The sequence below is a fragment of the Scyliorhinus torazame genome, chromosome 4 (genome assembly GCF_047496885.1).
Source record: "Scyliorhinus torazame isolate Kashiwa2021f chromosome 4, sScyTor2.1, whole genome shotgun sequence".
NCBI classification, from domain to species: Eukaryota; Metazoa; Chordata; class Chondrichthyes; order Carcharhiniformes; family Scyliorhinidae; genus Scyliorhinus; species Scyliorhinus torazame.
Genome location: NC_092710.1, coordinates 229,459,940 through 229,532,028, shown reverse-complemented (window position 1 = coordinate 229,532,028; position 72,089 = coordinate 229,459,940).

Genomic DNA, 72,089 nt, shown 5'->3' with positions numbered 1-72,089 from the left:
TACTAAAAATAAAGTACAATATCGACACATCCCTTCGTGGCTTTGGGACAATAGTCATTACATACTAAATATGGCGTGTTAACAACATTAATATTATTCGTGATGTTCTATGTAGTTAAATCAAGAAAACACACTAAACTACCACTATTCCCCCTCTATTAAAACATCCACATAGTTTAGAAATGCTGATCAAGTTCTTGTGCGGCACATATATCCCCATTTTTATACATACATAACAGTGCCTACCAATTTACATGACAATTCTTTAGTCCTATTTTAAAGCCTGCTTCACTAAGTGTCTTAATAACTTTGGCCACTCTTTCCACATATTTGTCCTGATCGTGATCTCCAATTAATACATCATCGATATATACTAAAGCCAAATCGTCCTTAATCAGTTCCCTGACTATTGCCTGAAAATGATTTGGAGAATTAACATATCCCTGTGGCAGTCTACAATATACGTAATGCTTAGTGCCGAAGGTGAATGCTGTTTTCTCCCTGCTGTCTGGGTCTAATGGAACACTCCAGAATCCATTCGCCAGATCTATACTAGTTAAGTAGGTTTTTCCTGCGACTTGCTCTAAGGTAGTTTGTGGATTTATCAAATATCTCTTATCCTTTTTCGTGACTTTATTTAGAGCTTTGTAATTTGTTACCATCCTAAATGTACTATCTGGTTTACTTACTACTTGAATTGGACTATTTGTCGAGGCATATGTGACCTATTGAATAATCCCCTGCTGCTGTAATTCCTTGATTGTTATCTCCAGCTCGCTCTTAGCTCCTCGGGTCAAAGGATACTGTTTTTGTGATCTGTGTTGTCCTCCGTGTATTGTGTGTTGGAACCTCTTGCTAATTAAACCTGTGTCATTCTTTCCTAACGCTACGTTTGCTCCCATTAATACTTCTTCCATCTTCTTCCAAGCCTCGCCATTTAAAATATTTTTTTCTTTCTGTTTCCTTATTTCCTCCATGTTATCAATTGGTTTTAATATCCTTATTTTTCCTGTATCTATTTTTATTAAATCTTTTCCTGCCATGAGATTCTCATTTCCTGATATTGCAAATAATTCTCCTAATCTAATTTCTGGTCTAAAATCCTTATTCCCTAATGCTCCTTCTACTATGTATTCTTTTCCTGTAAGATTTCCAGCTTCTTCCCTTATCATTGATACCTCAGCCCCTGTGTCCACAATAAATCTCCTTCCCTTGTATTCTACTACTAATTCCCCTTTTTCTGTTTCTATTGTTTGATTTTGGATAGCCTGTTTAAGGGGAGAAGCCGAATCTGTTCAATTTATACCGGGGCCTCCTCTGCCTCTTCCTTGGAATCCCCCTCGCGAGGGTCCCGAGTACCACTCTGGTGGTTGATACCTACCTTGCTCAATCCTCCCCTGACCAGCTGCTCTTCTTCTCCTATCCTCAATGAATCTGTCTCTTTCCTCCCGACTGAGGGCTTGGAATTGTTCCCTTGGTAAGTAATTTAGATTTTGAGGTGGGGGTGGTCCTTGTGACTGCAGATTATATCCGTGTTGTGGCATTGCTGGTTGTGCTAGATTTTATCCCGTTTTGTCGGGTATCTGTCGATTCGGTGGTCTGGTCTGAGCATTTTGTGTTGAAACATTATTTTGGGCAGCTGCTGCTCTTCTTTGTTCCCCTTTTGTTTGTTTATCCTTAATTGCTTTGCCTGCCAAATCAAATTTGACCAGTTCTCTTCCTATTTCTTTTCTGGGGGGTTGTTAGCAATATTGTTGAGAAGCTATTCCCTCCTGGAATCTTGGGTCCTAATTCCCTCAGGAATCTGACTACATCGGCCCCCTCTTCCTTATTAACCTTATATATTCGGTCGACATATGTTGTGAAGTGTTCCCCTGCATATGCTGCCTCTGTCATTTCTTTCATTAATTTAGCTCTCTCATTTCCCAAATCTTAACTCATTTATTAAATCTGAGACTTCGCCTGTAACTATTTCTCCCACTGTATGTAAATCAATCAATTTGGTGGATTCTCCTGATGCCCCCATTTTCTTCGCTAACTGTTTTACCCTCTGTGAATACTCAATTCTACTCTCCCCATCTTTCTTTGGGCCTGCTGTCTTCATTACTGCTGCTACTATTTTATACGGTACCATACCTCCCTGTCCTTCCTCTGGACCTGGTGTAAATGACCGAACTACTTTCTCACTTCTGGGGCACGGCGTTCTTAAAGGGGCACTTCTATCTGGTTCCCTATATTCTGAGAAATGTATTTGTCGTTGTACCCGTTCTTCTTCAAGATAGGGGGTACCCTGTTGTACAAAATCTTCCACCAGTTCTATATATTCATCGAACATTGCAATTGGTACTTGGCTATCCCGTGGAGCAAAACTTACCCTATGGGAGTAGGTGCAGTTATTCGAGGTCTTGGGAGATTCTGTATCCTTTCTTGTGGTCTTAATGCTGCTATTATCTGGCCTTGTGTTTTGTGCTGTTCCGCACTCTACTCATGGCTCTTCCGAAACTATCATACCCTTTGCTCATTTGCCAAATTTTAGCTTTGGGGGTAACGTTTGGTAATCCCAGTAATTTTGTAGAATCAATTTGTTGACTTCCTCCTAATATTTCTCCTATTTTAAGTCCGCTAGATATAACCTCTCTTTCCCATCCTTCCTGATCTCTGTGGTGTACCATTTTTGCCTTTGGATTATACATATAATGTGGTAAATCTTTATTTATTGGTCGATAAGTGGAAGGTTGTTGTTGTTTCCAATAATCGCTATAATCCCCTATTTCTAATGGTTTAGAATTTTTTCTATTCCCTTTTCTTCTCCTTGGTTTTAATATTTCCTCATTCTCTGATGAAGATGATGATTCTTCCTGTCCCAGCGCAGGAGGCGCAATAATCCCAACTAGGCTTTGTTCCTCTTCACTTTCTTGTGTTTCAAAAAAATAATCTATAAAAGCTCCTTCTTTATGTGTGGCAGATTGCCTCGGCCAATTCTCTTCCCGAAACGGACTTAAATCTGGGTATTGAGAATGGTATCCCTTTGGGAAATTTTCAAAGGGGTCCGAATTCCCTTGGTTATCTGGGGCTCTGGGACGTGTTTTTTCTGTCTCTGACAGGGATGCTGGCACTTGGTTGAATTGAAATTCAGATTGCTGTCTTGTTCCTGCTGTGTCTAAAAGGAATTGTGGCCATTGCTCTCACCAAATCCTTATTACCTGACCTGCCCTAGCCGGAGGGGTTAATGCACATGTCTTTATTATCGCTCTCAGAGATTCCCTTGAGTTATTTTTGAATATTCCGTCTCCTAATAATGTCATATCAACATCTCTCCCTACACTATGTCTCAGGATTCCTTCCATGTTTGCTTGATTTACTTCTGTCTCATCCATCATACTATACTGCTGTCTGGAATTGTTTAGTGATACCACATGTATAATCTTTGTCCCATGGCTCAGAGTTGTGGCTCTAACTATCCCTTCTTTAAATTCTCCTCTTAGAACTACCTCTTCATCCATTTTTAGCTGTAACTCCGGATTGTATCTATGAGCCAATACCCCTGAAATTCCTGCCCCTAATTTCCCCTTTCTATTGGAAGGATTAACTTGTACATCCTTTTGGGCATTTGTAAAGTCTCCTTCCACTAAATGGATCTGCTTTCCTCCTACGTACATTTTTTTAATAAGTCTTTTCTGTTCCCATTCATCTTCGATTTTACTTGGCGCATTTGTTTCAAACCCTACTGTTTTCACTGTGCTATCTGATTCTAGGACTGATTCCTCGTCATTTTCCATTTCTAAAGCTTCATTCTTCTGCAGCTGTTTACTATATTCGTTTGCCACTTCAGATTTACTTTTGTGTTCACTAGGAACCTGTATTATTTCTTTCATGTTTTCTTCGTCAATGATTTTAACCAGTTTAGAGCACTCTTTGCCCACTTGAGCAGCTGCATGCTTCTGTCTGTGTCCGAACAAAATTAGTGATTCAGCTTGTTTTTCAAATGCAAATTTACAAAGTGCTTTAAGAATCCCGACTGGATCTCTATATTGCAGGTCTTTAGGCACTCTAACAAAGAAGGAGATGTCTCCGTTTTGATACGTCTCTTTCTTCCAGGATTTATTTAGCTCTTTTAATTTCTTCCATTCTTGTTTCATTGCTTCATCTCTCTTGACTGTATTCCAGGGCAAGAGAATTACCCTAATTGCCATTTTTCGGAATTCTAAGTTCTGTTCCTGGTTGGCCCTTTCAGGTGCACTCTGAAATTAAGGATGAGTACCCTTTCTGGGCCCTATCCACGGCTAACTAAGGCACTATCTTCCTGTTTTAGTTAAGGGTCGATTGGTTATTGGTCTCGAAAGGTTTCTAGGCGCGCACTATTTCTCTAGGATTCCTCACAATCTGCCTCCCTCTAAGGATGATTTATTCTTTGGCCTCCTTTTACCAGTAATGGATGCAAGATTTTTAGTGCTGTCACCAAGATGTCTTGCAGACTTTTTCTCAGGGTCAGTATCTTCTAGTCGACTGATTTTTACACCCAACCTGAGTTTTATGTCCCCTCGATCCACAGAATACCCTTACAAAAGTCAATCACACATGACTTTCCAAACTAAACTCGGCAGGTAAAGTTTGACTCACACATAGACTAGAAACTTCTAATATTCTAGCCTTTGTGCCGGTTAGAAAGTTCTAATATTCTCACCGTTTTTTGGGAACTAGAAATTTCTAATATTCTAGCCCCCACTTTGCTTAACTAGAAACTTCTAATATTCTAGCCTCGCATTACCTAGAAACTTCTAATATTCTAGGCCCCACGTTGGGCACCATGAAGTTAAAAACTCACCACTATTCTTAGAATTCCCCCTATACCAAAAAAGTTTCGATATTCAAAATGGTGAATAGGAATTCTCACTCCCCAACTCCGATGCAGGCTTCAGTCGGTGCTATTCAGGTCAAACTATATTTTCAAGTTATCCCTCGGTATGACCCATACCTTCACCGAAGAATTTTACCTACTTACCCCTCAGTAGCATTGATATTCTGGGTCCTGCATTGCTAAGTAAGTAAAGTAGGCTAATAACCACTGTTTCAGGTTAAAACTTTTAAATTATTTTATTATTATCTATTTTTTTCTTTTTAAAAGATGCAATCACTGTCTTTACAGGAAAGTAAAAAGAGCTTGCTTCTGGATCCTTCTGGTTGGTTGAAGGGACCTTCAGGCCCAACTTGACAATCAATCTTCTTTTTAAAATCTGGTCTTCTTTAGATGTATTCGCTGATGAGCTCGGTTGCTGTGTCCTATGTTTCCCATGTACCGAGCTGTGAGAGCTGGCTCTGCTGGCTGTTCCCTTTCTTCGGGTTTATATATTTTTCTAACAGTTATATAGTTTTTATGACATTATTGTAAAGTAACTCTTGATTTTCTTTGATTGTAAAAAGTATCTTTGATCTAAACCGTCTCATCCAACTAAGTATGCATTTTGACATAACCTCATCTCATAGATCTGATTACATTGTGTCCTTTGTGATATTCAAAAATGCTTTGACTTCAAGAGGTGTTACTTTTGGTTTGGTTCCTGTCATTTCTATATATTTTCCAATTATGTCCTCAGCTCATAATTTTGACTTTGATTTTGGCTTTGAATTATGTTTCTCATAGACTGATAGTCTCCAGTTTTCTTTAATTTACCTGATATTAGCAAAATTTCACACTTAGAATTGTCACCAAATTCAACTGACCCTCATCCATGCTTTTCCAGATGCTTACTAAGATAGTTACTTTCAATGAAGGTGTGAGCCATTGTTTTTGGCTTCATTCAAAATCCTGTTTGTCTTGTTTGCAAGGCCTGCTTGACCAAGGATATCTGCATTTTACAATCCTGCTCTTTGCAGCTGCTGTTAACCCTTTGTGGGATCTTTCCCTGTATCCTCTCATTTTTCTCTCAGACCAGGTATTGCCAGACTTCCATTTTTCAAATGACACATCTTTCCATATTTTCAATAACAGACTGTACAGAAAATATGGAACACGAAAAAGGGGGGATGTGGTGAAATGCATCACTGTAAATACACAAGAGAAAACTGTAAATACACTACGACTAAGTAAACACTAGAGGGAGCTCCAGAGATGTCATGACATGCAGACATACAGCTAATGAAAACATAGAATAGGACACGACCAATGGGCAGTCAAGACACCCAGAGATGACACTATCACAATGGGGCATTACACAACCCATATATAAGGACAGGGCACACATGCTCTGTCTCTTTCCAAAGGTGACACTTAGAGAGTAGCACAGGGGCAGATCAGAAGCATCACACCCACCACGTGGCTTAGAGCAGACTGGTTAGTTAGACTGAGTTACTATAGCAAGATTAGCAGGAGAGTCAAACTCATAGAGAACTGTGCTAATGGTTCAATAAATCACATTGAACTTACTTCAAAGTCTGGAGTATCTTTTGGTCAAAGCTGCATCGAGTTGCAGCCTCTGTTTTCCCAGAGTACATATCACAACAATGTGCGAGGCAGGTTTTTTACACAGAGGGTGGCGAGTGCCTGAAATGTGTCACCAAGGGAGGTTATGGAAGCAGATACGTTAACGGTGTTCGAAAGGCAATTCGATACATACATGGATGGGATGGGTATAGAGGGTTATGGCACTAGGAAGTGCTGAGGGTTTTGGCCAAGGGTGGTATCATGACCAGTACACGCTTGGAGGTCCGAAGGGCCTGTTCCTGTGCTGTATAGTTCTTTGTTCTTGAGACGGAGATCAAATCATAATTTTCTTCAATAACTGAGCTACTTTGTTATGAGGTCCATAATAATCTATAATGAAAAGCTCCTGAATACCACATCGTGAAATGGTCGGTAGTTTGCTTTAAATATTAGACATTTAATTATCAAAAGCACTGGTCAAAGCGTACACCTGTTCATGCTTGTAGCTGATGTTCACATTTGCAGTAGCAAATTGTATCTTCCTTGTTCAGATGTTCTAACATCTCATGGTCAAAGGTCATTTAATCCTTTGAGCATGCATCAGAAGTCATATGTAAAATCGCAGAGCAACTGCCTGATAACTGACAGCAAATCAAAGCAATCCATTTTTATTTACTCTCCCCAGATTAGATCAAACTCTTAGAATAATCATGTTGTCATAAGTGGTCAACAGTAGGTTTTCCACACTAGTTGTCAGTTAAAAAAAAGAATGTAACTGCAGTAATCACGTTGTGCTACAGCCAAATTTCCAATTACTTCTTGTTAGATCCATTACTAAAATGAGAAAAAGATTCAGTGAACCAATTTACATAAAGCCAATAATGTTGGTTTCTTTGTCAACTTGATTAAACCTCATCGATAAACAGGAAAGAAATGTGAAACTAGCCCATTTACATGCCATTTATCTTTAGTCTACTAGTTTTGTGTCATCTATATATTTGTCAACAGCTCTTATGATATTGACCAAACCTTGTCCACATAAAGGTGAAAAGTTGTTGACAAATCTATGCTGCATGCTGGCTTAATAGTGTGTAAATTTAGAGAATTTGCTTTTTTCCTTAGCTCTGGAGCTTGCATAGAAAACCTGGGGATGCAACAGCTTGTGAATTTCTGTTAATTAATTGTGAGAAAATTGTGAGAACACAGAACTTTATTCCAAACAACTAACATGATGGCAGTGATAATTTGGTAAGCTTGGGGAAAATAGAGTGGGAACGTTGAATACATCTACTGAGAGTCATGGGGTGGATTTTACAGGGGGACAGATTACCGCCAACCACAAAGTCAGTCAGTACTGCGCCAACCAGCACGCTGGCTGCCCTGCAGAAATAATGTGCTGTGTGCAGCCATTATTGAATCAGAGTGGAATTTCTGCACTAGAGTTCTGATTGACTGGCAGTCCTATAGGCCCAACAGTGTCACCATTGAGTAGTAGCCAGTGTTAGGGATACAAATAGTGAAAGAAGATGAAAAAGCGTACATTCCGGATTTCATGTAACTCTGGGATTTTGGTCATGCTTACATGGCAGACCCCATGAGGAGTCGGGTAAATGGGAAGGAAGTTGGGCTTTAGAGGCTGGGGGAGGGATAAAGGGGGTGTGTGACCTTGAGTGTGCCCCTGATAAGCACAAACGTGCTCAAACCCCCCAGTCCCATTTTCTGTACAACAGCAGCCGACGCAGTGAAAGCTGGGTTCTGCAGACACAAGTAAAATTGCGTCTGCGATGAAATGAAACCATTAATTAGCCATTAATTGGAGAAAAATACATGAGGAACATGAGAAAAAGCATTATTACACAGTGAGTAATTAGGATCTGTAATGCACCGCCTGAGCCCGTGGTGGAGACAGATTCAATTCTGGTTTTCAAAAGGGAATTGGTTCATTAACTGAAGAGCAATACCTTGCAGGGCTTTGGAGAAAAGGCAGGGGATTTGCACAAGGTGCATTGTACTTGCAGACAGCTAACACGGACATGATGGGCCTTCAACAACTTACCTTGTTATTTTGTTGAAATACTCACTTAGAATAGTCAAGCGTGATGATCTGCATTTTTGTAAATTCATGCTCATACTCTTTAATAGACTCAAGCCTTTCCAAATGCCTGCTGATTTTTTTGTCCCTGATTGTTGTTTTCATAAACTTTGCAATATGACTGAAGAGTGTAAGTGGGCTGTATAACAATAGTGCCAAAGAAAAATATTGCAGGTGGTGAAAATCTGAAACAAAAACAGAAAATTACTTTAAGTAGTCAGCAGGACTGGCAGCATCCGTGGAGTGAGAAACAGGGTTAATGTTTCAGGTCTGTGATCTTTCATCAGAGGCGGCATGGTAGCACAGTGGTTAGCATTGTTGCTTCACAGCACCAGGGACCCAGGTTCAATTCCCGGCTTGGGTCACTGTCTGTGCGGTGTCTGCGTGGGTTTCCTCCAGGTGCTCCGGTTTCCTCCCACAGTCCAAAGATGTGCAAGTTAGGTGGATTGGCCATGCTAAATTGCCCCTTAGTGTTCAAAGGTTAGGTGGGGTTGCTGGGTTACAGGGATGGGGTGGAGGTATGGGTGCTCTTTCAGAGGCCGGTGTAGACTCGAAAGGCCGAATGGCCTCCTTCTGCACTGTAAATTCTATGATCAGGGCTGGGAAATGTTGAAAATATTGCAAGTGAAAGGGGAGAGATGGGAAGAAGAACAAAAGGGAAGGTCTGTGAATATCCTCCCTTACTCTATCACTAAGTCTAGCTGAGAATTTCCAACAATTTCTATTTTTGTTTCTGATAACCATGGTTACAGAATCACTTGTAAAGAGTGAGATGAACATAAATTATCTTCTTGGCTCATTGTTATCTGTAGACTCATTTACTGGCAGCCCCCTTAGCACAGACGGCACTACGTTCAGTCGTAAAGTCCTTCAAAACTTGGTCCTCATCAGGTAGATTTCAATTCCTTTTCTTCGTCTAAGATTTGGTTATAGTGTAGCCTCCAGGCAGCAACTTTACTCCACCCAAGTTCCAAAGATATGCATTACCAAAAGGACGCACATCTCCAAAACCTCCTTAGCTCGACTCATGATAGTCTTGATAGCATGGATTCCCCAGATTCAATCTGAACCTTGGTCTCACTGGGCGAGATCCCGATCTGCATGTTTAAATGAACCATTAGGCAAAAGATAATGTTGATACCATGTGCTAATACATCCTCTGATGTTCGCCATGCTAAATTATTTTGTGCTTCTGGTTGTGGTTTTGTTCTGATCTGGCATCCGTTTCTTTGCACTGTCATGCCATTTGGTGTTTGTACTTGATATGATCTTGGTTCCGGGCACATGCTGATGATATCTACTGGATTCCATGTGGGTGGACTCGAACCTTCTGTCCGATGTTATGTCATTTACCCACATGCCGGTCATGGGCAACTTGAATCTTGCCCTGTTTTTTGACCAATGATGACTGGGGAGGGTTGCCCATTTGTCTGCTGAACAGTAATTCTGTCTAAGTTTCTCAGTATGAAATGAAATGAAAATGAAAATCGCTTATTGTCACAAGTAGGCTTCAAATGAAGTTACTGTGAAAAGTCCCTAGTCGCCACATTCCGGCGCCTGTTCGGGGAGGCTGGTACGGGAATTGAACCGTGCTGCTGGCCTGCCTTGGTCTGCTTTAAAAGCCAGCGATTTAGCCCAGTGCGCTAAACCAGCCCCTGTACACCGTATGATGAAGTGTACACATTTGGAAACATATTCAACTTAAATTGTCCTGTTCTTCTTGCTGATTGATGATCTGCATTGCAGAGATCGGTACTCTTCTCCCAGTAGAAGTATGGAGTTTTCAATGGCCCTCCTTATGGTCTCTGGTGCTCACCATTGTTTTTGACGATACAATGGATTCTGACCAAAGACAGGTCCTTGCACACCAGTAGCCAGTAGCATGCGATCATCATACTGGTAACGTCTACAATATAAAATATTTGGGGTGGGCAGGGTGAGCAGTGGTAAGAACACTTAAATTTAATTAATCCTAGCAACAGAATCTCTGAGCCATTGTACACGGTGAGTTGGGCAGTGGTTGGTCGAATCATTACTTGCCACTCCTATGGGTACATGCATTTCAGTATTCAAAGTGGAGGAATGTTTGCTCCTGCACCAGTACCCAGTTTTCTATGTATATTATGCTGCACCTGTGGGCATATAATCTGGGTAGTGGCAAAGGTTCATGTTGATACCATGTGCCAATACACCCTTTGATGTTCACCATGCTAAATGTCTGCTCACTTTGTTGTGTCAATGAACAGGTCATCCACATCATCTGATCATGTCTCTTGGCTACACATTTTGTGGATCTTGTCTTGACGTTGTTTGGTACAATCTTTTGGTTGATTGGAATTCTGCACCTGTCTGGCTTTTGATTGTGGCTTCACATGAACTTCTTTTGACTTTTTCTCTTTGCATTAGTGCTTCCAAAGTCCGCCACTGCCACATGCCTTGCTTACATAGTTAAAAGCTGAGCATTTCCTGGGTGCATGTGAGACACTACACTGATCACATTGCTCATTAGGCTTGCCTACATTGGCTATCATGCCAGTGGTGGACCAATTACTCACAGCCTGACTACCCAGATACCCAGTGATGTCCATCAAAAAGGTCTTTTTGAAATGCTTCTGTTGGGGTTGTGCTAAGTTAAATTATTCTGTCAGCTGGCAATTATGCTGTGAAGTTACAAGCAGGCCCCCTGACTCTGCATTTACTTATGAATTAATTAATGGTCTCTGAATTCCAGAGAGGGTATTCTGAAGTTGAGCTTGATTTACAATTGATCTTCAAGTGTTGATCATCCTTGAATAGGATTTTTAAGATGGTCAATGGGCAGACCTGATGAGTTCAGGAGTTCAGTCTGTGAGGTCTTCATTGCGTACAGCATTATTTATGCTTATGGCCCATTTATCTGGTTTGCAAATATCAGGGCCTGTAAAACATAGTTCAACATTTTATCGGAACAATGGTAAATTCAGATAGGAGGTCTGCTGCATTCCAATTGAGTGTTGGGAATTCTGTGGTCTTCATACTGCTTTTTGCAGCATTGTTAATGCTATCTGGAACTATCGGGAAGGCGATTATAGTGGTATTGTCACTGGACAAGTAATCCAGAGACCCAGGATAATGATCTGGGGACCCGGATTCGAATCTCACCACAACAGATTGTGGAATTTAAACTCAATAAAAATGCCTAGAGTTAAAAGTCTAATGATGACCGTGAAACCATTGTTGATTGTCGTAACAACCCATCTGATTCACTGATGTCCTTTCGGGAAGGAAATTAAAAGTCCTTATCTGGTCTAGTCATGGAATTAGAATTTACAGTGCAGAAGGGCACCATTTGGCCCAAGGAGTCTGCACCAGCTCTTGGAAAGAGCACCCTACATAAGCCCACACCTCCACCCTATCTCCGTAACCCCACCTAACCTAAGGGCAATTTAGCATGGCCAATCCTCCAAACCCACACATCTTTGGACTGTGGGAGGAAACTGGAGCACCCGGAGGAAACCCACGCAGACATGGGGAGAATGTGCAGACTCTACATAGACAGTGACTCAAGCTGGGAATTGAACCTGGGACCTTGGAACTGTGAAGCAACTGTGCTAACCACTGTGCTATCATGCCAACCCGTCTGGCCTACATGTGACTCCAGACCCACAGCAGTGCGATTGACTCTTAAATGCCCTCTGAAATGGCCTAGCAAGCCACTCAGTTGTATTCAACTGCTCCAAAAACACAAAAAAGGAATGAAACCGGGCGGACCACCCGCGTTGACACAGGCACTGGAAATGACAACGGCAAACCCAGCCCTGCCGATTCTGCAAAGTCCTCCTTACTAACATCTAGGGGCTTGTGCCAAAGTTGGGAGAGCTGTCTCACAGACTAGTTAAGCAACAACCTGACATAGTCAGGACCTTGGGCCATCAGCAGGAGCAGAATTGTATTCAACCACAATTTGCAAACTCATGGCCCGGCATATCCCCCACTCACAGAATCATACCTTTCAGACAATATCCCAGACACCACTATCACCATTCCTGGGTATGTCCCGCCTCAACGGCAGGACAGACCCAGCAGATGGCAGCACAGTGGTATACAGTCAACATTGACTCTGGACCCCATGAAGTCTCATGGTTTCAAGTTAAACATGGGCAAGGAATCCTCCTGCTGATTACCACATACCGGCCACCATGAGCTGATGAATCGGTACTCCCCCATATTGAACACCACTTGGAGGAAGCACTGAGGGTGGCAAGGGCACAGAATATGCTCTGGTGGGGGACTTCAATGTCCATCACCAAGAGTGGCTTGGTAATACCACCACAGGCCAAGCTGGCTGGGTCCTAAAGGACATAGCTGCTGGACTGGGATTGCAGCAGGTGGTGAGGGAACCAACAAGAGGGAAAAACATACTTGACCTCATCCTCACTGATGCATGATCAATTACACTCAAGACAAAGTGATATCATAACTGAAGGCTTTAATCGACTAGAACTGTTCCTCAGCAGCTTCGGTACAGAAAGTGAGGGCTGCTGGGATGGCACCGGTTCTTATACTCCGCCTGTCAAGGCGGAGCTACGTATCAACAGCCAATGGTAAACTCCTAGGTTTAACCAATGGTCATCAGCCTCTTGGGTACTGCAACACCTGATAATACCACACTCACCCCCTGTTAAAAAAGAGTCTGGCGGGGCTGGTGGCCAGTGGTAACAATCTCTTTTAACATGGTATGATCAGATATGGAGGTATCGTGATACCTCCTTACAGAGCTGTCGAGAATATTTATAAAGTGTTCGTTTACGGTTAAAGTTACAGTGAAGCAATCAGTCGGTCGGGTGGCCTGGTCGTCCCCCTGGATTGTCTGAGCTTCGGTGGTGATTCTGGTGGGGGTCCAGGTGGTTGCGACTCCGGGAGCGTGGCTTCGGACTCCATGGCAGCTTCGTCAACCCTAGGCGGCGCTGTTGGGCCAAACGGTTGTCATGGTGGGGGGGGGGAGCGCCTGTAGGGGGCGTCAGTGGGTGGGCGGGCCTGGCAGGAGCGGCGGAAGTACTGACCCTCCAGTGAGGTGCTGTGGGGGAGGTGGGGGTGGGGGTAATGGTTCGGGTGCACGTGGGGTTCCGGCGGGCGCCAGGTCCCGAAGGGAGACTGTATCTTGCCGGCCGTTAGGGAACGCCACGTAGGCATACTGGGGGTTAGCGTGCAGCAGGTGGACCCTCTCGACCAACGGGTCCGACTTGTGTGCCTGCACATGCTTCTGGAGCAGGATGGGTCCGGGTGTTGCTCGCCAGGTTGGGAGCGAGGTCCCGGTGGAGGACTTCCTGGGGAAAACAAGGAGACATTCATGAGGTGTCTGATTGGTAGTTATACAGAGCAGCGACCGAATGGCGTGGAGGGCCTCCGGGAGGACATCTTGCCAGCGGGAGGTTCCTGGATCGTAGGGCCAGGAGAACAGTCTTCCAGACCGTTCCGTTCTCCCTCTCGACCTGCCCATTTCCCCCGGGGGTTGTAACTGGTCGTCCTGCTTGAGGCAATGCCCCTGTTGAGCAGGAATTGACTCAGTTCGTCGTTCATAAAGGAGGACCCCCTATCACTGTGTATGTACGCGGGGAAACCGAACAGTGTAAAGATACCCTGGAGGGCCTTGATGACGGTGGTTGCGGTCATGTTTGGGCAGGGGATGACGAATGGGAACCGGGAGTACTCGTCAATCACGTTAAGGAAATACGTGTTGCAGTCGGTGGAGGGGAGGGGGCCTTTGAAGTCCATGCTGAGGCGTTCAAAGAGCCGGGAAGCCTTTATCAGGTGCGCTCTCTCTGGCCGGTAGAAGTGCGGTTTGCACTCCGCACAGATTTGGCAGTCCCTGGTGACTGTCCTGACCTCCTCGATGGAGTAGGGCAGGTTGCGGGTCTTAATGAAGTGGAAAAAACGAGTGACCCACGGGTGGCAGAGGTCCTCGTGGAGGGCTCGGAGGCGGTCCACTTGTGCGTTGGCACATGGGCCCCGGAACAGGGCATCAGGAGGCTCATTTAGCTTCCCAGGACGGTACATGATCTCGTAATTGTAGGTGGAGAGTTCTATCCTCCACCGTAAGATCTTGTCATTTTTAATCTTGCCCCGCTGTGCATTATCGAACATGAAGGCTCCCGACCGTCGGTCCGTGAGGAGAGTGAATCTCCTGCCAGCCAGGTAATGCCTCCAATGTCGCACAGCTTCTACTATGGCTTGTGCCTCTTTTTCGACCGAGGAATGGTGAATTTCGGAAGCACGGAGGGTACGGGAGAAGAAGGCCACGGGCCTGCCTGCTTGGTTGAGGGTGGCCGCCAGAGCTACGTCGGTCGCATCGCTCTCGACCTGGAAGGGGAGGGATTTGTCGATGGCATGCATCACGGCCTTTGCAATGTCTACTTTGATGCGGCTGAAGGCATGGCGGGCCTCCGTCGACAGGGGGAAGGTTGTGGACTGGATCAGGGGACGAGCCTTGGCCGCGTGGTTAGGGACCCACTGGGCGTAGTAACTAAAAAACCCTAGGCAGCGCTTCAGGGCCTTGGGGCAGTGAGGGATGGGGAACTCCATAAGGGGGCGCATGCATTCAGGGTCGGGGCCTATAACTCCATTTTGTACTACGTAGCCGAGAATGGCTAGTCGGTTGGTGCTAAATACGCATTTATCCTTATTATACGTTAAGTTAAGGATTTTCGCGGACTGGAGAAATTTTCGAAGGTTGGTGTCGTGGTCCTGCTGCTCATGGCCGCAGATGGTGACGTCATCCAGATACGGGAATGTTGCGCGTAAGCCATACCGGTCAACCATTCAGTCCATCGCTCTCTGGTAGACTGGGCTGGTGAGCGCTGGCCGGCTGGGGCCTGAAGGGGGGGTTGCCATGCGCGGCGCTCCGGAGTCGCCGGAGACCCCCACAAAATTACCCTTCTTGCCGCACCCTTTGCAGGTGGAGGTGCGGGCTGGGCAGTTCGTGCGGGGATGCTTCGCCTGCCCGCCAAAGAAACAGCGGGGCCCGACGGAGTTAGCGGGCCGTCTTACAGCGCAGGCCTGCGGGGTCAGGGGGAAGGTCTGTGGGGCTGCCGCTGCGGCATGCCATGCAGCCCAGGGGGCTGCCACGCGGTCGGGCGCATAGGACTGCACGTTTTTGGAGGCTACGTCCATGGACCCTGTCAGGGCCCGTGCCTCTCTAAGTCCCAGGGTGTCCTTTTCTAAGAGTCTTTGGCAGATCTCTGAGGAGCTCATACCTGCTATGAAGGCATCCCAGATTAAAAGTTCCGTGTGCTCGCTCCCCGTAACTTGCGGGCAGCCACAGTTTCTGCCCAGCACCAGTAGCGCCCGGTAGAACTCCTCCAACGATTCCCCGGGGCTTTGTTGTCTAGTTGCAAGCAGGTGACGTGCGTAGACCTGATTTACAGGGCGGATATTTTTCAACAATATTTTCCACCTTACAAACAAACCCCCCCCCTTCCCCCGTAACAAAGAAAAGAAAGAGAACTCGCGTGGCAAGACATGAACATGGCAAGTCAATAAGATACAGAACTTTGTACATTGGATTCTTCCCGTACATGTCAGTTTCCGGATCATTCATGTGTTTTCTTGCTCAAATGCCCCCCAGAGAAACCCCCATTCCCCCCCCACCCCCCGAACGATGTCCCCCCCTCCCCCCCCGGGTTGCTGTTGCTGCTGTCCGACCTTCATCTAACGCTCCGCGAGATGATCTAGGAACGGTTGCCACCGCCTGTAGAACCCCTGCGCAGACCCTCTCAACGCAAACTTTATCCTTTCCAACTTGATAAACCCAACCATATCATTTATCCAGGCCTCCACGCTGGGGGGCTTCACCTCCTTCCACATTAGCAAGATCCTTCGCCGGGCTACTAGGGACGCAAAGGCCATAATGCCGGCCTCTTTCGCCTCCTGCACTCCCAGCTCGTCCACTACTCCAAATAGTGCTAGCCCCCAGCTTGGCTTGACCCGGACTTTCACCACCTTAGATATTGTTCCCGCCACTCCCCTCCAGAATCCCTCCAGTGCCGGGCATGACCAAAACATATGGGCATGGTTCGCAGGGCTTCCTGAGCACCTCCCACATCTGTCCTCCACCCCAAAGAACCTACTCAGCCTCGCCCCCGTCATATGCGCTCTATGAACCACCTTAAATTGTATCAGGCTAAGCCTGGCACACGAGGAAGAGGAATTAACCCTACTTAGGGCATCAGGCCATAGCCCCTCCTCAATCTCCTCCCCCAGCTCCTCCTCCCATTTACCCTTCAGCTCCTCTACCAAAGCCTCCCACTCTTCTTTCATCTCCTGGTATATCGCTGACACCTTGCCCTCTCCGACCCATACGCCCGAAATCACCCTATCTTGACTCCCCTTTGCCGAGAGTAGCGGAAATTCCCTCACCTGCCGCCTCACAAACGCCCTCACTTGCATGTACCTGAAAGCGTTTCCCGGGGGTAGCCCAAACTTCTCCTCCAGCGCCCCTAAGCTCGCAAACGTCCCGTCAATGAACAGGTCCCCCATTCTTCTAATCCCTGCCCGATGCCAGCTCTGAACCCCCCCGTCCATCCTTCCTGGGACAAACCGATGGTTGTCTCTGATTGGGGACCACACCGAGGCTCCCGTCACACCCCTGTGCCGTCTCCACTGCTCCCAGATCTTTAGCGCTGCCGCCACCACCGGGCTCGTGGTGTACCTTGTCGGCGAGAGCGGCAGCGGTGCCGTCACCAGCGCCCCCAGGTTCGTTCCCTTGCAGGACGCCATCTCCAACCTCTTCCACGCCGCCCCCTCTCCCTCCATCACCCACTTACAGATCATTGCCACGTTGGCTGCCCAATAGTAATCAGCCAAATTCGGCAACGCCAACCCTCCTCTATCTCTGCTACGCTCCAGGAACCCCCTCCTTACCCGCGGGGTCTTGCTCGCCCACACAAATCCCATAATGCTCCTGTTGACCCTCTTAAAGAAGGCCTTAGTAATCACCATTGGGAGGCATTGGAATACAAACAGAAATCTCGGGAGGACCACCATTTTAACCGACTGTACCCTACCCGCCAACGAGAGTGGCAATATGTCCCACCTTTTAAAATCCTCCTCCATCTGTTCCACCAACCGCGTCAAATTAAGCTTGTGCAGTGCCCCCCAGCTCCTAACTACCTGAATCCCCAAGTATCGAAAGCTCCTTTCCGCCCTCCTCAATGGTAGGTCGTCTATCCCTCTTCCCTGGTCCCCCGGATGGATCACAAAGAGCTCACTCTTTCCCACATTGAGCTTATAGCCTGATAAATCTCCAAACTCCCGTAGGATCTGCATTATCTCCACCATCCCCTCCACTGGATCCGTCATATACAGCAACATGTCATCTGCGTACAGCGACACTCGATGTTCCTCTCCCCCTCGAACCACCCCCTTCCATTTGCCCGACTCCCTTAACGCCATAGCCAAAGGTTCAATTGCTAATGCAAACAGCAGAGGGGACAGGGGGCACCCCTGTCTCGTCCCTCGATACAGCCGGAAATACTCCGACCTCCGCCGGTTCGTGACCACACTCGCCACCGGGGCTTTATATAGGAGCTTAACCCAACTAATAAACCCTCCCCCAAACCCAAACCTCCTCAACGCTTCCCAGAGATACTCCCACTCTACCCGATCAAAGGCCTTCTCCGCGACCATGGCTGTCACTATCTCCGCTTCTCCCTCCACCGATGTCATCATTATCACATTTAGGAGCCTTCGCACATTAGTATTTAGCTGCCTACCCTTTACGAACCCCGTCTGATCCTCGTGAATCACCCCCGGGACACAGTCCTCAATCCTCGTGGCCAACATTTTTGCCAGCAACTTAGCATCTACATTAAGGAGCGAGATCGGTCTATACGACCCACATTGCAGTGGGTCCTTATCCCGCTTCAAGATCAAAGAGATCGTCGCCTCCGACATTGTCGGGGGCAGGGGCCCCCTCTCCCTTGCTTCATTAAAGGTCCTTACCAGCAACGGGGCTAACTGGACTGCATACTTCCTATAAAACTCCACCGGGAACCCATCCGGCCCCGGGGCCTTCCCTGCCTGCATGCTCCCCAGTCCTTTAACATAGAACATAGAACATAGAACAATACAGCGCAGTACAGGCCCTTCGGCCCACGATGTTGCACCGAAACAAAAGCCATCTAACCTACACTATACCATTATCATCCATATGTTTATCCAATAAACTTTTAAATGCCCTCAATGTTGGCGAGTTCACTACTGTAGCAGGTAGGGCATTCCACGGCCTCACTACTCTTTGCGTAAAGAACCAGCTCCTCCACCCCAATTGGCGCCCCCAAACCAGCCACCTCCTGCTCCTCCACCCTTGGGAACCTCAATTGGTCTAAGAATCGCCGCATCCCCTCTTTTCCCCCTGGGGGCTGGGACCTATACAGTTCCTTGTAAAAGGCCTTAAAAGCCTCATTCACTTTCCCCGCACTCCGCACCGTAGTTCCCCTGCCATCTTTGACTCCGCCTATTTCCCTCGCTGCCATCCGGAGCTGATGTGCCAGCATCCGGCTCGCCTTCTCCCCATATTCATATATCGCCCCCTGTGCCTTCCTCCACTGTGCCTCTGCCTTCCCTGTGGTCAACAGGTCGAACGCCGTCTGGAGACTTCGTCTCTCCCTGAGTAGTCCCTCATCAGGAGCCTCTGCAGAGCTCCTGTCCACCCTTAAAATCTCCCCCACTAACCTCTCCCTTTCCCTGCCCTTTCTCTTCACCCTATGAGCCCTGATGGAGATTAACTCTCCCCTGACCACCGCCTTCAGCGCCTCCCATACTACTCCCACCTCCACCTCCCCATTGTCGTTGGCCTCCAGATACCTTTCAATACACCCCCGCACCCTCCCGCACACTTCCTCGTCTGCCAGCAGTCCCACATCCAACCTCAACAACGGGCGTTGGTCCCTCTCCTCCCCCAGCTCTAACTCCACCCAATGCGGGGCATGGTCTGAAATGGCTATAGCCGAATACTCCATTCCCTCCACTTTCAGGATCAATGCCCTGCCCAGAACAAAAAAATCTATCCGGGAGTAGGCCTTATGCACGTGGGAGAAAAAAGAAAATTCTATGGCCAAAGGCCTGGCAAATCTCCACGGATCTACTCCCCCCATCTGGTCCATAAACCCCTTAAGCACCTTGGCCGCAGCCGGCCTCTTCCCCGTCCTAGATCTGGAGCGATCTAATGCTGGGTCCAGCACCGTGTTAAAATCCCGACCCATTATCAAGCTCCCTACCTCCAGGCCGGGAATACTCCCCAACATCCGTTTCATGAATCCAGCATCGTCCCAGTTTGGGGCATATACATTCACCAGTACCTCCTCCGTCCCCTGCAACCTACCACTCACCATCACGTATCGACCTCCCTTGTCCGCTACTATGTTCTTGGCCTCAAACGACACCCGCTTTCCCACCAGTATTGCTACCCCTCTATTCTTCGCATCCAGCCCCGAATGGAACACCTGTCCCACCCATCCCTTCCTAAACCTGACCTGGTCTGCCACCTTCAGATGTGTCTCCTGAAGCATGACCACGTCTGCCTTCAGTCCCTATAGGTGCGCGAACACTCGGGCCCTCTTAACCGGCCCATTTAGGCTTCTCACATTCCACGTGATCAGCCGGATTGGGGGGTTACATCCCCCCTGCCGACTAGCCATCTCCTATCTTAGGCCAGTCCCGTGCTCGCGCCTCCCGCACCCTCCAGTCCCCGAGGCGGGGAACCCCCGCCCCGACCACCTCTTCCATTTTCAGTTCCCCTTCGGACAGTGCAGCGGCAACCCTAGAATTCCCCCCCCCCCACCAGCTAGATCCACATCTAGCTCTTTTGCTCCCCCCATATTGCTTCCGAGAGTCAGCTGACTCCTGCTGACCCCGGCTTCCCCCGCCTTCCCGTTGATCTCCCCGTGTGGGAGTCTCTCCTCCTCCTTGCCTTCCTCCATCCCCCCCTTTTGGCGCGGGAAGAAGCCCGTGCTTTCCTGAACCAGCCCCGGCCCTGTGGCACAGCTCCTGTTGCAGCCATTATCCCAGCTCCCTCATCCCCGAGTCTCACCTCCCTCCAGCACCCACGCCCACATTCCCCATCATCATCATCTCGTCTACAGAAAAGAAAAAAAGGGAAATTTTAGGAATTTGAACCAGAACTCTACCCACATCCCCATCCATCATCCCACCCATAAATTATTCTTTACCCATATTTACAACCCCATACACAACCAACAGCTCCCCCCGCAACCACATCCCCTCAGTTCGAGTCCAGTTTTTCCGTCTGAATAAAGGTCCAAGCCTCTTCTGGCGTTTCAAAATAATGGTGTCGGTCCTGATAAGTGACCCACAGTCGCGCAGGCTGCAGCATGCCAAACCTGACTCTTTTTTTATGCAGCACCGCCTTGGCCCGATTGAAGCCAGCTCTCCTCCTTGCCACCTCCGCGCTCCAATCCTGGTAAACTCGGATCACCGCGTTCTCCCATCCACTGCTCTGCACCTTCTTGGCCCATCTCAGCACACTATCTTTGTCCGCGAAGCGATGGAACCTTGCCACTATCACCCTTGGCGGCTCATCAGCCTTGGGCCTCCTCGCCAGGACACGGTGAGCCCCTTCCAGCTCCAGGGGGGTCCGAGAGGCCTCCGCACCCATCAGCGAATGGAGCATCGTACTCACATACGCCCCGGCATCAGCTCCCTCCATTCCTTCGGAAAGACCCAGAATCCGTAGGTTCTTCCTCCTCGACCTGTTCTCCAGGACCTCAATTCTCTTGGCCCACCTCCTGTTCACCGCCTCGTGCGCCTCCATTTTTACTGCCAGGCCCAGGATCTCGTCCTCGTTGTCATTCATTTTATCTTTCACCTCACAAAGCTCCACCGCCTGGGTCTTCTGGGTCTCCTTCAGCCCCCCGATCGCCAACAGCATTGGCGCCAGCACCTCCTTTTGCAGCTCCTCCACACAGCGCTGAAGGAACTCCTGCTGGTCCGGCCCCCATGCTGCTGGCTCTCCGCTGTCCGCCATCTTCCTTTTTCCCCCTCGATTTTGCCGCTGCTCCAGAGCCTCTTTTTTCGCCGCTCCACCGCTGATCTCGGCCATACATCGTAAGGGGGGGACCTTACTGCACCTTCACACACGGGATCAATTCAAAAAAGTTCCGTTGGGGCTCCTCTGGAGAGCCCGAAAGTCCGTTGTTGCGGGAGCTGCCGAAACGTGCGGCTTAGCTCCGCATCGCCGCAACTGGAAGTCCGATATAATGTCCTTTTAATAGCTCGATCACAGCATCGTAGTCCTTCGCCTCCTCGATAAGGGTGTAAATTCCAGGGCTGACCCTTGAGTGCAGGAGATGCAGTTTCTGTTCTCCTGAGGGGGTGCCTCCGGCCGTCTCGAGGTAGCCTTTAAAGCATGCCAGCCAGTGCTTAAATATTGCAGCCCAGTTCTCCGCGTGGGGCCTGAGTTGTAGACACTCCGGTTTGATTCGGAGATCCATCCTTTCAGCTTAAGTTGTAGTCGATTAAATTGATGCACGATCAATTACACTCAAGACAAAGTGATATCATAACCGAAGGCTTTAATCGACTAGAACTGTTCCCCAGCAGCTTCGGTACAGAAAGTGAAGGCTGCTGGGACGGCACCGGTTCTTATACTCTGCCTGTCAGGGCGGAGCTACGTATCAACAGCCAATGGTAAACTCCTAGGTTTAACCAATGGTCATCAGCCTCTTGGGTACTGCAACACCTGATAATACCACACTCACCAACCTGCCTGCTGCAGATGCATCTGTCCATGACAGTATCAGTAGAAGTGACCACCGCACAGTCCTTGTGGAGACAAAGTCCCGTCTTCACATTGAGGATACTCTTCATCATGTTGTGTGGCACTACCACCGTGCTAAATGGGATAGACTTAAAACAGATCTAGCAACTCAAGACTGGGCATCCATGAGACACTGCGGGCCATCAGCAGCAGCAGAATTGCATTCAACCACAATTTGCAACCTCATGGCCCGGCATATACCCCACTCTACCATTACCACCAACATCAGGCATACTGAAAAATGAGGTGTCAACCTGGTGAAGCTACAACACAGGACTATCTGTGACGGACATCATAAGCAGCAAGTAATAGACAGAGCTAAGCGATTCCACAACCTCATATCAGATCTAAGCTATACAGTCCTACCACATCCTGCCATGAATGGTGGTGGACAATTAAACAACTCCTCAATGATGGAGGAGTCCAGCACATAGGTGCTAAAGATAAGGCTGAGGCATCCAGAACATGCCGCACCCCTAGCCAAGCTGTTCCAGTGCAGCTAACACACTGGCATCTACCGGGCAATGTGAAAAATTGCCCAGGTGTGCTCTGTACACAAGAAAGAGGACAAATCCAACCCAGCTAATTACCACCCTATCAGTCTATTCTCCATCATCAGCAAAGTGATGGAAAGAGTCATTAACTGTGGTACTTACTGAGTAATAACCTACTCACGGATGCTCAATTTGGGTTCCGTCAGGGTCACTCAGCTCCTGACCTTATTACAGCCTTGGTTCAAACATAGACAAAAGAGCTGAATGTTAGAGGTGAGGTGAGAGTGACTGCCCTTGACATCAAGGCTGCATTTGATCGAGTATGGCATCAAGGAGCTCCAGCTAAACTGGAGTCAATGGGAATCGGGGGGAAAACACTCTGCTGGTTGGAGTCATACCTGGCACAAAGGAAGATGGTTGTGGTGGTTGGAGGTCAATCATCTCAGCTCCAGGATATCACTGCAGAAGTTTCTCAGGGTAGTGTCCTTGGCCCATCCATCTTCAGCTGCTTCATCAATGACCTCCCTTCCATCATAAGGTCAGAAGTCTGGATGTTTGCGGATGACTGCACAATGTTCAGCACCATTCGTGACTTCTTAGATAATGAAGCAGTCCTATCCAAATGCAGCAAGACCTGAACAATATCCAGGCTTGGGCTGATAAGTGGCAAGTTACATTTGTGCCACACAAATGCCAGGCAATGGCCATATCCTACAAGAGAGGATCTAAGCATCGCCCCTTGACATTCAATGGCATTGCCATCACTGAATACCCCACAATCAATATCCCGGGGGTTCTCATTGATCAGAAACTGAACTGGACTAGCCACATTAATACTGTGGCTACCAGTGCAGGTCAAAGGCTAGGAATACTACAGTGAGTAACTCAACTCCTGACCCCGTCCAAAGCCTGTCTACCATCTACAAGGCACAAGCCAGGAGTGTAATGGAATACTCTTCACTTGCCTGGATGAGTGCAACTCCAAAAACACTCAAGACGCTTGATACCATCCATGACAAAGCAGCCCGCTTGATTGTTCCTCATTCCAAAAACATTCAAACCTTCCACCACCGACGAATAGTGGCAGCTGTGTGTACCATCTACAAGATGCAGTAACTCACCAAATGTCCTTCGACAGCACCTTCCAAACCCATGACCACTACCATCTGGAAGGACAAGAGCAACAGATACATGGAAATCCCACCACCAGGAGGTTCCCCTCCAAATCACTCACCACCCCGACTTGGAAATATATCACTGTTCCTTCACTGTCGCTGGGGCAAAATCCTGGAACACCCTCCCTAACAGCATAGTGGGTATACCTACACCTGAAGGACTGCAGCGGTTCAAGAAGGCAACTCACCACCATCTTCTGAAGGGCAAACGATGGGCAGTAAATGCTGACCTAACCAGTGACGTCGACGCCCTGTAAATGAATATAAAAAGCAAAACAAACTATTGACAGTTATTTGGGCTGTTTTAATAGCTGTACTAAAGCTAATTTAAATCTGATTTGCAGCAGCTTAAGCGGCCACTGCCTTAACTTATCATGGGTTATCGGTTGATTGCAGTGGTGGAGATGTTGAGGTCTTTCTGATTTTTCCTGGGTGCACTGAAGCTCCACCAACAAAACGGTGATGGTAGGTGTGAATAGGAACCACAAACTTCAAAAGTTGAATAAAAAAGTGAAAACAGCTTTTTGGAGGTTTTTTCTGGCTGTTTAAAGTTGTAACTGAATGGAGTTTTCTTCCTAGCCCCAACTTCAGTATTTTAGCCTGACCTCCTCGAGTCATCAAATGGTACCATGTTCTGGAGTTCTCTCCCTCAGACTTTCTACCTGTTCAATTCGTTCTTCTCTTTTTTAAAAATATTTCCAATTAAGGTGCAATTTAGCATGGCCAATCCACCCACCTTGCACATCTTTGAGTTGTGGGCGTGAAACCCACCAGACACCGGGGGAATGCGCAAACTGGGCTGGTTTAGCACAGTGGGCTAAACAGCTGGCTTGTAATGCAGAACAGTGTAAGCAGCAGTGATGGAGTCCCTCCTATCTGTGCTTAAATTTAGACTTTCCAGAATCAGCTCTTTAATTTCTGTTCCTGCTTAAACTTCTCAGCAGATAGATTAAGCTGTCTCAAATTTGAACAATTATGCTGGGACCCAATGTTCTCTGTCTACAGCATGGTGCAATCCCAAAATGAAAGTGCGTGTGAAGAATTCCCACAAAGCAGCAGATTCTCTTATGCATGGTGTGACTTGATAGATGTTTCACTTTCACACAAGTTCTGTACTTCTGCTGTAAGTGAAATGTTGAAGCTTCTCTGTGAAATCTTCAAAATGATGCTGCCACCATGTTATGTTCTTCTACTCAACAGAAAGGGAACAACCATATAACAAGGATTAATGAAATACTGGTGTTGTTTCTTTATGTAAATATAAGACTGTGTACCAACAAAGTTTCCTGGAAGACAATACATAATACACCTGACTTCTACTCCTGGTGCTTGTAGGCTGTATCTAAGTCCTGTTGAGATAGTAGTGATTGGCAACAGTTTAAGATATGCTCCCTTAAAAGTGCATGTACGTCAGACTACAACACTATTTTTCCTACCAAACTGTATTACCTCACACTTATCCATGTTGAACTGCATTTGCCAATTTTCTCCTGTTCTGAAAGTTTATTAATTTCCACCTGTAATTTGTTGAAGGCTTCCACAGTATTGAATATCCTTCTCCCACCCCAATTTGGCCAAATCTGCAAATTTAAATGCTGTGTTCATGATTTCAAAATCCAAATTGTTCATGTAAATTGTGAACAGCAGTGGTCCCAACACTTATGGAACACAGCTTCCCATCTTCTGCAACTGCGAATAAATATACTTTATTCCCACTTTCTGCTTTCTGTCTTGCAACTCGCTAGCGATCTATTTTGTCACTGGCTCAGCATTCACTTAAGGCTTCAAGGCTTCTGCTCCATGAATTAACAAAGGGAACTTTTCTGACCGTCCTGTGTCTATGAACCTTTTCTCCTCCAAATTGCCTATTAACTTCTCTCATTAAGAAAATGATTACAGCAAAGAATTACTATGTACTTCTATTTAAAGATAATACAATAGCAATGTAATAATAGTAGATCTTAAGGCAGTCTAATGAACCCTTTTCTTACTGTCCCTTCCTTGCTTGCATTTAAATATTCAGGGCCAATACTAAGCATTAATCCATTAGTGCTGCATATATATCTCACTCTATTCTGCCAAGCAGATCACGGTCCATTTGTTTTACATATATCAAAAATATTATAAACATCAAATAGGAAACAATTTCTTTGCCTGCATCCCCATACTTAAAAATGTATTACTTCAACTTAAGATGTTTCCAGTACTCATTTACTATTGTGGATAATTTTAATTTACTTTTCAGGTTTCATCCTGAATTTGAAATTTCAAATTTTATGTTTTCTTCTATGTAACTTTCCATTCATCCTTGATTTTTATCCTATCTTGAGCCCCCATCAGCCACGTCCTTGATTACCTAAAGTTGGTTTGGTTACCCAACATCCCATACTTACAATTATCTTCAGTGTTTGAATTAAACCACAACTTCTTCACTCACTAACTTTGCACCATCCTCCAACTGTTTAAAACTCCACGCTTCCCCTTCCCCTTTCAACTATTTTCCCCACAATTCTGGTCTCTTGGGCATCCATCCCACCATCGGACCCAATATAGATTCTGTGCCATCAAATGGTACCATATTCTGGAGTTCTCTCCCTCAGACTTTCTCCCTGTTCAATTCGTTCTTCTCTTTTTAAAAAATTATTTCCAATTAAGGTGCAATTTAGCGTGGCCAATCCACCCACCTTGCACATCTTTGAGTTGTGGGCGTGAAACCCACCAGACACCGGGGGAATGCGCAAACTGGGCTGGTTTAGCACAGTGGGCTAAACAGCTGGCTTGTAATGCAGAACAAGACCAGCAGCGCGGGTTCAATTCCCGTACCAGCCTCCCCGAACAGGTGTCGGAATGTGGCAACTAGGGGCTTTTCACAGTCACTTCATTGAAGCCTACTTGTGACAATAAGAAATTATTATTATTATTAAACTCCACACGGGCAGTGACCTGGGGCTGGGATTGAATTTGGATCCTCAACGCCGTGAGGCAGAAATGTTACCCACTGTGCTACCGTGCTGTCCTTTATCTTCTCTTTTGACACTATCTTTAAATCCACCTCTCTGAAAAAGCTTTGGTCAACCTTTCTTAATATTTTCCTTTTAATAAATCTTGTTATGGTGGGGCCTCTGCCAACAGGTGGCCATGGTATGTGTGCTGGTCTCCCAACCTCTCCCCTTCCTGCCCCTTCCCCAAGGAGAGCACCGAGCAGGGGAACTGGTTGGCCCCTCTGAGCAAGGATCAATGTCTTTGGCGGGCTCAGGGATGGATTCAGAGGCCATGAGGAGAGAACGAGGGCTACAGCAAGGAGCAGGAGCAGAGGTCCAGGACTTGTGAGTTGCAAAAAGAAGGATCCAAGGCCATGAATAGGGCATCTCAAAGCCTCTGATGGTGACTAGAGAACTGGGAAGGGGAATGGGAGCACGCCTGCAGATGCTGGAGACTTAGGCGGACTGGCTGGGCAACACCACTGAGTCAAAAGAGCACCAAAGGTAGGTAGATTCCCTCATATCTAGGAAACTAGGTAATCTGACTCACACAGCCATGGGAAATTAGCAATAGAAGTTCCATCAACTGAAATCTGCTGCTGAGCTGATTAAAGATCAAAAATGGAGCTCTCGGAGATACCCTGGTGGATCTGGAACATTGGCTGTTAATATCATTTGTAAATAGTTTGTTTCTCAGAGCTAAGCTTTTCCATTAATGTTTATTAAATTTGATGCCAGTGGAATAAAAGATCCCTGATTTATACCAATTGTGAAGTTCTGTGCTTGAACCGCATATTACATCTGGTTACACGTCATTGAAGGACCATGGAATAACCTTCTCAGCTAAATGTGTGATATAAATGTAAAATCTTGCGTTGTTGTTTAATGATCCAATCAAAACTATTACTTTAGAATATCTCTCGTGCTCTTAACAACACAATAATGATGGCATAGACATTGTTTGTACTCTGCTACTGTGCGATCGTTTTTGACTGGGGCCTGGAATCATGCAAAGGGTAGCCCTAACCTGGCAGTACATCCATTCAGTGGCTTGGGAGCTTGGATGAGTAAGGCACTTGTAAATTGTAAAATTATCACCTCTGGTCTCTGGATAATATGGATTAATATGCAGGATTATATTTCTGTCATTTTAAATTACCTGCAGAAGTCTAAAGTAGTACCTCTTCTTGTTCATATTCTGGTCAATGGGTGTACCCTGATCACTTGGACGCCTTCTATAATGCCATTAAACTCTGAAGCTACAAGCCGTTAAGAGTTCTGTTAATTTCTTCTCTGGTCGATGCCTCCACTGAGAAAGTGCGAATGTCCTTTCGGTGTTCAACGTGGCTTCAGTCAGTTACTTGCTCTCGGTATGATATAAAGTCTGATTTACCTGGTCAGTGTGATTCCATATTGTCCAGATCAGGCTTACTAGCTAGCACAGGCTAATTCACACAAGCCATTCAAATCTTTGGTGCTTTCTATAACTCAGCCTGTGATAAATCAAGAAACAAAATTTGGTCATAACCTCCACAGTGAAATAGAAGCGGTGAATGGATATTTTGAACTATATAGCTCTGGTGTTTATGTAAGAGGCGAGGTGAGGAGTATATGTCAGTTGGGCAGCTGAATTCTGAGAATGAATTATGAAGTTGGTTATAGTTCCACTCCTATTGGTGCATTCCAGAAGGATGTTCTGGAAAAACCAAAAGGACACAGTGTGGAGAACATATTACTGGTTGGATGCAGATATGAGGTCATTGTTGCATGTAGTCAATGTTTGCAAGCCTTAAAGTCCAGAACATTTTTAGAATTTTAGTTACTCAAGGAATTAACGGATATGGGAATCAAGCAGGGAAGTGGACTTGATTGAGGATCAACCATAATCTTAATAAATGGTGGAGCAGGTTCGAGAGGCCAAATGGTCTACTGTCGTTCCGACGTCTTGTGGTTTAACATCCTTATGACCATGCCAATAATCATTCCTTGTGTAAATAAACCAATGTTGGTGCAGTTTATTTAAAAGTAAAAAGAGCTGTGAAAGATGTTAAATACATCTGCAGATAAATATTTAATGTCAAAAACCATTCGATTCACCATGACATCAAGCAACATTAGACTTGCTTTATGAAGTAGATTAAAACCCATTGAACTCTCTTACATACATTTTGTTTAAGGAAGAAGCTGTTCAAGTTGAACCATGGACTTCGGTGTGGAACCGCAATTGAAAAATTATCACATTGAAATTAGAATACTTGCCAGCAAAGCTGTTTCCTTTGGGCCACAAAAATGCAAGGTCGTGAAGTCGATTGTGCGACACGCCCACCATTGTCTCGTTAAATCAACCATTATATAGAATGAATGCAATGACATTTTTGCAGTGCAATTCCTTTTTGATGCATTGCCAAGGCTGCTGCATTGGTTGTATATGAAGCAAATGGATCAAAACTTTACAACACATTGCAGTGTCAACTATTAATCAAGTTTTTGTTCACCTTCATGTGAAATAGAGGTGCAAGACTGACAAGACTGGATGAATTTAAATCAAGCTGAACAGAATCTATCCTGTCTGTCCATGGAAATAGTAGTTAAGGTGCCAACTTTACAAGTGTCCTTTGATTCAATTACTACAATGACCTTTCTCAACAAATGGAGTTGAATTTTGATTTTGTACAACTTGTTTGCCAAAAACAAAATAATTCTGTTGTGGCCAATATTTCAACAGGGTGAATAAAAAAGAAAATGTTTTCAATATTTCAAATTTCAAAATGAAATTATACATATCTTAGGTAAATAGAATAAACCATATTGTAGAAATGGGATGAAAATATTTTCCCTCAGTTACTTTGTAAAATTGCTTAATGCCCAACATTGGCTGAGACATAATTCTGTAACTTTTGTGTATTGGCGGAAAGCTATGGGGAGGCAGGAGGATTAAGTGACCAAAAGCAGCAGCTGCCAAGCATACTCGAAGTGCCCTTGTGTCACCTGGAGCTTGGGCTTGCACACCTTCACCAGGAGGTATATCTACATCAGGTTCTCAATATTGCCTTCCTCCAGTTCCTCCACTTCTGGTGGCAAGTCACAATACACTACAACTTGTCATGAGTTTCATCTTCACTGCAAGGCAGTGCAGCAGTTAGGGTGCAGCTTCAGGTCTCCCTTCAACATTTCACAGAGGTGTCTCATTTTTTCCTTGCTGAAGCACAATCTCTGGTGCACATCTCCTCTGATATCATTTCATCTGATGTCCTTTGTCAGTACACTCTAAGGCAGTGTTTTTCAAACTTTATTTCTGGGTACCCAATTTTACCCACCGGCCTGATGTGTTGGGTGCTCTGGATCCGTGGAACACATACAGGCCACCAACACTTAAAATAGTACAACACTATTTTATTAAGTTAGGAACTGTTGAACATACTTTCACTGTAGGTTAACACGATGTTAGATTAAACTAAAGGCCTATGCCTGTCCTAACCAGTCTATGCACTCAGCACCTGGTGAGGACCTGTGCTGTAAGCTGTAAGCTCTGTCCTTCTGAGAAGCTGCATCCCGAATGAGCGGGAACTCTGATGCCCCCTGTCTTTATAGTGAGTGTGCTCTAACTGGTGATTGGCTGCAGTGTTGTGCGTGTTGATTGGTTTTGCTGTGTGTCCATCAGTGTGTGTGTCTGCATCATGATATACTGATGTATATTATGACATCCACCCTTTTATAAAGAAATGTATGTGGCAATAAATAATGTGTGGTGAGAATGTTCCTAACTACGTGTGGGGTGCGAAGACATATTTACAGGACTACGTACATGAGAACTAAGCTATTTACATGGGAAGGTGCCTGGTGCAGAGAAGCAGAATGCAACAAGAGTAACGAGATCAACACTATATACCAACCAGGGAAACACTCAAACAAAGCAACAAAACAATTCAGAGAGTCCATAAGTTCGAAAAGTTCATAAATTTAGTCTCTGAGGTGGGCGACGAATTCTGGTTGACAGTAAGGGTGGCACACCACTCATCGTCTGGATCGATGCAGTATACCAATAGAGGCTGGATTCTTTGCTTCAGGGACACCCTGTTTTTTGTAATGATACTGACTTGAAAAGGCTACTTTGGGTCCTCGGTGTCAGTATGAGGTAGCAGGTCCGAATCGGGCTCGGTGACCATGGGTTGAATGGCCCGGACATTCCTGCGAGGCTGGCTGGAGCGACAAGAGTTGGCAGGCTGAGCTGATCTGCATAAAGCAGCATAGTGGCAAGGTTTGCCACATCTCAGGCATTGTCGGGATTTGGCAGGACATTGACGCTTTAAGTGGGCGGAACCACAGTTGCCGCATGTTGTAGCGTCAGTACGTTCATTGCGCCACCGCGCATGCGCGGTGTGGTCATACGTGGTGCGCGCCTGCGCAGTACGATCGTCGACGTCGACGTCCCCTCGTTCGGTGAGCACAAACGCGGGAGTCCGCGAAAAGCGTGCGAAATGGCCGCCCTCATCCAGGCTGAGGCCCTGGAGTTGCTTGATTGCTTGGACCCGTTCTGCCTCGTGGGGGCCTTGTCGCGCCGTTTCAGCCACTTGGATGTGGGAATACCAACTAATGGCATGTTCGTGTAGCACGCAGGTCTCGATGGCGGTTGCTAGGCTGAGCTGCTTTGCCTTGAGGATCTGCTGGCGTAGGGGGTCCGACTGAACAGCGAAAACGATCTGGTCGCGTATCATGGAGGCGGAGGTGGGTGAGAAAGGACTGGAAAGGTTCATCCTTACCCTGCAAACGCTGTTGGAATACATAGCGCTCAAAACTTTCATTCACCTCTATGTTGCAGTGACTGTCAAACTTGAGCAGGACCGTCTTGAATTTTGATTTATCTTCACCATCAGCAAAGGTGAGAGAATTGAAAATGTGGATGGTATGTTCCACAGCCGTGGATAGGAAGAGAGCGATCTTCCTGGTGTCTGAGGCAGCTTCCTGGCCTGTGGCTTCAAGATAGAGCTGGAAGCGTTGTTTGAATACCTTCCAGTTAGCCCCCAGGTTACCGGTGATGCGGAGCGGCGGCGGGCGAACGCTGTCCATTTTGCAGGATGGCTGTATGCTGGTGGAAGGCAGATCACTTGCAGATAGGTCTAAGAAGTTCTAACATCCCTCAACTCCTGGTATCATGATGTGTTGGGTGCTCTGGATCTGTGGAACACATACAGGCCACCAACACTTAAAATAGTACAGCACTATTTTATTAAGTTAGAAACTGTTGAACATACTTTCACTGTGGGTTAACACGATGTTAGATTAAACTAAAGACCTATGCCTGTCCTAACCAGTCTATGCACTCGGCACATGGTTAAGATCTGTGCTGTAAATGTAAGTTCTGTCCTTCTGAGGAGCAGCATCCCGAATGAACGGGAAAACTGATGCCCTCTGTCTTTATAGTGAGTGTGCTCTAACTGGTGATTGGCTGCGGTGTTGTGTGTGTTGATTGGTCTTCCTGTGTGTCCATCAGTGTGTGTGTCTGCACCATGATATACTGGTGTATATTATGCCACGGCCAACCTTTGGGACCCACGCCAGCCGACCTTCATGACCCACGCCGCCTGAACTACGCAACCCACTATTTTTGCTTCCTTTTAATGCGACAGGCGAGCCAGCTTGGTCCTCATGTGCTCACTTGCTTTGTTATTCAATGTTACATTTTGTATGGGTTATTCATCAGAGATCCTGGAGCACACATCAGCACTGCTTTTACGTGTCATGCACTCTCCTGCGAAGCTATCTCCAACAGATTCTGTTGTGAGATCCTGGCCTGTTTATGTCTCTGGTCCTCTCTTCTTTAGTCCATCTTCAGTTTTTCCTGTCCTCTTGCTTTCTTGCTGACAGTTACAAAACGGAGGATGCTCTCCTCAGTAATTTCATGTCCAGAGTACGTGACATCAGTATACCATATCCCCCCTCCCCCATATCCCCCTTTCTGGCGGGAAGACTACCCGATGAAAACAAAATGTGCTCCTGGAACTGCGCGCTAACATACAGAGGAGGTGGTCTGCCCCGCTGGACTCCAGGCCTACGCACCGCTACATCTGGCTGAGGTAGCGTGCATGCATGGGATGGCTGCCATTTTCAAAAAGCCAGCCACGACTGTTGGGCACTTCATTCTGCAATTGGGAATGCCGCGACCCTCCCAACAATGGCCTGCGACCTACCCATGGGTTGCAACCCTGAGTGTGAAAATGACTGCTCTAAGGGATGGGTAATTGATTCACTTCCTCACCAGTCAGACATATAGTGTAACTCCAGATTTGAATCTGCCTTAGATTCTGCAATATTTGTCAGAGAGATAGTTCACATTAGCTTACATGAGGCTTGCATACATCAACTAAGGCATTAAACTCTGCTAAAACATTTGAAGTAATCACAGAGGTTTGTAAGGACCAATATTACATCAGGGAGATTCTTAAGCAACACAGCCCCACATCCCCCTTTCCACATATCCCCTTACCCCATATCCCACCTTTCCCATAACTCCCCTTCCCCCATATCCCCCTTACCCCATATCCTCCCTTTCCCATATCCCCCTTCCCCCATTTCCCCCTTCCCCCATATCCCCTTCCCCATATCCCCCTTCCCCATATCCCCCCTTTGCCCATATCTCCCTTTCCCCATATCCCCCTTCCCCCATATCCCCCCTTTCCCATATCCCCTTCCCCATATACCCCCTTCCCCATATCCTCCATATCCCCCTTTTCCCATATCCCCCTTCCCCATATCCCCCTTTCCCATAGCTCCCCTTCCCCCATATCCCCCTTTCCCCATATCCTCCCTTTCCCATATCCCCTTCCCCATTTCCCCCTTTCCCCATATCCCCCTTCCCCATATCCCCTTCCCCATATCCCCCCTTTGCCCACATCCCCCTTTCCCCATATCCCCCTTCCCCCATATCCCCCTTTCCCATATCACCATATCCACCCTTCCCCCCATATTCCCCTTCCCCCATATCCCCCTTTCCCCATATCCCCCCTTCCCCAATATCCTCCATATCCCCCTGTTCCCATATCCCCCCTTCACCATATCCCCCCTTTCCCATACCCCCCTTCCCCCACAGCCCCCCTTCCCCCATATTCCCCTTCCCCATATCCCCCCTTCCCCCATATCCCCCTTTCCCCATATCCCCCTTTTCCCATATCCCCCTTTCCCATATCCCCCCTTGCCCATATCCCCCCTTCCCCCATATCCCCCTTCCCCCATATCCCCCTTCCCCATATCGCCCCTCCCCCATATCCCCTTCTCTCATATTCCCCCTTTCCCATATCCCCCCTTCCCCCAGGACACTGGCACCCAGGGCACTGGCGCCCAGGACACTGACGCACAGGCCACCGACGCCCAGGACACTGACGCACAGGACACCGACGCCCAGGACACTGATGCACAGGACACCGACGCACAGTACACGGACGCCAAGGACACTGACGCACAGGCCACCTACACACAGGACACCGACGCCCAGGACACTGACGCACAGGCCACCGATACACAGGACACCGACGCACAGGACACGGACGCCAAGGACACTGACGCACAGGCCACCTACACACAGGACACTAACACACAGGACACTAACACACAGGACACCGACGCCCAGGACACTGACGCACAGGACACTGACGCACAGGCCACCTACACACAGGACACTAACGCACAGGACACTGACGCACAGGCCATCTACACACAGGACACTAACGCACAGGTCACCTACACACAAGACACTAACACACAGGCCACGGATGCCCAGGAGACTGACGCACAGGCGACCGACACACAGGACCCTAACACACAGGACACCGACGCCCAGGAGACTGACGCACAGGCCACCGACACACAGGACACTAGCACACAGGACACCGACGCACAGGACACGGACGCCCAGGAGACTGACGCACAGGCCACCTACACACAGGACACTAACACACAGGACACTGACGCCCAGGACACTGACGCACAGGCCACCGACACACAGGACACCGACGCACAGGACACTGACGCACAGGCCACGGACGCCCAGGACACTGACGCGCAGGCCACCGACGCACAGGACACTGACGCACAGGCCACCGACACACAGGACAGTAACACACAGGACACCGATGCACAGGATACTGACGCACAGGCCACCGACGCACAGGACACTGACGCACAGGCCACGGACGCCCAGGACACTGACACGCAGGCCACCGACGCACAGGACACTGACGCACAGGCCACGGACGCACAGGACACTGACGCACAGGCCACCGACGCCCAGGACACTGACGCACAGGCCACCGACACACAGGACAGTAACACACAGGACACCGATGCACAGGATACTGACGCACAGGCCACCGACGCCCAGGACACTGACGCACCGGCCACCGACACACAGGTCACCTACACACAGGACACTAACACACAGGCCACGGATGCCCAGGAGACTGACGCACAGGCCACCGACACACAGGACAGTAACACACAGGACACCGACGCACAGGACACTGACTCCACAGGCCACGGACGCCCAGGACACTGACGCACCGGCCACCGACACACAGGTCACCTACACACAGGACACTAACACATAGGCCACGGATGCCCAGGAGACTGACGCACAGGCCACCGACACACAGGACACTAACACACAGGCCACCGACACACAGGACCCTAACACACAGGACACCGACGCCCAGGACACTGACGCACTGGCCTCCGACACACAGGACACCGACGCACAGGACACTGACGCACAGGCCACGGACGCCCAGGACAGTGACACACAGGCGACCGACACACAGGACCCTAACACACAGGACACCGACGCCCAGGAGACTGACGCACAGGCCACCGACACACAGGACACTGACGCACAGGCCACGGACGCCCAGGACACTGACGCACAGGAAACCGACACACAGGACCCTAACACACAGGACACCGATGCCCAGGACACTGACGCACAGGCCACCGACACACAGGACACCGACGCATAGGACACTGACGCACAGGCCACGGACGCCCAGGACACTGACGCACAGTCCACCGACACACAGGACAGTAACACACAGGACACCGACGCACAGGACACTGACGCACAGGCCACGGACGCCCAGGACACCGACACACAGGACACCGACGCCCAGGACACTGACGCACAGGCCACCGACACCCAGGACACTGACGCACAGGCCACCAACACACAGGACACTGACGCACAGGCCACCAACACACAGGACACCGACGCACAGGACACCGACACTCAGGACACTCACGCACAGGATGCTGACGCACAGGCCACGGACGCCCCGGACACTGACGCACAGGACACCGACACACAGGACACTGACGCACAGGCCACCAACACACAGGACACCGACGCACAGGACACCGACACTCAGGACACTCACGCACAGGACGCTGACGCACAGGCCACGGAAGCCCCGGACGCTGACGCACAGGCCACGGACGCCCAGGACACTGACGCGCAGGCGACCGACACACAGGTCCCTAACACACAGGACACCGACGCCCAGGACACTGACGCACAGGCCACCGACACACAGGACAGCAACACACAGGACACCGACGCCCAGGACACTGATGCACACGACACCTACACACACGGGACGGATGGACAGGAATCACCACTCCAGGGGACCCCGGACTTTGGGTCGGATGAGCAGCATGACACTACGCCACTGCTATTTCCTACACCCTCCACCATTGCAGAAACACTCACCTCGGTTGGGAACTTTTGCGATGAAGCATCTGGGACACTAACTGGTGCGCATAACACAGCCGTCCAGGTACAGCAGGTGGAGGCAGGAGCAGCTGAGGGGCCGGGAGGTCGGAGGGCAGCCCGGCGCAGGCAACTATCTGCCGCATAGGCAGGTCCCGGGTTCCTGGAGTTACCACACCCACCCATCGACACGATGCAGTCACGGACCAAGGGACAACCAAAGGGGGTGACGGCCGGCTTGCGGCAGCTTCAGACGCAGGTGGAGGAGTCCACCCACATGCAGGAGCAGGGAGTGGTGCCGGTCATGTGTGCCACCCAGGCCGACACCGCACGTGTGGGGTCTGCAATGGAGGCAATGGGTGCAACGGTGTCAGACATTGGTCGCAGTATGCAAGGTGTGGGGCTTTCCGTGCAGGCGGAGTCCGTGGCCCAGGACATGGCTGCCCTCTCACAGGCAGCCATGAGCCAGAGCCAGCAGCAGATCGCAGAGGCGCTCGAGGTCGTGGCCCAGTCTCAGCAGGCAATGGCCCCGTCTCTGCAGGCCATTGCTGATGGCATCGGCGCCATTACCCAGATGCTGGCCGGCGTCACCCAGACACAGACAGGGATGGCCAACTCCCTGAGCTTCATGGCTGCAAACTTGCAGACCCTTGTTGATACCAGGGTGGGCCTCCAGGATTGGCAGCGCCAGGTGTTGGGGGGCATCGGGTATTCGGTCCGTTCACATACCCGACCCATGTAGAGGCCCGGGGGCTATCGGGCACCCCAAGGGAGGAGGAGGTTCTGGGGCCCGTTCCGGGTCCCCCTGTAGGGGAGGTCCCAGAACACTGCGACACCTCGGACTCCCCCCCCAACATCCGTTCCAGGTGCATCTGGTGGGCAACGGGCAGGACAGGCTGGCAGGTCGCCATCCCAGTCGCCTGAGCCGCGGCCTGGATACATCGAGGCTGGGTCGCCCCAGGAAACGGCCGCCAACAGGGTCCCTAGTCACAGGGCAGGAATCACAAGAGTCCACCTGTTCTACTGTACTGTCTGGGGAACCACCTAAATGTAGTCATAGGGCCCATAAGGCCAGAAAACTAGACACTGAGTAAGTTGGCATGGGTGCAGGGCACAGATTAGTTATAGGGTCTAGGGCACGTGTATGAACTGCTTGTTATTAAAATCACTTTCACACTGACAGAAGCTGCCTTTGTGCTCTGTCCGATGCGTGAGTGGTGTGAGGTGAGCGCCAGTGTATGTCTGAGGGGTGATAGAACACCGGCCTCAGGTGAGTGTGACCCCCCCTCCCCCCGGGGCCACCCTCGCCATCCCCCCGGACAGACGACGGGACCGTGCGCTGCAGTGTCACGGCCGCATGCAGGGATGGTCCGGGTGGAGGGTGGTACTTTGGCCATGGGTCAGACATTGTCCAACGATGTAGAGCCCAGAGCTCAGCGCAGAGCGGGTCGTCATCATCCTCAATGGCCTCCAATAGACACGCTTCCACCGGCAACTGTGTGAGCCCTGCCCATTTTGCCGCAGGTGGATGTGCAATGGAGGGGTGGTGTGCAAGCGGGTGGGGTGCGGGTGGTTGGTGTTGGGTGGGTGGGGTGAGGGTGTTTGATGTTGGGTGGGTGGGGTGGGGGTGGTTGGTGTTGGGTGGGTGGGGTGAGTGTGGTAGGCTGGTGCATTAATGTGCAGTCTGTGCCCATACTCGGCGATTCCCACGGCCCCCTCGTCTGTGAACCGTGTGGCTATCAGCCTGTCCCGTGCCCGCTGGCCCAGCCAGTAACAGTGGGCAGCTTCCCGTCCATGTCCAGCCCATCTGTCCTGAACATTGCCCCCACCCTCCTCATCTGGGGAGGTCTGTGCCTCGTCTTGCCGCTCCCCCCCTTCCCCCTCCTCTGCCTGCAGCACATTGCCCCTCTGCTGGACTATGTTGTGCAGGTTGCAATAGACCACAACGATGCGGCCTACCCTATCTGATAGGGTAGCACGGTAGCATTGTGGATAGCACAATTGCTTCACAGCTCCAGGGTCCCAGGTTCAATTCCGGCTTGGGTCACTGTCTGTGCGGAGTCTGCACACCCTCCCCGTGTGTGCGTGGGTTTCCTCCGGGTGCTCCGGTTTCCTCCCACAGTCCAAAGATGTGCAGGTTAGGTGGATTGGCCATGATAAATTGCCCTTAGTGTCCAAAATTGCCCTTAGTGTTGGGTGGGGTTACTAGGTTATGGGGATAGGGTGGAGGTGTTGACCTTGGGTAGGGTGCTCTTTCCAAGAGCCGGTGCAGACACGATGGGCTGAATGGCCTCCTTCTGCACTGTAAATTCTATGATGATGATGGGTACTGGAGGGCCCCTCCAGAGCGGTCCAGGCACATGAAGCGCATTTTCAACAGCCCAAAGCACCTCTATCACACCTATGGTCGCTCCATGGGCATCGTTGTAGCGGTTCTCCGCGTCAGTCTGTGGCCTCCGTTCTAGGCGTCATCAGCCACGACCGCAACGGATAACCCCTGTCGCCCAGCAACCAGTCCCTCAGCCAGGGAGGGGCATCCCTCGAACATGGTGGGATGAAAGATTGCAGCAATACGAATGAGTCATGTGCATTGCCCGGGTACCGGACGCAGACGTGCAGGATCCTCATGCGGTGGTCACAGACCACCTGCACATTCATGGAGTAGGTCCCCTTGTTGTTCGTGAACACAGCCCTGTTATCCGCAGGTGGCCGCACGGCGACGTGCATCCTATCGATCGCCCCCTGGACCATGAGCATCCTGGTCACGGCAGCGAATCCCGCTGCCCGGGCATCCTGGTGGGTGGGGTCCACAGGGAACTGAATATAGCGATCCACAATGGCAAACAGAGCGTCTGTCACTCCACGGATGCACCGGTGCACCGATGCCTGCGAGATGCCGGACAGGTCCCCACTCGGCGACTGGAATGACGTGGTATAAAAGTTCAGGGCCACCGTAACATTGACGGCCACGGGGAGAGGGTATCCTCCCCCAGTGCTGCTTGGTGGCAGGTGTGCCATGAGAGGGCAGATATGGGCGATATTTCCCGGCTCACCCGGAGTCTCCTCCTGCATGCCCGATTCGTGAGGTCCTGGTACGACGAGCGGGGCCAGTATACACGGCCTCATCGGGCGTTTCCGTCGTCGTGGCACCACCACCACCTCCTCCTCGTCCTGTCGTGCAGGCGTCCTTCCAGCCTGGGCGGCTGCCACCTGCCTCCTTGCGTCACCCTCCTCTGCGGCAGCCTCCGCCGCCTCCCTGGCACGCTCCTGCTCCAGCTCCCCAGGGCAACATGTAGAAGTGCGGCTCCCGCCACGGCGGCCAACATCGCTGATGACCAAACATAACGGCCTGCAGGGGGTGGGGGTGGGGCTGGGGGTGGAGGGGGTTAGATGACATGTCATCATTGCCCATAACCCCCCTCACCACAGTCAGGTGCCATGGGCTGCATGGTCACGATTGTTGCCAGCTGCCACCTGGCCAGGCGGACCCCCCCCCCCCCCCTCTGTCCTGGCACGCACCCTCCCCATCACTCACCCTCCCCGGCCCCCTCTCTCTGTCCTGGCACGCACCCTCCCCATCACTCGCCCTCCCCGGCCCCCTCTCTCCGTCCTGGCACGCACCCTCCCCATCACTCGCCCTCCCCGGCCCCCTCTCTCCGTCCTGGCATGCACCCTCCCCATCACTCGCCCTCCCCGGCCCCCTCTCTCCGTCCTGGCACGCACCCTCCCCATCACTCGCCCTCCCCGGCCCCCTCTCTCCGTCCTGGCATGCACCCTCCCCATCACTCGCCCTCCCCAGCCCCCTCTCTCCATCCTGGCACGCACCCTCCCCATCACTCGCCCTCCCCAGCCCCCTCTCTCCGTCCTGGCATGCATCCTCCCCATCACTTGCCCTTCCAGCTCCCCCCCCCCCCCCCCCCCCCCACCGCCCCCACCTCCCTCCCTCTCGTTGTGTCCGTTAACTTCCTTTACATAAAGACCATGAGAACATTTTGGGATGGATATCTGAACACAGAGATAAAATGTTCGTGATGTTAGTAGACTACTAATCCAGATAGATAGCAGTCAATCAACTGCAGGGTCACAATTTTGAAGCAGTGATTGCACGGCTGAAAAAGATTTACAAAATGCAGAATCCCAGACCTTTTAGTCTCAGACAATGGACTGCAGTTTGTCAATTCATACTTGTAAGAGTTCATGGCATTGTATGGATTTGTCCATACTAGCAATTCACCAATTCACCATCTCGCCTAAGGCCAAGAGGAAAGTGGTGTGTGTGCGATGAAAGCATTCCTGACGAAGAACAATGATATTCAAATTGTATTTCTGAGTTATTGTTCAATTCCACTCCAAAATGGTTTAACACCATGTGAACACCTAATGGAAAGAAGATTGCAAACTTGACTCCCTACTTTCCCATGCGCACTCATGCCACATGTATAAGTTGATGACTTGGACAAGGTGAGGAAGAAGGATGAGTATCATTCACACTGGCTGTGAAACTATGACATTTGTCACAAAGCATGCAGCCTGCCAGACCTCCAACCAGGTTATGGCTTGGATCCTAGACCAAGCTCGTTATGAACCATGGTTGAAGAGACACTACATTGGTGGTCCTACCTCGTCCATTTAGTGAGACAGAACAAGTGTGTTGTATTTGCTACACAGAAGCAACCTTCTACGCGGTCAAAGGAGCCACCTAGCAAATCAAGCAGAGCAGAGCTACTGCATTCCTCTAGCAATCCAGATCACTGCCAGACTAGTGAGTCTGATTCATCTGTTAATTTTTCTTCTGCTCAGCAGGTTCTGAGAGATCTCCCGCAGACATTTAATTCCCAACAGCTTCCAAAGGAGATGAGGGCTGTATGGGTGGACTAGTGAAACTCTCACAGCGGTTGTTGCTGAAAAAGAAAACTTAAGTCAGAGACTTGGGGGTAGATGTAGTGTAAGGGGTTCATTCTAACTGTGCGATATGCTGTTAAGGCACATGATCTTGCTCTCTCATAAAAGTATAGCACAGGAACAGGCCCTTCAGCCTTCCAAGCCTGCGCAAGCCTGGGGCAAGGAAGCCACAGTAAATTGTTTTTTAATATAGTTAACATTTCCCTTACCTCAGCAGACGCTATAACTATTCCGGGTTGCAAAACGAGAGGAAGAATATTATATATCTTGGAAGCAATTAAATAGTTGAAAACTACTGAAATGATGGGAATTATGTTTATATTGAATTTACTTTTCTATCTGTTTATCATCTTCTCTATTTTTGTTCTTATTTCTCCTTTTTCATCTCTCTTGTAAGTGATCATTCCTGCCAGGGTACAGTTTCATCGAAGGTACCTTACCCAAGGGTCACTAACTGGAATCCTGCCAGATTTTTCCTGCCAGTCATTCAAGATTTGCTGAAGTCATTTGTAATGTTCCTCAGGCTGCCTCAACTGAAATGAATACAATCAGCACAGAACAACAATTAAACTCAGGATGCTCACACTCCTTCCATTTTCATTACATTTTTTTACAGCTCACACTGCCACCAGCCCCTGATATACAAGTCTGCACCTCTCTGTGGAGAGCGTTCACATTTTATCCATGCCGTCACAAGTTTCCCTTGTGGTTTCATGCAACACAATAAATTTGGTAATTATAATAAACATGGTAGTCCACATTAGGCAGAATGGTGGAGCAACTCATAAGAAAATATGCTAATCTATCATCTCGCAGGGCATGCTGTTTATAAGATTTCTAATTTCTCTTCTGTTATATACACAAAGATTCTGAATACAGAGGCAAAAGTATAAAAACTGCAAACTGTTTCAATGCACTTCTTGATGTACTCTCATGGTTCATTCACAGTTATTGATTACTTTCACATTTCTTTTTATTGCTTTTCTGTTTACGCAACTTTAGTTTTCTTATTTCCCATAGCTGGTGTTTAGGTTAATGATAGCCTTTGCTATTTCTCTGTTCTGTGCTTTTCTAAACATTCACCTCTTCTGGAATCATGTTGCTTTGTTTCCTTAAGTTTTATGTTGCCCTGCAAACATGACCTGTGGGAAAGATCTGGGGTTGGATTCTCCGATTTTGAGGCTATGTCCCAACGCCGGCGTGGGAACGTGGTGTTTAACGCCAGGAAAATGGGGTAAAATGGCCACCGATCCTCTGTTTGGCTGGGGGCGAGCAACAAGGAAGGGTAGAGCACCCGGCTCTAGCTGCTGATACGGCCCAGAGAATTGCCGGGTCCGTGGCCACGCATGCGCACGGCGGCGGTGGCTTGCATTGGCTGCGCCGTGCAACATTGCTCCAGCCGCTTGCGGACCAGGCCTGCAAAATAGTGCCCCCTTTTGGCCGGCTGGCCCGCCCCGGACCACCCCACCACTGTGCCCCTAGCCTCTGGCAAAGTACCCCCCTACCCGCGGATCAGCCCTCCCCCAACTGTGGCGGTGCTGGACTGAGCCCGCAGCCACCACGCCGAGTTCCCGATGGATGAGACCATGAGGCCCGGAGAATTGGCGGGGGGGGTGCCTTTCAACTGCCCCCGACCGGCGCGGCGGCGATTCCGCGGGCGCCTGAAAATCGGCACCGGAGAATCGGCGAGCCGCCGTCGGGGTGGCGTTGCGCGATTCTCGCGCCCGCCCCAGGGATTCTCCAACCCGGCACGGGGTCGGAGAATCCTGGCCCATATATTCGGCCTCAACCACTGAGTGTTTACAGAATTTTCTCTCTTTATATAATTGTCGATATTCTTTGAGGAAATGCAGTTCCTTGCTGTTTGATGTGGTGCAAATTTGTAGTCCAGTGATAGTCACTGAAAAGTGATCTGTGGTCCAGGAGGGTGAAGCTGGGTATATGTGCATCAGCGTTCTATCCATCCCAAACCCACTTCCAAACAAATCCACTTCAACCCATCCCCAACCCAATCCATCCCAACCCATTTCAATGCTAATCAGCCGCAACCTTCTTCAGCCCCAGCACTCCAGTCTGAACCTTATAGACATTACCTCTCCCCTGCTACAGTTGAATTGTGCTTTGCCCTATCACTTATTTGCCACAGCAAATATGTTCTGCATTGTGAAAGAAATTACAAATTTGCGAGAAAAAGGAAAAGAAGCCAAATTACATGAGGAATAGTTTTCAAAATCAGATTCATGAATAAAAAAGCTTATTATCGAGATGGCGAGAGATTACAGAGTTCTAAGGTGCAAAGGGATCTGGGTATCCTAGGGTGTAAATCACAAACGGCTAAATCACAGGTGCAGCAGGTAATTAGGAAATTAAATAGAATGTCATCATTTATTGTGAAGGGAATTGATTAAAAAAGCATGGAGGCTAGGTTTCAATTGTAAAGGACAATGGTGAGACTACATCTGGCGAATTGTGCGCATCATTTTTGTTATTTAAAGCACAGAAGAAGGACATTCGGCCGATCGTGTCTGCACCGGCTCCCAAAAGAGCAAACTAGCTAGCCCAATTCCCCAGTCCTATCACCGTAGCCCTCTAAATTCATCACTTTCAAATACACATCCAGCTCTCTTTTGAAACCTCCTATGGAATCCACCTCCACCACTCTCCCAGGCAGAGCATTCCAAACCCCAATGACTCTCTGAGTAAAGAACTTTCTCCTCATTTCACTCCTAGCTCTCTTGCTGACCATCTTGAATTTGTGACCCCCCCAGTCACTGACTTACCTACTAGTGAAAACAGAATATCCATCTGTACCCTGTCAAAATTGTTCAGAATTGTTCAATAAGGTCATCTCTTAATCGTCTCTGCTCCAAGGGGAACAAACCCAATTTCTCCAATCTTTCCTTGCATCTAAAATTCCTCATTCCTGGTACCATTCTAGTAAATCCCCTCTGTATTGTATTGGTCTTCTTATTTAAGGAATTATGTAAATACATGAGAATCAACTCAAAGAAGGTTTATTAGGCTAATACCAGGGAATGGGTAGGTTGTTTTATGAAGAAAGGTTGGAGAGATTAGGTTTGTAACCACTAGAGTTTAGAAGAGCAGGAGGCAACTTCACAGAATCACAGAATAATATAGTGCAGAAGAGGCCCTTCAGCCCATTGAGTCTGCACCGATGTATGAAAGACACCTGACCTGCCTACCTAATCCCACTTGCCAGCACTTGGTCCATAGCCAAGTGCTCATCCATGGTATGACGTGCTAAGTACTCATCCTTGTACTTTTTAAAGGGTGTGAGACAACATGCCTCTACCACCCTCCCTGACAGTGCATTCAAGACCGTCACCACCCTTTGGGTAAAAAAGCTTTTCCTCAGACCCCCCCCTGAAGCTCTGCCCCTCACTTTAAACTTGTGTCCCCTCTTAACTGACCCTTCAATGAAGGGGAACAGCTACTTCCTATGCACCCTGTCCTTGCCCCTCATAGAATTTACAGTGTAGAAGAAAGCCATTCAGTCTATCGAGTCTGCACCAGGATCTTGGAAGGAGCATCTCGCTTAAGCCCACGCCTCCAGCTAACCTTTGGGACACTAAGGGGCAATTTAGCATAACCAATCCACCTAACCTGCACATCTTTGGATTGTGGGAGGAAACTAGAGCACCTAGAGGAAACAGACATGGGGAGAAAGTGCAAACTCCACGCAGACAGTCATCCGGGCCTGGAATTGAACCCAGGACCCTGGAGCTGTGAGGCAGCAATGCTAACCACAGTGCCACCATGCCATCCTGTACACCTTGTATCTTGTATCTTGTACAATCTTCCTGGATCAGGTTGCCCTTCAGTCTTGTCTGCTCCAGCGAAAACAACCCAAGCCTATCCAACCTCTCTTCATAACTTAAATGTTCCATCCCAGGCAACATCCTGGTGAAACGCCTCTGTACCTGCTCCAGTGCAATCACATCCTTCCTACAATGTGGCAACCAGAATTGCACACAGTACTCCAGCTGTGGCCTCACCAAAGTCTATACTACTCAAACATGACCTCTCTGCGTTTGACTCTTTGCCTCGATTGATAAAGGAAAGTGTCCCATATGCGGCACGGTAGCACAATGGTTAGCACAGTTTTTTCACAGCTCCAGGGTCCCAGGTTCGATTCACGGCTTGGGTGACTGTCTGTGCGGACGGTCCGCACGTTCTCCCTGTGTCTGCGTGGGTTTCCTTCAAGTGCTCCGGTTTCCTCCCACAGTTCAAAGATGTGCAGGTTAGGTGGATTGGCCATGATAAATTACCCTTAGTATCCAAAAGGGTTGGCTGGGGTTACTGGGTTATGGGGATAAGGTAGAGGTGCGGGCTTGGGTAAGGTGCTCTTTCCAAGGGCTGGTGCAGACTTGATGCGCCGAATGGCCTCCTTCTGCACTACAAATTCTATGATTCTATGCCTTTTTCACAACCCTATTAATCTGCCCTCTGCCTTCAGAGATCTATGGACAAACACGCCAAGGTCCCTTTTTTTCTCAGAACGTCCCAGCATCAGGTCATTCATTGAATACTTCCTTGTCAAATTATTCCTCCAAAAGTGTATCACCTCACAATGTTCAGGGTTAAATTCCATCTGCTGCTTTTTGGCTCATTTGAACATCCCATCTATATCTTCCTGTACCCCAAGACACTCAACCTCGCTGTTAGACACCCAGCCAATCTTTGTGCCGTCTCAAATTTACTAATCCTACCCCCACATAATAATCTATGTTGTTTATGTAAATGACAAACAATAGGGGATCCAGTGTAGATCCCTATGGTAGGCAATTGGTTCTAGACACTAAAGCAGCCATTTATCATCATCCTCTGTCTCCTACTTGCTGAGCCAATTTTGAATCCACTTTTATAATAATAATAACCATTTATTGTCACAAGTATTTATCAAGTTCCCCTGTATCCCAGGTGCATTTGCCTTCTTTATAAATCTCCCATGTGGGACCTTGTCAAAGGATTTGCTGAAATCCATACAAAGTACATAAACTGCACTACCTTCATCTACACACCTAGTCACATGCTCAAAAAATTCAACCAAATTTGTTCGGATGACCTCCCTCTGACAAAACCATGTTGACTATTCCTGATCTAACCCTGCCTCTCCAAGTGGAGACAGATTCTCTCCTTGAGAATTTTGCCAACCACTGACATGAAACTCAGTGGTCTACAGTTCCCTGCCTTATCTCTACAAACTTTCTTAAATATTGGGACCACATTAGCTGTTCTCCAATCCTCTGACACCTTTCCTGTGGCAAGACAGGAATTAACAATTTGGATCAGAGCCCCTACAATCTCCACCTCAGCTCCCAATGCACCCTGGGACATAATTCATCCAGACCAGGAGATTTGTCCACTTTTAAGTCTGCTAACACCACCAATACCTTGTCACTCCTCATGACAATTTTCTCAAGAACCTCACAGTTTCTCTCCCTGAGTTCCATATATACCTCCTCACTCTCTGGTGTGAAGATAGATGTGGAGTACTCATTCAACTTGCTACCAATGTCCTCTGAGCCCATCAACAGATTTCCCCCTTGGTCCTAATGGGTTGTATTCTTTCCCATATTATTTTCTACCCAGTGATATACTTACAAAATATCTTCGGATTTTCCCTACTTTTATCAGTCAGAATGTTCTCATATCCCCTTTTTGCTCTCATAATTGATTTCTTAAGCTTCATCCTGCACTTTCTGTACTCCACTAATGCCTCCATTGATTTTCTCCCCTTGTACTTGCCAAAAGCCTCTCTTTTACTTCTCATCGTATCCTGAATGTCTCCGACCATCCATGGCTCTCTTGTCACTCCTCCCTAATATCCTAGAGGGAACATGTTCGGCTTGTACCCTACCCATTTACTTTTTGAACACCTTCCACTGCTCTTCTGTAGATTTCCCAACAAGTAGCTCTTCCCAGCCTACCTTGAACTGATCCTGCCTTACTTTATTAAAATCCACTCTCCCCTAATCCAAAACCATTTTTTGCTACTTGTCTATTCCTTAACAAGCTTAAAACTTGATTTAAACCTTTAAGACCATGAAGGACATTGACAAGATGGATGTGGAGAGGATGTTCCCTCTTGTCGGAGAATCTGGAACATGGGGTGACTGCATAAAAATAAGAGGTCGCTCATTTCAGACAGAGATGAGGTGAAACGAAAGAGAAAATGCTGGAAAATGTCAGCAGGTCTGGCAGCATCTGTCGGGAGAGAAAAGAGCTCACGTTTTGAGTCCGATGACTCTTTGTCAAAACTTTGTCAAAGAGATGAGGTGACATTTTTTCCCTCAGAGGGCCGTGAGTCTCTGGAACTCTCTTCGTCAAATGGCAGTGAAAGCAGAGTCTTTGAGTATCTTTAAAGCAAAGGAAATAGATTCTTGATTAACAAGTGGGTGAAAGGTTGTTGGGGTAGACAGGAATGTGGAGTTGAGGTGACAATCAGTTCAGCCATGGTCTTATTGAAAGGCAGAGTCGCCTCGAGGGGCCGAGTGGCCTACTCCTGCTCCTAATTCATACGTACGTCTGTACTAATTTGACAGTCTAGATTTTGAATTTTCAAGCCGATGTGCCATTTCTATTTTATTTCAATTTTTCAGCCTTACAGTCCTAAGCTCTGGAATTCTCTCCCCAACTTCTCTGCCTCTCTCTTTTTCCTCCTTTAAAGTACATCTTAAAACCTACCTCTTTAAGCTTTTCCTCGTTTGCATTAACATCTCTTTATGTGGCTCTGTGTCACATTTTGTTTTATAACGTATCTGTAAAGGTTAGTATTTGAAACTTAATTCCTTGTGTGTATAATTTTAAATGAGTTAAACCTTGGAATGTTTAATTTTTTTAAAGGTGCTATATAAATACACCTTTTGTTGTTATTGCATCGTTGACTTAAATGGACAAAATTAGTGACCAATCTACTTTAGATGGAAAGTAATATTCACAAATACTGCAAACATTATGAGCATAATATTGCAATTGGGGGCAACTTTAGCTCAGTGGTCTAGACAGCTGGTTTGTGATACAGACCAAGGCCAACAGCGTGGGTTCATATTCCCCTACCGTCTGAGGTTATTCATGTAGGACCAGCCTTCTCAACCTTGCTCCTTACCTGAGGTGTGGTGATCCTCAGGTTAAATCACTACCAGTCAGCTCTCCCCCTTTCAGGATAAATCAACTTATGGTCATCTGGGACTATACTATGGCAATGTTACTTTTAATTTTAGCATTGTAATCTATGCCCAATTGATTAATATTTGCCATTTCTGCTAGTTTCTTTGTGACATTTTGCTTCATGTTTACCTCTACATATTGGTTCTAAATCAATGCCTGGGTTTAAATGTGCAAATGTTTGCCTGATCATTGTCTATGGTCAATGTTGCACCTGTTCCTACATGAATGAATAGTCCATCTTTGGTAAACAAGGTTTCATTCCCTCTGCTCGCACCCTAGTGAACCTTATTGAGCAAGATTAATTGTGCGCTATTTTAATGGCTTTATTTTTATTTAAACAAGGTGTCCGTCACAATTTCAGTGAAGTAATGCTTGCCAAGTGGAAGCACATCCAAGAAATCTCTTGGCCCACAGTTACCTCCAGCACCCTTAGGTATTCTTATAATTCCCACTAAGAATATTTTTTGGGTGGCCAATGTCATAGACTAGTGTCTCTTTAAATGGTCAGCGGTAGTAAGTCTGACGTTCGGTGCCGAAAGTCAGGTGCAGATCAGGGCAACTGCAACATGTGCACATGTCTCAGAGGTTTGACCTGATTGGTTGCTGAATAAGCGATGGGCGAGTCACTGATTTGTCACAGTCCAATGGATATTCAGAAACACCGCTTCAGTGGATGCTTTTCAACTGTGTGTTTAAAGTTACGCACACAGGGAATGACACTTCAGGTGCCAACAGTGGCAGCAATCAATGGGTTCTGGAGAAGCAGATTGTGAAGCTTTGAAATTTGGCTATATCACAAATTAGTTTCCTTGGGGTTTTGCTCATTCATCTGTCACAATTTCCAAGTAAGAGTTGTGGTAATTCCAGAAAAATGAAAAAAAAAATTCCCAGCTTGCTAAAATTATTATTTGTTGTTTCTGGCATAAAACATAGGATCTGACTTAAGCACCGACAACACTTGTGCTGTTTCAACCATAGTTTTATACAAAAACTGATCACCCTTTAATTTTGGTTCAAGTAGATTTTGACTTGAGTTATGGTTGAAGAGCTTAAGAAGGAACACAGGAACAAGAATAGACCATTCAGCCTGTCAGGTCCAATTTGCTATTCAACTATATCATAACTGATTGTCCATCTGAATGCCATTTTCCTGCACTGTCTCCATATCCTTTGATATCATTAGTATCTACCATAAGACCATAAGATATCGGAGAGTCAAGCTATTTGGCCGATCAAATCTGCTCCGCCATTCGACCAGGACAGCACAGTAGCATTGTGGTTAGCACAGTTGCTTCATAGCTCCAGGGTCCCAGGTTTGATTCCCGACTGGGTCACTGTCTGTGTGGAGTCTGCACGTTCTCCCCATGTCTGCGTGGGTTTCCTCCGGGTGCTCTGGTTTCTTCCCACAGTCCAAAGATGTGTGCAGGTTAGGTGGATTGGCCATGCTAAATTTCCCTTGGTGTGCAAAAAATGTTAAGTGGGGGTTATTGGGTTACGGGGATAGGATAGATACGTGGGCTTCAGTAAGGTGCTCTTTGTAAGGGCTGGTGCAGACTCGATGGGTTGAGTGGCCTCCTTCTGCACTGTAAATCCTGTATGTTTCTCATCCCCACTCTCCTGTCTTTTGCCTGCTCCCCTTAGAAGCCGAGAAGTCTATCTATCTCTGCATTGAAGAGACTCAATGACTGAGCTTCCACAGCCCTCTGTGGGAAAGAATTCCAAAGATTTACCACCTTTGAGTGAAGGAATTCCTCCTCATCTCAGTTGAAAACGAGCTACGCCTTCTTCTGACACTGTGACCCCTGGTTCAAGATCCTCACAAGCCAGGAGAAGCATCTTTTCGGCATCTAACCTGTCTAAACCCTTAGGAATTATATAAATTTCATTGAGGTCACCTCTCATTCTTCTAAACTCTGGAGAATACAGCCCCAGTCTCCATAATATCTCCTCGTAGGATAATCCCACTATCCCAGGTCTTCCTTACTCATGGTTTCCCACACACTATGGTCGACAGGGCTCTCAGCTGTGGCCGACTCATCTCCCGCACCTCTGCCCTCACCCCCTTACAGCTTCCCAGAACCAGAATAGGGTCCCCCTTGTCCTCACTTTTCACCCCACCAGCCTCACATTCAAAAAATTATCCTCCGCCAGTTCCGCCAACTCCAGCATGATTCCACCAACACATTTTTCCCTCACTCCCTGCCAGCATTTCAGGGACTGTTGCCTCTGGGATACCCTGGTCCACTCCTCCATCACTCCCACCATCTTACCCCCTTCCCATGGCAACTTCCCATGCAATCGGAGAAGGTGTAACACCTGCCCCTTTATCTCCTCTCTGCTCATCATCTCAGACCCTAAACACTCTGAAAAGTGAGGCAATGCTTCACATGCACCTCCTTCAATCTGGTCTATTGCATTTGCTGCTCCCAATGTGGTCTACTCTACGTCGGAGAGACTAAACGCAGACTGGATGACCGCTTTGCAGAATATGTCTAGTCTGTCCGCAAGCAGGGCACAGACCTTCCTGTTGCTTGCCATTTCAACTCATCACCCTGTCCAGGGCAAACTGAAGGTACAGCACCTCATCTTCTAATTAGGCACATTACAGCCTTCCAGACTTAACGTTGAGTTCAACAACTACAGACTGTGAACTCTCTCCTCCACCTTCACCCCATTTTTATTTCTATCAATTTATTTCATTTCTTACATTGATCTGTTCCTCCCTCACCATTGTTCCCCCTACCCCCACCCCACTTTGGCCAATTGTTCCTTGTTGCCCTTTGACACACTGCTCACATTTGTTCTGCCATTCACACTTTCTAATCTCTTGATGTGCCACTATCAGCACCTTTATTAACCTTGACCACCCCCATTTACATTCCTTTTGTCATCTGTCCTCGACATCTTTGTCAATCTCCGCCTGTCGCTGACCGCCTATCCAGCCCCACTGCCCCCCCCCCCCCAAACAACAGTATAAATCTGACCCCATTTCCAGTTCTCTCCAGCTTTGACAACGAGTCATCCGGACTCAAATCGTGAGCGCCCTTCTCTCTCCACAGATGCTGTCAGACATGCTTAGATTATCCAGAATTTTCAGTTTTTGTTTTATCCCAGGAATTAGTCTGGTGAACTGCCACTGCATTCCCTTGATGGCAAGTATATCCTTCCTTCGGTAAGGGGACCAACACTACACAATCTTCCACGTGTGGTCTCACTAAAGTTCCATAAAATGGTAGCAAGACATCTTTACACTGTGTTCACACCCTCTTGCAATAAATGCCAACATAGCATATGTCTTCACAATTTCATGCTGCACCTGCATGGTAGTTTTCAGTGACTTATGAACAAGAACACTTTCCAATCTCGCCCCATTTAAGAAATACTCTGCACTTCGATGTTGTGGCCACTTCGGAGACATGGCTAGAGCAGGGACAGGAATGGTTGTTGCAGGTGCCGGGGTTTAGATATTTCAGTAAGCTCAGGGAAGGTGGTAAAAGAGGGGGAGGGGTGGCATTGTTAGTCAAGGACAGTATTATGGTGGCAGAAAGGACGTTTGATGAGGACTTGTCTACTGAGGTAGTATGGGCTGAGGTTAGGAACAGGAAAGGAGAGGTCACCCTGTTAGGGGTTTTCTATAGGCCTCCAAAAAGAGATGTAGAGGAAAGGATTGCAAAGATGATTCTGGATAGGAGCGAAAGCAACAGGTTAGTTGTTATGGGGGACTTTAACTTTCCAAATATTGACTGGAAAAGCGAGAGTTTGAGTACTTTAGATGGGTCCGTTTTTGTCCAATGTGTGCAGAAGGGTTTCCTGACACAGTATGTAGATAGGCCAATGAGAGGCGAGGCCATATTGGATTTGGTACTGAACCAGGACAGGTGTTAGATTTGGAGGTAGGTGAGCACTTTGGTGATAGTGACCACAATTCCATTGCGTTTACTTTAGTGATGGAAAGGGATAGGTATATACCGCAGGGCAAGAGTTATATCTGGGGGAAAGGCAATTATGATGCGATGAGGCAAGACTTAGAATGCATCGGGTGGAGAGGAAAACTGCAGGGGATGGGCACAATGGAAATGTGGAGCTTGTTCAAGGAACAGCTATTGCGTGTCCTTGATAAGTATGTACCTGTCTGGCAGGGAGGAAGTGGTTGAGCAAGGGAACCGTTGTTTACTAAAGCAGTCGAAACACTTGTCAAGAGGAAGAAGGAGGCTTATGTAAAGATGACACATGAAGGTTCAGTTAGGGCGCTTGAGAGTTACAAGTTAGCTAGGAAGGACCTAAAGAGAGAGCTAAGAAGAACCAGGAGTGGCCATGAAAAGTATTTGGCAGGTAGGATCAAGGATAACCCTAAAGCTTTCTATAGATATGTCAGGAATAAATGAATGACTAGGGTAAGAGTAGGGCCAGTCAAGGACAGTAGCGGGAAGTTGTGCTTGGAGTCCGAGGAGATAGGAGAGGTGCTAAATGAATATTTTTCGTCAGTTTTCACACAGGAAAAAGACAATGTTGGCGAGGGGAATACTGAGATTCAGGCTACTAGACTAGAAGGGCTTGAGTTTCATAAGGAGGAGGTGTTAGCAATTCTGGAAAGTGTGAAAATAGATAAGTCCCCTGGGCCGGATGGGATTTATCCTAGGATTCTCTGGGAAGCTAGGGAGGAAATTGCTGAGCCTTTGGCTTTGATCTTTAAGTCATCTTTGTCGACAGGAATAGTGCCAGAAGACTGGAGGATAGCAAATGTTGTCCCTTGTTCAAGAAGGGGAGTAGAGACAACCCCGGTAACTATAGACCAGTGAGCCTTACTTCTGTTGTGGACAAAATCTTGGAAAGGTTTATAAGAGATAGGATGTATAATCATCTGGAAAGGAATAATTTGATTAGAGATAGTCAACACGGTTTTGTGAAGGGTAGGTCGTGCCTCACAAACCTTATTGAGTTATTTGAGAAGGTGACCAAACAGGTGGATGAGGGTAAAGCAGTTGATGTGGTGTATATGGATTTCAGTAAAGCGTTTGATAAGGTTCCCCACGGTAGGCTACTGCAGAAAATACGGAGGCATGGGATTCAGGGTGATTTAGCAGTTTGGATCAGAAATTAACTAGCTGGAAGAAGACAAAGGGTGGTGGTTGATGGGAAATGTTCAGACTGGAGTCCAGTTACTAGTGGTGTACCACAAGGATCTGTTTTGGGGCCACTGCTGTTTGTCATTTGTATAAATGACCTGGAGGAGGGCGTAGAAGGATGGGTGAGTAAATTTGCAGATGACACTAAAGTCAGTGGAGTTGTGGACAGTGCAGAAGGATGTTACAAGTTACAGAGGGACATAGATAAGCTGTAGCGCTGGGCTGAGAGGTGGCAAATGGAGTTTAATGCAGAAAAGTGTGAGGTGATTCATTTTGGAAGGAATAACAGGAAGACAGAGTACTGGGCTAATGGCAAGATTCTTGGCAGTGTGGATGAGCAGAGAGATCTCGGTGTCCATGTACATAGATCCCTGAAAGTTGCCACCCAGGTTGAGAGGGTTGTTAAGAAGGTGTACGGTGTGTTAGCTTTTATTGGTAGAGGGATTGAGTTTCGGAGCCATGAGGTCATGTTGCAGCTGTACAAAACACTGGTGCGGCCGCATTTGGAGTATTGTGTGCAATTCTGGTTGCTGCATTATAGGAAGGATGTGGAAGCATTGGAAAGGGTGCAGAGGAGATTTACCAGAATGTTGCCTGGTATGGGGGGAAGATCTTATGAGGAAAGGCTGAGGAACTTGAGGCTGTTTTCGTTAGAGAGAAGAAGGTTAAGAGGTGACTTAATTGAGGCATACAAGATGAACAGAGGATTGGATAGGGTGGACAGTGAGAGCCTTTTTCCTCGGATGGTGATGTCTAGCACGAGGGGACATACCTTTAAATTGAGGGGAGATAGATATAAGACAGATGTCAGAGGTAGGTTCTTTACTCAGAGAGTAGTAAGGGCATGGAATGCCCTGCCTGCAACAGTAGTGGACTCGCCAACACTAAGTTTATTCAAATGGTCATTGGATAGACATATGGACAATAAGGGAATAGTGTAGATGGGCTTCAGAGTGGTTTCACAGGTCGGCGCAACATCGAGAGCCGAAGGGCCTGTACTGCGCCGTAATGTTCTATGTTCTATGTTCTATTTCTCTTTGTCCTTCCAAAATTAATCTGGATACTCTGCTTGGGAGACTTTGCCTTAATTATTCTCTTGCTCTGAGTGCATTGGTAAAACACCTTCAGATTCTCTTTGATTTTACCTGCCAATATTTTTTCTTATCCTCTCTTTGCTTTCCTTGGGCGTCATTCTCCGCCGGCGGGAGTCTCCGTTCTGCCGGCGCTCGGGGGTTTCCCGACGGCGTGGGGCTGCCCCACAATGGGAAACCCCATTGACCGGCCGGTGTTACGGAGACTCCCGCCGGCCGGTCGGCGCAGAAATGTGGCGGGGCGGGAAGGAGAATTTCGCCCCTGATTTCCATTTTTACTTCACCCTTGTACTTTCTACACTCCTCTAGGCTTTCTACAGTATTAAGTCTTTTGTGATTATCATAAGCTTTATTTTTCTGCTTCACCTTGACCTGTACGCATCTGGAAAACCAGAGAGCTCTAATTTAGACAGTACGACCTTTTTTCTTTGTAGGGTCATGTCTACACTGTGACCGTAGAATTTCCCCTTTGAATATCTCCCATTGCTTTAACACAGTTTCTGCTTCTAATAGCTGTATCCAATCCAAACTTGCCATCTCATCTCTCAGCGTTGTAAAATTTGGCTTCCTGCTCTATCTTCGTCCTTTTTCACAATGATGTTAAATCTAACTATATTATGGACACTAATACTTCATCCACCTGCACAGTTTCATTTCCGAACAGTAAATCTAGAATTGCACCCTCTTATTGGGCTTTTAACATGCTGGCTGAAGCAGTTCTCTTTTAACAATAATAATAATAATCGTTAATAGTGCCACAAGTAGGTTTACATTAACACTGAAATGAAGTTACTGTGAAAATCTTCCCAGTCGCCACACTCTGGCGCATGTTCGGGTACACAGAGAGAAAATTCAGAATGTCTAATTCACCGAACAAGCATGCCTTTTGAAACTTGTGGTAGGAAACCCGAGCACCCAGAGGAAACCCACGCCGACATGGGGAGAATGTGCAGACTCCGCAAAGAAAGTGACCCAAGCCGGGAATCTTGAATGCAGTTCACAAATTTTGCACCCTCTGTGCCCTTCACACTGTTTGTATCCAGATTGATATTAAGGTAGTTGATGTCCCGAGCAATTACTGTCCTATTGTTTTTGCACTCAGAAATCTGTCTACATATTTTCTCTTCTAACTCCCTTCCACTATTTGGTGATCTAAAGTGCAGTTCTCGCAGTGTGGCTGTCTCCTTTTTATTTCTGAGCTCAACACATATGGTCTCATTTGACGCTTCACTTAATATATCATCCCTCCCCACAACTGTAATTGATTCTTTAACCAATAATGCTACACCCCCACCCTTTTAATCCCCCTCCCTATCCTGCCTGAAAACGCTATGTACAGGGATACTGAGCTCCCATTTTGTCTCTCCTTAAGCCAAGTTTCCGTTATCGTGATGGTATCATGCTGCCACGTCTCTATCTGCACCCTCAGCTCATCAACTTTATTTACTGTGCTCCTTGCTTTTACATATATACCATCTGACAAATTCCTGTGCTGTACACTTTTTAACTTATGCGGCTTCTTTCTTTCAGTCACTCACTAATTCTCCATCTCCTGTTCCCACCTGCTCTCAGCCTCGCGGATGTGCTACAGTCACTCCAGCCGCTGCTCAAGCTCCAATACCTGGAGCTCAAGGTTCAGCAGCTGGTAGTATTTCTTGAATATGTGGTCTTCTAGGACACCGGGAGCATCCGTGACTTCCCATATGTCACAAGACCACGCATTCAAAATGACTAAGCTGTCTTACCATGGATCCCTTGCATTAACTTTATTTTACTTTGGTTTACTTATGCAACTTTATTTTACCTGGCCTCAACTTTATTTCTCTATTGCTTATGTTTCTTTGTAAGTAGCCCCCCTCTTTAAATAAAAAGAGTTTCCCACCAACCAATTAAAGTTTGCTTTTCTTGTGATGTTAGGTTCTACATGTTACTGACTGCCTGGCTCAATGTCTTCTGCAATTCCCATTGACGCCAGTTTTGCTAGGGTTCATTGATGCTACACTCGGTCAAATGCCATGTTGATATCAAGAGCAGTCACTCTCTTCTCACTCCTGGAGTTTGCCATTTTGTCCATGTTTGGACCAAGACTGTAATGAGGTCAGGAGCTCAGTTGCCTTGGTGGAACACAAAGTGAATGCCAGTAAGCAGGTTATTGCTGAGTATGTGCAGTTTGATAACACTATCAATGGTACCTCCCATCACTTTGCTGATGATCGGAAGTACCTGATGGGGTGGTAATTGGCCAGGTTGGATTTGTGTTGCTCTGGGTGTACATGATGTACCGGGGTAATTTTCCACTTTGCTGGGTAGATACCAGTGTTGTAACTGTACTAGAACAGCATTGCTAAGGATGCGGAGAGTTCTGAGCAAGTCTTAAGTGCTATTACTAATTTTCTCCCTCTTTTATTCATTATTTGCTGGTTCTTAAAACCTGACTAACCACTAATCCTAGCTGATTTGTACAGGTTTTCTTTCAATTTGATATCATCCTTAACTTCTTCATTTAGCCATGGGTGATGCATCCTTCTCAAACAGTCTTTCTTTTTTATTGGAAATCATCTTTCCTGAGAATTATTAAATATCTCCTCAAATATCTGCCTCTGCATCTCTACTCCTACATTTAAACTTGCTTCCCAGTTCGTGTTTACTACTTTTTGGCAATTTTCTTAGCCTCTTCCTTTGATCTAATACATAATTTATGTTAGCCACGATTAATTCACATTTTCTGTTGGGTTTCTGTGCCTTCAAGGAATTTTTGTTTGTTATAAACCATAGATTAATTATTTCAGTCCTATCCATTACCAATCTAAAGTTGTACCTTATAATCCACCAAAGCTATCTTGCCCTTTGTACCTTCATAGTTTCCTTTGTTTATATTTAAGACCCTGCTCTTTAGTGGCTTATAAACCATACCTACCTATCTTTGCTGCATCTTAGCTCCACCCAAGATTCTAGCGGCACGCTTCAGCGGACTCAAGTTAAAGCTCGCTGAATGGCACGTTTAGCAGAGTGTTTCTTGCTAGCTTCAGTGCTGAGAAACATCTCACTATTCAATGGCACTTCACTGCTTTTTTCCCCCGCCGATGCTGCACTTGGAGAGAGTTCCTCGCAGATCAGGGCGTCATTTTGGCCAGCAGCCTTGATCTTCTCTCTCACCCCCCCTACATTAGGCCTCCCCCTCATCCCTCCCCCTCCCCCTCACCCGCTCCAACCTTGGGGAGGCCCCCGGGAACCTCTCTTATCTCCCCTCTACATGGCAAGACCCACCCCGGGCCCTACTTTTGGCAGTACCAACTTGATACCCTGGTAGTGCCCCTGGTAACCTGGCAGTGCCAGGCTGGCGCCATGAGGGTGCAAGGCTGGCAGTGCCAAGGTGCCCAGGTGCCAGAGAGAGTGCCAGGGTGCCAACGTGCCCTGTTACCGATCACCTGGGGTTTCCAGTGGCCCGGGCGCCCCCCCCCCGAAGTGCTCTTATGCTGTTTGTGTGACCCAGAACTTAACAGCGCCCTGGCGAGTTATCCAGGCATGGCCAATGATTATCAGGTGCTGGGTGAATCTGGCGTTCAGGTATTTAAATGAGATGTAAGGCTCATTTAAATATTCAGATCTGGATCACACCGGGGAGAATGAGTCGGGTGCCACGCGATCGGCCCGATTTGGGGCTTGTGCATGATTCTACCGTTGCGCCGCGATCCTTGCCGGATGCAATGAATCAAGCCCTAAATTTTTTTTCTTCTGATCCAAGATCTCCCTCATTAAGAAGCAATCTCATCTCTTCTTATCAGTGCTACCCACCTCAACCTTTTTTTGCAGTCCTTCCCAAATGTCAAATATCCTTGAATATTCAGTTCCCAGTTTTGGCCACTCTGCAGGGACATCTCTGTTATGGCAATTAGTTCATCCCTGTTTACTTTCATTTGTGCCATCAATTCACTTATCTCAGAGTGCCTTTAATTTTGCCATTTTAACATTATTCTGTATTTTGATTCTATTTGATGCAGGCATTTAGTTCTGCTGCCTTTGTCTTTCGTTTGCTGCTTTTCTACTTTCCATTACCAATTTTTTGTTTTTCCCCAAGTGAATTCTCTCTCAGGTTCCTATCCCTCGACAGCTAGTCAACAGCACTAGTGAAACTCATCAAAAGGATATCAGTCCCAGTCCTGCTAAGGTGTAGTTTGTCCTCCTCAAACAGGTCCCTACTGCTCCTGAAGCAGTCCCCATTCCCCAGAAATCTAAAACCCTGCCTTCAACACCATTTCTCCAGCCACATCTTCTTTAGTTCAATCATCCTATTTCTATATTCATGAGAACTTGCTACTGAGCATAATCCTGAGGAAACTGCTTTCGATTTCCTGTATTTCAATCTCTTTTCCAGCTCTCTAAAATTTTTTTTTCAGCACCTCATCCCTCTTTCTTTCTATGTCGTTGGTATCGATGTGGGCTATGTCCTACAGTGACATCCTTAACCTTGGCACCAAGGAGGCAACATACCATTCTGGGGTCATGTCCACGATTGCAGAAGTGCCTGTCGATTTCTCCAACTATCAAATCTCCTATCGCAAGGGGCAGTATGGTGACGCAGTGGTCAGCATTGCTACCTCATGGCACCGAGGACCCGGCTCAGGGTCACTGTCCGTATGGAGTTTGCACATTCTCCACGTGTTTGCTTGGGTTTAACCCCCACAACCAAAAGATGTGCAAGGTCGGTGAATTGGCCATGTTAAATTGCCCCTTAATTGGAAAAACTTAATTGGGTACTCTAATTTTTTTTCTAAATCCCCATCGCTACTTTTCGTCCACTGTTTTTCCTCCGCACCTGTTCAGTTGATCCACCTTTGGTGCCCATGTGTTAGATCTTGCTATCCTCCTCTGAGGAAACTCTCCTCAGTATCCAAAATAGAAAACTGGGGCGCGATTCTCCGACCCCCCAACTGGGTCGGAGAATCGCCGGGGGCCGGCATAAATCCCACCCCCGCCGTGTCCCGAATTCTCCGCCAACGGTGATTTGGCAGGGGCGTGGAATCGCGCCACGCCGGTCGGCGGGCCCACCCCTGGCGATTCTCCGTTCCGCGATGGGCCGGAGTCCCGCCGCTGTCAACCTACGCCAGCCGGCATGGATTTCAAACAGCGGGACAAGGTGGCGCGGGCGGGCTCCGGGGTTCTGGGGGGACGCGGGGCGATCTGGCCCCGGGGGGTGCCCCCACGGTGGCCTGGCCCGCGATCGGGGCCCACCAATCCGCAGGCGGGCCTGTGCCGTGGGGGCACTCTTTTCCTTCCGCCTTCGCCATGGTCTTCACTATGGCAGAGACGGAAGAGACCCCCTCCACTGCGCATGCGCGGGGATGCCGTGAGCGACCGCTGATACTCCCGCGCATGCGTCGCACAGCAAAGTCATTTCCGCGGCAGCTGGCGGGGCACAAAGGTCTTTCCCTTCAGCCGGCGGGGCGGAAATCACTCCGGCGCGGGGCTAGCCCCTCAAGGTGTAGGCTCGGTCCCTCAAGATGCGGAGAATTCCGCACCTTTGGGGCGGCGCGATGCCGGACTGATTCGCGCCGTTTTTGGCGCTGGTCGGCAGACATCGCCTCGATTGCGGAGAATCCCGCCCATGATTAGTGAACAAGATAAACTCAGGAGACTGCTGTACTACTTCTATAGCACTCTGAAGTCTCTGTACCTTAACCTATTATAGGCCAAGTGGCATTATTGATCCTAAGAGATAGTTGTTGCAACAAAATAAATTTGCTGTCATTAAGGAGAAAAGTGGGTGGCCAATATTATAGTCCGTCTTTCTTGATTGGGCCATGGCAATTTTGACTTAAGAGAATAGTTGAATATATTAGATCAGCCAAATGCTCTCCTGGTTTTCATTTCCATTGACTCGTCCAAAGGCAGAGTTGCCTGATTGACTTGTTCTTAACATAAAACATGGGAGCATCACGGTGGCACAGTGGTTAGCACTTCTGCCTCACAGTTCCAGGGTCCCAGGTTCGGGTGACTGTCTGTGTGGTGTTTGCACTTTCTCCCCGTGTCTACATGGGTTTCCTCCGGGTGCTCCGGTTTCCACCCATGTGCAGGTTAGGTGGATTGGCCATGCTAAATTGTCCCTTAGTTTCCAAAAGGTTATGTGGAATTACTGGGTTACGGGGAAAGGTGGAGGCATAGGGTGCTCTTTCCAAGGGTCTGATGTTATGGACCAGAGTTTAGAAAATACCAAAGTATCCCCCTTAACTGTTCCAATTTCATAACAAAATCCAAGTAAAACCAGATACCCCTTTTCAAAGGTGTGGCCCAGCACACAACACTCTTACTGGTATAAGACTGTTATTGCTACTCTGTTCCCCTTTCAAAACAGCAGGTTTGTATTCCTTCTAGAAAGCAATTATCTCTTTTATGTTATCAAGCAGTCTGGAAACAGCTTTTAAAATGAAAGTAGAGAAACACTTCTTTCAACCTGTGCAGTTCAAAACCCAAAACGAAAGTAAAACCCAAAGTGAAAGTAAAACCTCAGAGCCACAGTCCAGCTCCACCCACACAATGACATCATTGAAGTCATGTGATAAGACAAAAACATTTCTTAAAGGGACACTCCCATGGGGGGGGGATGTCCTCCTTCTGCACTGTAAATTTTATGATTCTAGGATAAAACCTTGGGTAGTGTTCATCAGTACGAAGTGCTTTGATCAGTTGAGGAAATATTACTTTTTAAAAAAATTTAGAGTACCCAATTCATTCTTTCCAATTAAGGGGCAATTTAGTGTGGCCAATTCACCTACCCTGCACACCTTTTGGGTTGTGGGGGCGAAACCCATACAAACACAGGGAGAATGTGCAAACTCCACACGGACAGTGACCCAGAGCCGGGATCGAACCTGGGACCTTAGCGCCGTGAGGCAACAGGGCTAACCCACTGCGCCACCGTGCTGCACATGGAAATATCACTTTTAATGTTACTTTGATAAAGCCAGAAAGAGCACTGTCCTTCCTTGAAACAGGGCCAATGCAACCATGAGGTAAACTTGATGGTTCCCAAGAGTGGCAAAAAAGCGGAATGAACTATTCATGGAACTAGGAGTTGATACATATCTGCCAATGGTGGATTTTTGAATTTGGGGTATTGGAAATCTGCCATTGGCATCTTTTCTTCTGACCTTCGGACCCAAAAACTCATAGTCATCTTTTTAAAAAATTGATATTGTCACTGACAGTTGCTTCAAGAAAGAACTGCTACTTCTGGCCTTTGGGCAGCTGCATGGTTTTCTAGCAGGCTAAACAAACAATTGGAAATGGCAGGTCTAACCTGTTCCCAGCAACTGACAGTTTTTTAAATGTTCAACTATCAGTTAATGTGACAGTTGCTGAGAGAGAGAACTGACTGTAGAGCAGCGATCGGAGGAGCAGTGAGCTTGGGAAAGAGAGAGCTGCTCCTCAAATCACAGATTCTGTCTCTCCTGTGTTGCATGGGTTTCCTCCCACAGTCCAAAGATATGCAGGTTAGGTGGATTGGACATGCTAAATTACCCTTTAGTGTCCAAAGGTTAGGGATGGTGGGGATAGGGCGGGGGAGTGCACGTTTTGGAGTGTAGGTGCAAACTTAATAGGATGAATGGCCTCCTTCGGCACTGTAAGGATTTTATGGATACGAGTTCCTCTAGCTCCTCAAATGACAGGTTCCTTCTCTCCTGCTCTTGCTGCCCCTGCAGAGTCGGAATCTATGGTTGGAGGTGCAAGAAGGTAAGAAGGCAGAGAATCTGTTATTGGAGCTAGATGAGCAGTTATTCTGACTGGTCTCACTGTCGATATGCAGGTGGTGCCATCACTTTGACCAGATATTTGATGGACTGGGTTTGGATGGGGTGGGTGTCTGTAATGGGCTGGGATAGGGGTGGGAGTCTGTACTGGACTGAGCTGGAGGTGGACGTCTGGGGTGGAGGTGGAGGGGCTGGTTTAGCATACTGAGCTAAATCGCTGGCTTTTAAAGCAGACCAAGGCAGGCCAGCAGCACGGTTCAATTCCCGTACCAGCCTCCCCGAACAGGCGCTGGAATGTGGCGACTAGGGGCTTTTCACAGTAACTTCATTGAAGCCTACTTGTGACAATAAGCGATTTTCATTTCAGCTGTTGAACGTCCTCTATAATGCTGAAGACATGAAGCTGAGTAAGAAAAAAGAGGAAGCGAGAGGTGAGACAATACCCAAATCATGGTGGGGTGGGATCCTGTACCAGACAGTCATAAGGTGAGTGTCGTACTGGGCTGAGATGGGGTTGGAATCTGTACTGGGTTGAGATGGAGGTGGGTGTCTATATTGGGCTGGGACAGGGGCTGGAGTCTGTAATGGGCTGCGATGGGGGTGGGAGTCTGTACTAGTCTGAGATGGGGGTGGGAGTCTGTACCGGGTTGGAGTCTGTACTGGGCTGAGATGGAGGTGGGTGTCTATACTGCGCTGGGGGGGCTGGAGTCTGTGCTGGGCTGAGATGGAGGTGGATGTCTGTACTAGGATGGGGGATTGGAGTCTGTACCGGGCTGAGTTAGGGGTGAGAATCTGTACTGGGTTAATATGGGGTGGGAGTCTGTACTGGGCTGGGATGGGGGTGAGAATCTGTACTGGGTTAATATGGGGTGGGAGTCTGTACTGGGCTGGGATGGGGGTGGGAATCTGTACTGGGCTGAGATGAGGTGGGAGTCTGTATTGGGCTGGGATCGGACTGGGAGTCTACACTGGGCTGTGATGGGTTGGGAGTTTTTACTGTGTTGAGATGGGGTGGAAGTCTCTACAGGGTTGGGGTAGGGTGGGGGTCTGCACTGGGTGGGGGCGGGAGTGAGAATCTGCCTTGGGCTGGGATGGGGTGAGAGTCTCTACAGGGCTGTGATGGAGTTGGGGGTCTGCACTGGGCTGGGATGGAGGTGGGGTCTGCACTAGGCTGTGATGGAGGTGGGGGTCTGTACTGGGCTGTGATTGAGGTGGGGGTCTGCACTGGACTGGGATGGAGATGGGGGGTCTGTACTGGGCTTTAATGGAGGTGGGGGTCTGCACTAGGCTGTGATGGAGGTGGGGGTCTCTACTGGGCTGTGATTGAGGTGGGAGTCTGTACTGGGCTGGGATGGAGGTGGGGGGTCTGTACTGGGCTGTGATTGAGGTGGGGGTCTGTACTGGGCTGTGATTGAGGTGGGGGTCTGTACTGGGCTGGGATGGAGGTGGGGGTCTGTACTGGGCTGTGATTGAGGTGGGGGTCTGTACTGGGCTGGGATGGAGGTGGGGGTCTGTACTGGGCTGTGATTGAGGTGGGAGTCTGCACTGGGCTGGGATGGGGTGGGAGTCTGTACTGGGCTGTGATGGAGGTGGGGGTCTGTACTGTGCTGAGATGGGGTGGGCATCTGTACTGGGTTGGGATGGGGTGGGAGTCTGTATTGGGTTGGGACGGGGTGGGAGCCTGTACTGGGCTGGGATTGGGCTGAGAGTCTGTACTGGTCAGTGTGGATATAAAAGGCCAGCTATTCCTGTGGTGTGCATGGCTCCCCTGTGTTTGAGAGTGGGAACCCAGTCTGAGATTGTCATGGCAACACTCTGGGACAATCTCTCTAATTTTAATATGTTCCCAAGCACAGTCTCTTGACATGGGACAATGGTGGACATAGTAATTTTTTAATTTGTAAGGGAGGGGTGATACAGCATTGCATCAAACTGAAAGTTGAAGTGTTAATTCTTGGCTGCAGCACATAAGTATTAAATGTAGATATTTTATTCAGACGAAAGCACAATATTCATTTTCAAAAGTTAATTGTGGGGGATGGGAACATCAGAACATAGATACAGGAGTAGGCCATTCACCCTATTGCACCAGTCGATAAGATTGGATACTTCAATGCCTTTAACCACACTGCCCTCATTACCCTTTACTTTATTGTTAATCAGAAATCTATCAATCTCTAACTTAAACAAAGCTGAAGGTTCGCCTTTGGCACCTAATTTCCTTGCACAGTCCGGCCTTGAAGATCATAGAATTTACAGTGCAGAAGGAGGCCATTCGGCCCATCGAGTCTGCACCGGCTCTTGGAAAGAGCACCCTACCCAAGGTCAACACCTCCACCCTATCCCCATAACCCAGTAACCCCACCCAACACTAAGGGCAATTTTGGACACTAAGGGCAATTTATCATGGCCAATCCACCTAACCTGCACATCTTTGGACTGTGGGAGGAAACAGGAGCACCCGGAGGAAACCCACGCACACACGGGGAAGGTGTGCAGACTCCGCACAGACAGTGACCCAAGCCGGAATCGAACCTGGGACCCTGGAGCTGTGAAGCAATTGTGCTATCCACAATGCTACCGTGCTGCCCTATCTTCCTATCTAAGTGTTCTAATAAGATTCCATTTACCATTCATAACCTATAAGCAGTAAGAAATATTTCAATGTGCAACTACTTCAATAATTTGCTAACTAAATGTTGATATCAGTTAAAATGACCATGAGGTTTTCCAATTGCTCTCAAATTGGTTCACTTTCAGGCAGGAAACCAGTCGTCCTTTCTTAGTCAGCCCTGTATGTGACTTCAGTTCCCCACCAATGTCATTGATTCTTCATTGTCCAATGCAGTTCACGAAGAAAGGCTGACCATTTTCTTAAGTCAGCTTGTGATTAGCCTGAACCACCCACATTCCAAATGTCCATCCAGGGCTCAGGAAAATTATCTGGGCCACTGCTGCCATGGACCTCTCCCAGTCCGGGGCCCCCACCATTCACGACCATGACTCTGCCACCACTGCAACATCCACCCATCCCCACCTCACACCTGGAACTCACCTTGATGGTACCCACTCCTGCCTATCTTTCACCCCTCAACTAAATTTAAATAAGGCTGCATGGCCACTTAAAACAATGGAGGTTTCTTCACTGGTGGGCAGGTAATCTGACCAGAAGTCAAAATCAACCTTTGAGTGTCAAAGTTACAAATGAACCAGGAACACTGAATTATCTGTGAAGAACATCAAGCCTGGATAACATTACGATCCCAAACCTGGGGCGAGATTCTCCGACCCCCCCGGCGGGTCGGAGAATCGCCGGGGGCTGGCGTGAATCCCGCCCCTGCCGGTTGCCGAATTCTTCGGCACCGGAGATTCGGTGGGGGCGGGAATCGCGCCGCGCCGGTTGGCGGGCCCCCCCCCGTCGCGATTCTCCGGCCCGAATGGGCCGAAGCCCCGCTGCTAGAATGCCTATCCCGCCGGCATGGATCAAACCACCTCTCTTACCGGCGGGACAAGGCGGCGTGGGCGGGTTCCGGGGTCCTGGGGGGGGCGCGGGGCGATCTGGCCCCGGGGGGTGCCCCCACGGTGGCCTGGCCCGCGATCGGGACCCACCGATCCGCGGGCGGGCCTGTGCCGTGGGGGCATTCTTTTCCTTCCGCCTTCGCCACGGTCTCCACCGTGGCGGAGGCGGAAGAGACTCCCTCCATAGCGCATGCGCGGGGATGCCGTGAGCGGCCGCTAACGCTCCTGTGCATGCGCCGCCCGGCAATGTCATTTCCGCGCCAGCTGGCAGGGCACTTCCGCCAGCTGGCGGGGCGGAAATCAGTCCGGCGCGGGCCTAGCCCCTCAAGGTTAGGACTCGGCCGGTCAAGGGGCAGCGGTTTCCGCACCTTTGGGGCGGCGCGATGCCGGACTGCTCTGCGCCGTTTTTGGCGCCGGTTGGCGGACATCGCGCCGATACCGGAGAATTTTGCCCCTGATCCCAATATTTTCTAGAATACTGGATAGAAACCCCAATACTTTAATTAATTTGTAAGACTCTGAGGAAAGACTCTTAGGGGCTGGTTTAGCACACTGGGCTAAATAGCTGGCTTTTAAAGCAGACCAAGGCAGGCCAGCAGCACGGTTCAATTCCTGTACCAGGCGCCAGAATGTGTATCAAATGCTGTATCAAAACAAACAAAATTATTAAGACAGTATTGAACTAACTTTAACATCATAAGTGAAATAGCTTCCATTTACCAGTTAAATAATGCCTAACAATAAAATGAAACACTTTAACTTCTAACTGCTACCTATTTTTATTTCCAATCAAGCAAAACCCATCTCAGGTAAAAGTCTACTTGTAAATGCAATCAGGGAACACAAGAATACTTGCTGCTTTGCGATGTCTTGGAGAAACTACTTTGAGAGAGAAAGGTCCTTCAGGAAGTCAGCCTGCAGATTCTTTTTTCTTTTAATCTTTTTAGTGGCATTTTCAAAATTACATACATTGCTGTTCATTTTCATTTATTGTACAGTCACAAAGGTTCCTTCTTAGGTTTCTCTATTTATAGTCTGTTGCCGCCTGGCTGGCTCAGCCTACTATCCTCCCTATCCCCCCCCCCCCCCCCCCCTCCAACTCCTCCCTCCTTGACCGTCCCCTCCCGTCCCCTCTTTTTCACTGCTGTTCCCCATTTTTTCTTGCTGGGTTTTGCTACCTCGCCTTGCACCCCCACTCCCGCCACTCCCCGGTCCTCCCTCGCTGTCCTCTTTCTATCTTGTCCTGGTTCCCTTGGCTACTGGCTATTTATTTATTTATGTGTTGGCCACAAACAGATCTCAGAACAGTCGGGTGAATGGCTCCCATGTTTTGTGGAAGCCCTCTTCCGACCCACGGATGGTGAATTTGATTTTCTCCATTTGGAGAAATTCTGACAGGTCGGACAGCCAGTCTGCAGCTTTAGGTGGTGCTGCTGATCGTTAATCAAGCAGGATTCTATGGCAGGCGATCAGGGAGGCAAAGGCAAGGGGGTCTGCCCTCCTCCCCAGGAATAGAACTGGCTGGTCTGATACCCCAAAGACCGCCACTTTTGGGCATGACTCCACCCTCATCCCCACCACTTTGGACATTGCCTCGAAGAAGGCTGTGCAGTACCCAGCAGGTCTGGGCAAGATCAGAACATGTGGGCGTGGTTGGCCGGGCCTCCTTGGCACATTCGCATCTACCGTCCTCCACCTCCGGGAAGAACCTGCTCATTCGGGTTCTGGTCAAGTGGACTCTATGTACCACTTTTAGCTGCGTTAAGTTGAGCCTTGTGCATGTGGAGGTAGAGTTGACCCTATGCAGTGCTTCGCTCCAGAGTCCCCACCCTATATCGAACCCCAAGTCGTCCTCCAATTTCCTCCTTGTCTTGTCCAGTTCGGTGTCGGCCCTCTCTAACAGTCGTTCATACATGTCACTGCAGTTCCCTCTGCCTAGGATGTCTGCGTCCAGTAGCTGTCGTGGTGGTCGTGGGTATGTCCTTGTCTCCTTCCGTAGGAAGTTTTTAAGCTGCAGGTATCTGAGTTTGTTGCCTTTAGCTAGTTGGAATCTCAGCATCAGTTCTTTCAGTGTTGTGACCCAACCATCAGTGTGTAGGTCCCTGATTGTCAATGTCTTCCCGTCTTGTCTCCACTTTTTGAAGGTGGCGTCGGTGAGTGCTGGTGTGAATCTGTGGTGATTGCAGATAGGGGCTTTGTCGGACATTTTGGTCAGTCCGAATTGCTGCTGTAGTTGGTTCCACGTCTGGAGGGTGGCTATCACTACTGGGCTGCTGGAGTGTTTCTTGGGCGGGGATGGGAGTGCCATCATGGCGAGGGCCCAGAGGGAGGTCCCCTTGCAGGAAGCCTCCTCAGCAAGCACCCACTCGGCCTCTGGCTCCATTATCCATCCCATCACTCTTAACTCCGTTGCTGCCCAGTGATAGAATTGTAGGTTTGGGAGGGCTAGCCCTCCCCTGGATTTTGTTTTCTTTAGGACCTTCTTTGTGATCCTAGCATTCTCCCCCCCCCCCCCCCCCTCCCATACAAACGCCATGATTAATTTGTCCAGTTCGTTGAAAAAGGCCTTGGGGATATAGATCGGGATGGATATTAGTAGGAAGAGGTATCTGGGCAGTACGTTCATTTTAATCATCTGTAATCTCCCTGCCAGGGAGAGTGGGAGTGTGTTCCACCTCTGCAGGTCCTTTTTGACTTCCTCTGTCAGACTGGATAGGTTCCATTTGTGGATCCCGGTCCTGTCATGTGCGATTTGAGCTGCAGATTCTTGCCTGTGTCAAACTATTGTTTAACTTCCCAGCATTTGTCAAAAAACTCCTCTTTTGTTTAAAGCAAAATCTAAACTGAAACTCAACACCTGACTGCTTCAGCCCCAGGCTCCTCTCATTAACCACATCATCTCTATCACAATAACTGGGTTATGACCATCTTACTAAGGCTAACTACGACCCCTCAGGGGAATCTTCTTTCTATGTAAACAAAATTCCACTACCCCTATGTAGGTAAACACTATACATGGTTAGAATACACAATGATCTCATTTTTTTACAATGCTTTAAATATCTCTTCTGTAGCCCCAGTGCCTGCCTGTCCTTTAAAGCAGATTTTGAAAACCCTTACTGCAGTAAAGACATACACACACTAACCCAGGCTTTTAACCATTACTGCACCAGATACATATAATACAATTTTTATTTGAAATTCCTGTATTCATCACAATTATAGCCCCAAGTCTGAATATCTACATGATGGACGGGATTCTCCATTTGAGAGACTAAATGGTGACACCAGGACTGAATTGGGAGTGCTACCTGGTCCTATTGGGGGCGCCAGTCCCAGAGCAATTCAGGACATGCTAATGGGCCAGCACACTGCCCACCTGAAACTAGTGTAATTCCATCTGACGCCAGTGTCAGGTTCATTGGGGCCAGAATTGGCACTGGAGAGCTCGACAAGCTGGAACCACATATAAGCACTCCACTCCACACATGCTCTCATTACAGTTAGGCCAGGAAGATGCCACATTGGAGAGTGGCTCAGAGGTTCACAGATGCGGAGATGAAGAGTTTGCTGGATGCTGTGGAGGAGAGGTGGGACATCCTCTTCCTCAGGGTGACAGGAGGCTACCACCTGCAGAGTTCAATGAGGCCTGGGCGGAGGTGGCAGAGGCAGTCTGTGCCGTGGCCCTACCGTGAGGACCGGCCTACAATGTAGGAGGAAGGTGAACAACCTAATTAGGGCAGCCCCTGCCATCACCTCACTCCACCCCCCCCCCCCAAGCCTCGCCAACACCCTCCCCCACAACCCCCCCATGCGGCCTTCTTCAAGCGGATGGCTAGGCAGTGCTGCGTGAGGATGGGCACCCCACCCCCAGCCCAGCCAGGGTGCGCCACAACCTCTGCACTCTTGGCACTACCGCCATCCCCTACCCCACACCCTCCTCCCTAGAGGGCAATCAAAACCAAGCCACCGACAGCCACCTTCCAGCACACCCTGCACCACATACAGTCACCAGCACCACTCGTCATGGCTGGGTGCCCTGCACACACAGGTCACTAGCTGCGAACCCCTGTGCAGCCCGCGTCTGAGTGTCTCACACCGTGCATTCTCTGTCCCTCAGGATGAAGATGGCCCACATCCGCCGGGAGTGGAAAGGACCGGAGGTGGCCCGTCGGGTCTGCGGGTCCTCACCGCCATCGAGCAGAGGCCGATAGAGCTGGTCGGGGAGGTGGGAGAAGGCACAGTCGCCGAGGTGGAGGTTGGCATGGGACAACTAAGTGAGCCCCCAATGAATTGCGATGTCCCTATGGCAAGTAAGTTACCCCTCTCCCTCTCACAACCCATACCCAAGATTTCACCATGCGTCTTGTCTTTTGTCTTGCAGGATCACCATCCAATGAGGCCGGAAGATCCAATATACCTGCCCCCAGCCACAGCCCTGCTTGACACCAGTGCACCATTACGGGGACCATTCCTGACTGTACGCCAGTACATTCGCTGCAAGGGGAAAGGCGCAGACATCTTAGCATGGTCAGCAGTCACATGCTCATCCAGGTCCAACAGGTGCCCTGGGTTGCACTGCAACTCCAGCCTCCGCATGTCTCGCGCTCCCGGTCCCATCCCTTGGACGTTCCCGCCAAACCCCCCCCCCCCCCCCCCCACTCTCCCCGATGCCTTGATTTTCACATCAGTGACTGGCACTGGGGGGGGGGGGGGCTTCAAACTCCACCACCTGCCCTGTCAGCAGAGTTACCGGTGGCCGTCGTAACCCATGTCAGCGATGCACTCTGCAGCCACTGTCCTGCACCCTCTTGTGGATTTGCTGTGGATGTGCTCCTTGGGTGGGCCGTGTTCTACCCTGCCAGCAGAGTGGCACCAGGTTGTCGGATGGGGATGTCACCGTGTGCCACCCACCACCCCCGTGCTTGGTGGCATCCATGTGGGCAGACCGTGAGTATGTTGGGATCATTGCTGTATTGTGCTATTGGTCCTGGGTTAGCGCACTGGCTGTGGCAACCAGTATGGGGTAGGATGGATGGGTGCAGGGGCACAGTAAGCTGGCTGGACTTGGGGAAAGCCAGTGATCCTGCAGTGTGGGCTAGCTGATAGTATCACTGGTAGAGGCTCTGACCTGAGATGTGCAGTGTGCTAAGGAGGGTGCCAAATGCCATGTTGCATGCATCCTCTCTTCGCTCTGCACCTCCTCTGCTCCCCCTGCAGCATGGCAGCACTTCTGATGGGTGCACTCAGGGGTGCCAACACCTGCTGTACTGCTGGATGTGCTTGACAATGCCCATTCTGTTGGTGGGTTGGTTGAGGTTGGAGGGTTCCCAAGGGGTGGCCTGGGGGGCATCCAAATGACTGGTAGTGCTCTGCATGTGTACAGGACGCAGTGGGCAGTCAGCGGAGTGCACAGTTAGGGGCCTGGAACCAGTATGCAATGGCTGCCTTGAAGACTATGGCAATGATGGTCCATACCCAGCCACCCCAATCCCAGGGGGACACCGCAAACCTACGGTCAATCTCCGAGTCGATCCCGGCTATTACCTCCCCGGCCCTGGCAGATGCCGTCCCAGCCAGCGACACAACTGTCAGCACACTATTGCGAATTTGGAAACCTTTCTTACTTCCTCTCTCTCCCTCAGCAGCTTACGATGCCCGCCCTCCATCGGAGCATCGCAAAGGCCCTGAGAATACTGACCGAACCCGATAATGATATGTTAACCCATGCAAATGGCGGTTTTGCATGCTGACGCCAGCGCGGGGCATGCAGCGTGTTGTCGCC